The following is a 72089-nucleotide window of genomic DNA, read 5'->3' as shown; positions in this document are numbered from 1 at the left end:
AGGTTCCTAGTTCCCATTGTTTTTGGTGTCTGTCCCCAGTGGCTAAGGTTGATTCAGTGGGTTGTGTAGGTTTCCTGGTGGAGGGGAGTAGTGCCTGTGTTCTGGTGGATGAGGCTGGATCTTGTCTTTCTGGTGGGCAGGTCCACATCTGGTGGTGTTTTGGGGTGTCTGTGGCCTTATTATGGTTTTAGACAGCCTCTCTGCTAATGGATGGGGCTGTGTTCCTGTCTTGCTAGTATTTTGGCATAGGGTGTCCAGCACTGTAGCTTGCTGGTCGTTGAGTGAAGCTGAGTGTTGGTGTTGAGATGGAGATCTCTGGGAGATTTTTGTTGTTTGTTATTACGTGGAGCTCTAAGGTCTCTTGTGGATCAGTGTCCTGAAGTTTCCTTTCCCACCTCAGTGGCACAGCCCTGACGCCTGGCTGGAGCACCAAGAGCCTGTCCTCCACATGGCTCAGAATAAAAGGGAGAAAAAATAGAAAGAAAGAAAGAAAGACAGGGGGTAAAATAAAATAAAGATAAAATAAAATAATTAAAATAAAAAAATATTATTAAAAAAATTATTTTAAAGTAAAAAAAAAAAAAAAAAACCAAAAAAAAAAAAAAAAAACTAAACGGATGGACAGAACCCTAGGACAAATGGTTAAAGCAAAGCTATACAGACAAAATCTAACATGGAAGCATACACATACACACTCACAAAAAGAGGAAAAGGGGAGAAAATAATCTATCTTGCTCCCAAAGTCCACCACCTCAATTTGGGATGATTCGTTGTCTATTCAGGTATTCCACAGATGCAGGGTACATCAAGTTGACTGTGGAGATTTCATCCACTTCTCCTGAGGCTGCTGGGAGAAATTTCCCTTTCTCTTCTTTGTTCGCACAGCTCCTGGGATTCAGCTTTGGGTTTGGACCCGCCTCTGTGTGTAGTTCGCCTGAGGACGTCTGTTCTTTGCTCAGACCGGACAGGGTTAAAGGAGCAGCTGATTTGGTGGTTCTGGCTCACTCAGGCCTGGGGGGAGGGAGGGGTACAGATGCGGGCGAACCTGCGGCAGCAGAGGCCGGCATGACGTTGCTCCAGCCTGAGGCGCGCCATGCGTTCTCCCGGGGAAGTTGTCGCTGGATCACGGGACCCTGGCAGTGGCGGGCTGCACAGGCTCCCAGGAGGGGAGGTGGGGATAGTGACCTGTGCTCACACACAGGCTTCTTGGTGGCGGCAGCAGCAGCCTTAGCGTCTCATGCCCGTCTCTGGGGTCCGCGCTGATAGCCACTGTGGGCGCCCGTCTCTGGAGCTTCTTTAAGCAGCGCTCTTAATCCCCTCTCCTCGCGCACCAGGAAACAAAGGGGCAAGAAGAAGTCTCTTGTCTCTTCGGCAGCTCCAGACTTTTCCCGGACTCCCTCCCGGCTAGCTGTGGTGCGCTAACCCCTTCAGGCTGTGTTCACGCTGCCAACCCCAGTCCTCTCCCTGGGATCCGACCGAAGCCCGAGCCTCAGCTCCCAGCCCCCGCCCGCCCCGGCGGGTGAGCAGACAAGCCTCTCAGGCTGGTGAGTGCTGGTCGGCACTGATCCTCTGTGCGGGAATCTCTCCACTTTGCCCTCCGCACCCCTGTTGCTGTGCTCTCCTCCGTGGCTCTGAAGCTTCCCCCCTCCGCCACCCGCAGTCTCCGCCCGTGAAGGGGCTTCTAGTGTGTGGAAACCTTTCCTCCTTCACAGCTCCCTCCCACTGGTGCAGGTCTCGTCCCTATTCTTTTGTCTCTGTTTTTTCTTTTTTTCTTTTGCCCTACCCAGGTACGTGGGGAATTTCTTGCCTTTGGGGAGGTCTGAGGTCTTCTGCCAGCGTTCAGTGGGTGTTCTATAGGAGCACTTCCACGTGTAGATGTATTTCTGATGTATCTGTGGGGAGGAAGGTGATCTCCGCATCTTACTCTTCCGCCATCTTCTCAAAAATCTCCAATCTTTTGTTGATGGGCACTTGAGTTGCTTCTATGTCTTGGTTATTGTAAATAGTGCTGCTATGAACATTGGGGTGCATGTGTCTTTTTGAATTAGAATTTTCATTTTTTCTGGATATATACCTAGGAGTTGAATTGCTGGATCGTTTGTAGTTCTATTTTTAGTTTTTAAGGAAACTCCATACTCTTTTCTATAGTGGCTGCACCAATTTACATTCCCATCTACAGTGTACAATTCCCTTTTCTCCCCATCCTCTCTAGCATTTATTATTTATAGACTTTTTGATGATATCCATTATCTTTGGCCACTTCTTAAAAAGGCATCAGGTGATATACCCTTATGCTTCTTGGAATAATGAGATTTCTCAGCCAGTTTCCTGCACATAGGTGGTTGGGGCACAAGGATTGTTTTATGTCTCAGAATAAATGCTTTTTTATTTTTTTAGCACAGGTTGATGACCTCTTTTAATAATATGACTCTGACAAAAATCTTACTCAATTTAACTTTCTTTCCAACTTGATTCCAGTCAGCTCCATGTGTCAACAGGCATGCCCGTGGTAACTAGAAATAAATTTCCTCCCATACACTTACCTTTCTCTCATCTTATGTCATTCAGAATATAATCAGGAGACAAAACCACACCATTAATTTAAACATATATATATATGTTGTTATGTAAGAAAAAGAGAGTTAAATACTGAAAGGGTAAAAGAGTGCTAGAACAAGGAGTGTGGTGCACAAAAATAGGACTGTGCTGTAGTGATCAGATGGTGTCCTCCCCAGAGCATCTTACTTTCAATGAACTTATTCAGACAAATAATTGGTTATGGTTGCAGTGCTTTCTTTTTGTGTTGGCTGAGGTAAACTGGCCAGATCATGCCCACACAAGTTATATTTAAAGGATGGAAATTAATTGGAATTGCGTACAGAAGACTTTAATTATTCCAGGAAGTAAAAAGCACTGTATTTGGGTATGTAAACATATTCACTCTTGATAGTTTTTTGTTCTGTTTATTGGAAAGAAATATTGGTGATATTTCTAGAATAATGGCATGCGGAGCTTATCAAATCCTCTTCCTGAAAAGCAATGATAAAACTGGACAAAATTATCAAAAGCAACAATTCCAGGACTCTAAAAACTGACTGTGGTATCAGTAAATTGAGAAGTGCTTATTGAAGTAAAAACAAAAATAACAAAAAAAACCCCTACTAAACCTTGAGCAATAACAGTGGGAGTCTGTGGCATTATTGCCTGTGTCAGTTCTTACCACCACCCCCTTCCCTGGTTCCATGAGCAACAGTAGTTCTGCCAGGGTGGGGCAAGCTGTGAAAATCAGAAGTTTACTGCTGAAGAGGTCTGACTTGATTTGGAACAGAATTCTAGATACCCAATACCTTTGGTCATTGTCAGAAAGCAATTTTGGTGGAAACCAATGAGGAATGGCAACATTGCAGGTAGTATGAAGTCATGATGTTAGTTGCGGTTAACAGCAGACTGGCAGACTAACCAAAAATTTAACAGAAAAATCCCCAAAATGAGACCACTAGAGTGGGCCATAATAAACTCCCACATGTCCTTGGTGGTCTGGATGTGTGAACACATGTGTAAGGCTGCATACATGCTGGGAAAAAATTGGAGACAACCTTAGCTATCTACACATTCCTGGCTGAATGTAAGCTTATGTGCAGGCATGGGGGAGACAGGGTGGTGTCCAATAGAAAATAAAAGCTAGAAAGACTAGCAAAAGCTAGCAAACTTGAATTCTGAATACATTCTGCAACCCACATACAGATACATTGGGAAAGGATGGAAACCTTACTGATGGAAAGTGTTTTAGTGTAAACGTTTTCAATTGACTGCTAAGCTATGCTGACACAGGGTTAACCCCTAAAAAGACAGGGTTACCTAAAAATAAGAATTTTAAAAATTAAAAATCTGAACAGAGACATCAGCAGGGAGACAGATATCATATAATTAATTTAGGTATATTTTTGAAAAGAAGAAACAGCCACAAATCTGAGAGGTAGGAGGAGGCATATCAGAATACAGAATTGCTGTAATATTTTTTCTAAAATGCTTAATTTTCAACAAAAAACATTAGGAGACAAGAAATTGAAACCCATAAAATAGAAACTGCATGGGCTCTAGATATTGGACTTAGCAGACGAAAACTTGAAAACATCTATTATAAATATGTCTAAAAAAAAAGAGAAGGGAAACATGTTTAAAGAATTTAAGAAAAGTATGATGGTAATGACCCACTGAATAGAAAATATTAATAAAAGGATAGCAATTATTTTAAAAAAGAACCAAGTAGAAAGTCTGTAGTTGAAGGTTTCAAAAATGAAAATTTTTAAATTCACTAATTTCAACAGAAGATTCAAGATGACAGAAGGAAGAATAAATGAACTTGAAGATAGATTAATAGGAATTATCCAATCTGAAAAATAGAAAGAGAAATAAATGAAGAAAAATGAACAGACTCTCAGAGAGTCATCAGACATATTAATATATGCATAATGGGAATCCCAGAAGGAAAGCAGAGGAAGAAATGGGTAAAAAAAATTTTAAGAAACAATAGCCAAAATTTTTTCAAATTTGATGAAAAATAATAATATAACAAAACCACAATGAGGCATCACCTCACACTGGTCAGAATGGCCATCATCAAAAAATCTACAAACAATAAATGCTGGAGAGGGTGTGGAGAAAAGGGAACCCTCTTGCACTGTTGGTGGGAATGTAAATTGATACAGCCACTATGGAGAACAGTATGGAGATTCCTTAAAAAACTAAAAATAGAAACTACCACATGACCCAGCAATCCCACTACTGGGCACATACCCTAAGAAAACTGTAATTCAAAAAGAGACATGTACCACAATGTTCATTGTAGCACTATTTACAATAGCCAGGACATGGAAGCAACCTAATTGTCCATCGACAGGTGAATGCATAAAGAAGATGTGGCACATATACACAATGGAATATTACTCAGCTATAAAAAAGAAATGAAATTGAGTTATTTCTGAGAGGTGAATGGACTTAGAGTCTGTCATACAGAGTGAAGTAAGTCAGAAAGAGAAAAACAAACATTGTATGCTAACACATATATATGGAATCCAAAAAAAAAAAATGGTTCTGATGAACTTACGAGCAGGACAGGAATAATGACACAGACATAGAGAATGGACTTGAGGACACGGGGTGGGAAGGGTACGCTGGGATGAAGTGAGAGAGTAGCACGGACATATATACACTACCAAATGTAAAATAGATAGCTAGTGGGAAGCAGCTGCATAGCACAGGGAGATCAGCTAGGTGCTTTGTGACCACCTAGAGGGGTGAGATAGGGAGAGTGAGAAGGAGGCACAAGAGGGAGGGGATATGGGGATATATGTATACATATAGCTGATTCAGTTTTTTATATAGCAGAAACTAACAAAACATTGTAAAGCAATTATACTCCAATAAAGATGTTAAAAAATTTAATCTAAAATTCAAGAGACCCAACATACACCAAGTAGGATCAAAGAAATCTGTATCTGGACATATCAAATCAAAGATAAAGACCAAGAGAGAATCTTGAAAGCAGCAGGAGAAAAAAGACTTATCTTACATAAAGGAACAACATTCCAATTAATAACTGGCTTCTCATTAGAAAAAAAAAAAATGGAGGACAGTGAGATAAAATACTCAAAGTGCTAAAAGGAAAAATCTGTCAACCAAGAATTCCATACCCAGTCAAACTATCCTTCAAAATGAAGTTGAAATAAGGGTATTTTCAGATTAACAAAGACTGAGATAATTCATTGCTGGCAATCTTGCCTTATAAGAAATACTAAAGAAAGTCTTTCCATATGAAATAAAAGGATATAGGATGTTAAATCAAATTTACAGGAGGAAATAAAGAGCAAGAAAATGGTAAATATAAGGGTAACTGTAAAAGACTGCATAAATATATTTCCCTATCCTCTACTAACTGAATTAAAAAGGTTAAAAAATGTATAAAGTTTAAATTAAAATATTGTATTGATGATATATCATAGAGATGTAATAAAAATGACAATAACAGCACAAAGGAGGGAAAGTTAATGGAACTATATTGGATGAGTTTCTCTATTACCAAACTTAATAATCTATAGTAGATTCGGGTAAATTAAGATGCACAGTGTAATGATTATAGCAACTATGATGGTTAATCTTTGTGTCAATTTTACTGCACTACAGGGTGCCCAGATTAAACATTATTTCTGGGTGTGTCTGTGAGGGTGTTTCTGGATGAAATCAGCATTTGAATCGGTGGACTCAGTAGACTGCCCTCCCTAGGGTGGGTGAGCATCATCCAACCTGTTGAGGGCCTGAATGGAACAAAAGGCAGAAGAAGGAAGAATTTGCCTTTTTTTCTTTCTTATTTGCCTGGTTGAGTTGGGACATTGGTCTTCTTCTGCCCCTAGACTGGGATATACACCATTGCCTCCCCTGGTTCTTAGACCTTCAGACTCAGGCTGAAATTATACCACCGGTTTTCCTGGGTCTCCAGCTTGCAGATGGCAGATCATGGGACTTCTCAGTCTCCATAATCATGTGAGTCAACCCCTCATAATAAAAATCAATCTCTCTCTCTCCCTCTTCTCTCCCTCTCTCCTGATTCCTATTGGTTCGGTTTCTCTGGAGAACCCCAACTAATACAGCAACCACTATGTAAGTAACTAAAAATACAGCTACAAAATCAACAAAGGAATTAGTAGGGCACAATAAAAAAATGTATATAGTGGAAAAGAAAGAAGTAGAGAAGTGAAAGTGTTACTGACCAGGGTTCTTGCCCTCCTTAATCAATAGAAAATGATAAGAGGCCAGACAAGAAATTCAAGCAAGGCTTTATTGGAGCCCCTGCTGCAGCAAGGGGGGAGCCAGAACAAACAACAGTTTCCCTTGTTAACCTGCTCCCTGAGGGGGGGGCGAGCTGGTTCCTTATATGGGGGTGAGGGTAAGGGTGTGTCCAGGGGTTGGGCCAGAGGGGTGGCTTAGGTGGTTTGCCCACCCCTTTGTGATGTTGTGTGCAGGGGGCATGCACAGTACCCTGTTTTTGCTCCCAACCCCCTGTTTTTTCTCCTGGCTCTTCAGAAGTGGCATTTGGGCTTTTTTGGTCTTTTTGTATTTTTTGTCCATAATTTGTCCCAACTGAGCATACATGCAGTTATTTTTAGTCCCTTATAGTTTCTTTGTATTTTTTGGCTTGAGGAAATGTTTGTCCAGATGCAAGCATTGCAGCACTGCTGCAAAGGGTTCCAGGTTCCAGCCTGTCTCATTTCCCCCGAGAGACTCTACACCCTTATTCTTAAGGGGTGAGGGGCCAAAAGTCTCTTCTTTTGAAACTTCTTCCTGCTGGACAGGGTCTGCAGACCCTAGCCTACCCTAGAGGTATAGAAATCCTTTGCTGACTGTTCCAAGGACCTGTAGGGAGCTGGGCCACTCTCCACTGGAATGGGCTGAATTCCTTGAGCCCTCATGAGTCTTACTTCAAACTGTTAGAGCCTAGAAGACACAAACTTAACCAAAAAGTTAAACAGACAAGGGCTAGAAAGAACAACAATAGCCACTAAAGGGTCTGGAAAGGGCAGGAACCAGGTTAACTTTGGGAGGGCTTCTTTTTTTCTTCTTCTTCTTTTTTAACTGTTGACCAGACAGTGGAGGCAATATCGCCCCTGTTGAAATTGTGAAGCCACTCTGCCTGGGTGTATATTTCCTTAATATTAACTGTTACCTGTCCTGTCACATTGATCCATGTGTAGCAGGAAGTATTAGTTAACCAAGTGCAGCAGGAAGTATTAGTTATCGCACAAGCTGCATCTTGTTCTGCAAGACAAAAGCCAGACAATTGTCAAGAACCGCATCAGCCAAGGAAAAAAGAGAGGTTCCAAGTCTTGTTAAGGCTTCAAATAGGAGTCCAACCCACTACATCATTTTACTTACCTGTCGATGGTGCCTATCTTTTGAATAGGTATCTCAGATTTTCCACTGACTCAGAGGTGTATTGTTCTTCGGTTGTGACCTGTGGGGTTTCTGGAGGTAAAACTTTAGTGTGGACAAATATACGCAACTAGATATATATCCCTTGAAGTTTGACAGCAGTAGGGGTGGCTAAAATTACTTTATAAGGGCCCTTTCATCTTGGCAATTGTTGGTCTTTGGGGCACCCCCCTTTCCATGTTGTAAGAAGAACTTAGTCCCCAGGGTTTATTTGTGAAGGAACTGCTCCTTCCTCTGTATCTTTAGTGGGAGCTGACAGTGCCTTGTGAGCATAATCCTGGATTGCCTTCTGAACTTGTTCTAGATTAATAATATATCTCAGGGTCTGGTTCACTTCCTCATCTGATAGAACATCAGTAGTAAGAAAAGGCCTCCCATAGGTCATTTCAAATGGGCTAAGCCTCAGACCACTCCTGGGGGCTACACAGACCCTGAAGAGTACAATAGGAAGCAAGTTGGTCCAGGGTTCATGAGTTTCTTGGCAGACCTTTGCTAAGGTTTTCTTTATTTTTTAAAAAATATTTATTTATTTACTTATTTGTTTCTTTATTTATTTGGCTGTGCTGGGTCTTAGTTGCTGCCTATGGGATCTTTGCTGTGGCATGCAGGATCTTTAGTTTTGCAGCATGCGGGAATCTCTTAGATGTGGCATGCGGGATCTAGTTCCCCAACCAGGGATTGAACCCAGGCCTGCTGCATTGGGAGCAAGGAGTCTCAACCACTGGACCACCAGGGAAATGCCACTAAAGTTTTCTTTAAAGTATTGTTCATTTTCTCTACCTTCCCTGAAGACTGAGGGTGCCGAGAAGTGGCTTGTAGTCTATCCCTAGGGCCGTTGTGAGCCCCTGTGTGATTTTGGCTATAAAAGAGGGCCCGTTATCACTCTGGAGGGACTTTGGAAATCCAAACTGAGGAATTATTTCTTCTAAAAGGGACTTACACACTTCCATGGCCTTTTCAGATCGGGTGGGGAAGGCTTCAACCCATCCTGTGAAAGTATCAACAGACACCAGAAGATATTTATATCCTGATCGTGAGGGCATTTGCGTGAAATCTAACTGCCAGTCTTCCCTCAGGCATGTCCCCCGGCATTGAATTGGCCTGAGTAACGAAGTGGGGAGTAGATAGGTCTGTGGGTTATTAGGGGCACATAAATTCCAGGCAAGCATTACTTGTTTTATTGTTCTTTTAAGCTCCTTCCCTGAAAAAGCCTTTTGCATCAAGTCCCATAGTGCACCCCTCCCATAGTGGGTGGCGTCATGTAAGCTCTTAGTGAGTTTCCATTGTTGGGCCTCAGGGATTAGCACCCTATCCTCCTTTCTATACCAGCCTGTGCTTCCTTGCTCATAGCTCCATTTCTCAGAATTTTCTTGTTCCTGTGGGGAATAGTGGGGGAGCTAGGGAGTTCAGGGGGCCAATCACTAGGGCCATAACTTGTTCAGGCTCCTGCAATCGAGCTGTCTGTTGTGCAATTTGATCAGCTTTGCTGTTCCCTTGGCTAACAAAAGGCCCCTCCCTGTGATGGTCCCTACAGTGGACTACTGCTACCTAGGTCGGGAGCTGTGCTGTTTCTAAAAGAGTCAAAATCAAATCTTTATGTTTTAGGGGGGAACTTCTAGCGATTACCATTCCTCTTTCTTTCCAAATGGCAGCATAAGCATGGAACACATGGAACCCATACTTAAAGTCAGTAAAAATATTTAATTTCTTATCCTTCCCTAATTGCAAACTCTCGTTAAGGCAATTAGTTCAGCCTTTTGGGCTGATGTCTGGGGTGGCAGGGCCTTGGCTTCTATGACTTCATCTAGGCTAACTATGGCATACACCACCTTTCAGTTTACCATTTCTACAAAACTGCTCCCATCAGTAAACCATTCGACCTCAGGGCTGTCTAGAGGCTCATCTAGAAGATCAGAGCTACTGGAGTAAGTTTGTTCTATGGTCTCTATACACTGATGCAATAAGTCTCCACTCTTGACCACTGGAAGCAGAGTTTATGGGTTTGGGGTTTGACACACCTTTAAGGTAATGTTGGGGGCGTCCATTAGGAGGGCCTGTTATTTTGTTAACCTTCCTCCAGTCAATCAATGTCCTTTGACTTCCAGCACAGATTGTACCTGATGAGAGGTTAACACATCTAAATGTTGTCCCAGGGTGAGCTTGGAAGACCCATTAACTAACAGGGCTGTGGCTGCTACTGCCCGCAGGCAGCTTGGCCATCCCAGGGCCACTGAGTCCAGTTGTTTTGAAAAGTAAGCCCCCTGTTCTCTGACCTGGTCCCAGCTTTTGGGTCAGGACTCCTAGTGCTATCCCTGACTTCTCGTGAATGTATAGGGTAAAGGGTTGGTCCAAATTTGGAAGCTCCAGTGCTGGTGCTCTACTTAATTCAGTCCTTAGAGTCTCAAAGGCCCACTAGTGGTCCTTATTCCATTGAAGGGGTTCTCTTTCTTCTCCCTTTAGAGCCTCATAGAGGGGTTTTGCTATAAGGCCATAATTTGGAATCCAGACACAACAGAACACAGCCATCCTGAGAAAGCCTCGAAGTTGCCTCTTTGCGGTTGGAGATGGTAATGCACTAATTGCTGTTTTTTGACCTATGGCCAGGGCTTGTGCCCCTGGGGTCAAAACAAATCCTAAATATTGAACCCACTGCTGTGAGATCTGAGCCTTTGTTGGAGAGACTTTATATCGCCTTTCTGCCAGAAAATTTAGGACCCTAATGGTATTTTGATCTGAATCTTGTTCGGTCTCACTACTTATCAATAAATCATCAACATATTGCAGCAGAGTTCCCTTCTCAAGGCTCAGTTCCCTCAGTTCCCTTGCTAACGTGTTTCCAAAAGATGGGGGCTGTCCCAAATCGCTGAGGAAGCACTGTTCACGTATACTGGGTGGCCTCCAGGGTGTCAGGGTCCCTCCATTCAAAGGCAAAAAGGTATTGAGACTCAGGATGTAGAGGAATACAGAAAAGTGCATCTTTGAGGTCCAAAACAGAGAAATACTGGGTGCTCCCTGGCACTTGGGTGAGGAAGGTGTATGTGTTTGGCACCAATGGGTGAATAGGGATGAGTGCCTCATTCACTGCTTGTAAGTCTTGCACAAACCAAAACTCCCCATTAGGCTTCTGAATGGGGAGGATCGGGGTGTTGCAAGGGGATTGGCAGGGCCTAATGAGTCTGTGTTTTAGGAACTTGCTGAGCAGCAGTTGGATTCCCCTCAGGGCCTCAGGCTTTAAAAGATCTTTTCCAGGGGTATTTTTCCCCAGGCTTTAACTTTATGTTTATTGGGGGAACAGGTTTTGCCCTTCCTGGCACTGAGGTATCCCAAACTGCAGGATCTACTTGTTCCCTAATTTCTTGGGGAATGTCTTGGGGAATATTTTGATGACCAGCAGGTGGGTCATCTGGGGCTACTAACAGATGCATTCTCTGCTTGAATTCTCTACCTCCTAAGAATATACTAGCTCTTAACTTATTTAGCAAATCTCTTCTGAGGAGGAGGACAGGGCATTCTGGCATATACAAAAAGGAGTGAATAATAATAATGGACCTGACTCTGTGGGCAAGGGGAGATGTAAATCACCTTACCTTTGGCTGTCTATCAACTCCTGTCACAGTACAGTCTCTGTTGGAGAGGGGGGCAGCTGGCCAAGTCAGAACAGAGCAGGTGGCTCCAGTGTCTACAAGAAATTCAGTTCTCCTACCTGCCACATCGAGGTTGACCCGAGGCTCTGCTGGAGTGATGAGGATGGATCGAGTGGGATCTGGAGCTGGGAAGGCACTCAGGCCCCATCAGTTGGTGTGCAGGAATCTCTCATTGGAGAGAATTGTAAGGAATTGGGGCCAGTCAAGTTTGCCCCTTGGGTGTCTCACAGGAAAGCGCTCAGGACATTCCCCCTTCCAGTGCCCCGCCTTCCAACAAAAGGCATACTTGTTCGAGCCCAGGCAGCTTCTTGGCAGTCTGTCCAGGCTTCTTGGCCCTCCAGCGTCCCTTCGAGATGGTGGGTGGATCAGAGGAGCCAAAAGTTGTGTTTTCTTTTTTAGCCTCTTATCCTTATTGGACTCCTCCATTAAGTCGTGGTTGTTATAGACCTTGAAAGCCTCCTCTACCAAGGTTGACAGTGGGGTTTGGGGCCCAGACTCAAGCTTTTGTAATTTTCTCCTGATAATCAGGAGTAGCCTGGGTGATAAAATTCATGGCCAATAGTGTCCTCCCTTCTGCGGACTCAGGGTCTGTACTGGTGTACTTCTTGAATGCCTCTGTCACTCGGCTCAGGAAGACTGTTGGGTTTTCATCTTTTTCCTTTGCAACTTCTTGGACCTTATCATAATTTACAGGCTTCACCATACACCTTTTCAGTCCTTCTGATAGACAAGTAATGTAATGTCTCATCCTAGCCTGGCCTACATGATCTTCACAGTCCCAGTGTGGGTCATGTTCTGGGACTGGATCCCCACCCACCTGAGAAATTTGGCGGTGTGGATTGGTGGCCACTAGGCCATCTGAGTGTTACCTGGCCTTTCTCAGTATACGCTCCCTTTCATCTGGGGTGCAACAGTAGGCCAGAATAACCATGATGTCCTGCCAGGTGAGAGAGAATGTCAACCCCAGCCTGATAAATTCGTCCCTAAACTTGTCAGGTTTCTCTGAGAACCTGTCAAAATTCTCCTTACAAATTCCTAAGTCTCTCATTGAGAAGGGGACATGCACTCCAGTAGTGCTTCAGTTTCCATCAGCTGATTCCTGAAGGGGTAAAGGCCTTGTGGGGCAGAGGTGGGGGCTAACTTTGAACCTGATCCTGGGCGACAGGAAGTTCCACTACGAGTTACCCTGGAGGGACTAGTCTCTCCCTCCTGGGGCGACAGAGGATATAAAGGGACATAAGGAGGCAGAGATTGGGATTGGTCAGAGGGACCCGGAGAAGTAGGTGGCTCCGGAGGAGTAGGTGGCTCCGGGGAAGCAGGTGAAGCTTGGTTTCCCCCCTGAGAGTCGGAGAAAGCTAGAAGGGGATCATTTAAGATGTCGGGAGTGTTTCTGATTCCCCAGGCTTTTGATTACAGGAGACCCATAGAGCGGGGTTTTGGTAAAGGACCATGAAGGTTTATTTTGGGGGGTGGGGGCAGCCCCATGTGGTTTGTGGGATTTTAGTTCCCCGACCAGGGATCGAACACATGCCCTCAGCAGTGACAGCTCAGAATTCTAACCACTGGACCGCCAGGGAATTCCCAGGACCATGAAGGCTTGAACATACGGAGCCTCAGTCCATTTTCCTGTCCTGCAACAGCAGAGATCCAATTGCAACACGGTATTATAGAGACCCATTTTCAGACCATTTTTCTCCATTCCCCGGCTTATACAAGGGCCAGGCAATGTTACAATAGAGTTTAAACGTTTCCCTTTTCAGCCCGTCTATTTTGAAAGTTTCCAATTTTTAAGGATACTCTCCAGAGGTGTTTCTTCTGGCTTAGAAGAGGATCATCCCATGTTGAATAACATGCAACCGAGAAAAAGTGCTCCTAGAAATGAAGTCCAGTGTCCCAGAGACATTTACCAGGAGGCTTTTGTCCTATAACGTTTCCCTATGCTGGGGGTATTCCTCGAGTTTGAGCATCTATAAAACCTAGGATGTGGGCTGCTTGGAAGTGGCCACCCAATAGGTGATCTGTAACAAGGTATGGGCTGCCAAGGCCTTGAGTGAAAGGGGTCCTAGAGGTGCAAAAAAGGAACTCCTGGAGGAATTGGAGTTGGGTGCAATGGAAAATGCCATTGGGGTCAGGACCTAAGGGCCTACGTTGGGAGTATTCCCACAGGGGATTTTTTTTGGACATAGAATAAGGTGAGAGACTAGACAGCAGAAAAACCTAAAACCCTTTCCCCTATCTGTATGACAGCTATGATAAAACTGGGGAGAGCCTGATGATTCCATCTGACACAGGCAACAATGAGTTTAGACAATGTTTCCCATGTAATTTTTTTTTTTTAAATATTTTATCTATCTATCTATCTATTTATTTATTTATTTATTTATGGCTGTGTTGGGTCCCCGTTTCTGCGTGAGGGCTTTCTCCAGTTGCGGCAAGTGGGGGCCACTCTTCATCGCGGCGCGCGGGCCTCTCACTACCGCAGCCTCTCCTGCTGCAGAGCACAGGCTCCAGACGCACAGGCTCAGTAGTTGTGGCTCACGGGCCCAGTCGCTCCACGGCATGTGGGATCCTCCCAGACCAGGGCGTGAACCCGTGTCCCCTGCACTGGCAGGCAGACCCTCAACCACTGCTCCACCAGGGAAGCCCCCCCATGTAATTTAACACACCAAATGAACCCAATTAGTTTAGGATCTCTCTTTGGGAGGCTCCAGGGCCCCCATGAAGCATCCCAAAGTTAACTGGAAGTCAAAAGAATTTCAATTAGAATTTGATATTTGGGAAATCTGTCAAAAATTTCCAAAAGTTTTAAACCATCCAGTCAAATAGAATCATAGGCTGCTGTGAAACAATTATTCCTTGAGCTAAGGTGAAAAAAAAAAAAAAGGATTCCAAAAGTAAATGCAGATCACTTAAAGGCACAGAAACTCACACAATCTGTTATCAAAAGGAGCATTCGAGGAAATCTTTGTTCTCTTATGAGAGAAAGAAACCAAATCCAGTCTTATATCAGCCTACTCTTGGTAAAATCCGGTTACCTAATTAAATTTAATCCAACCTTAGAAAATTCCAACCACATAAAACATTCTCTTCTCAGTGTTCCTTTTCTGCAAATCTTCTGTAACTTTGTGTAGCCATATTTTGTCCCTTCTTTTTTCCATTCAGAAATAACCAGCTGTAGGACAAAATCACATTTTTCCATTTAACGAAATACATTTCCATTCCACATACCTTCTTTTCTGAAAGCACACATCTTACCTTCCTTATGTCACAATGAAATGTCTTTTACATTAGCATTCCCTGATTGGAATATCCCATAAACTCTTGGGAAGATCCCATGTATCTTCCCAAAGCACAATTTCTTTCCTTAATGTGATGTAAGATATGTGTCTAATAAACCCAAACATCCTTACTTTCCCTCTCACAAGAAAACAAAAGTAGGTAAATTTAGACCTGTTTAGCAATTGATGTTCCAATATTTCATCTTATTTGAAACGGCCTGGATACTCAATGGATTCCCATCATTTAACTTAATTTAGTTTCAAGTTACCAAAATTTGGAGGGACTGTTCTAGATGGACATTTTGAAAACATGATTATTCCCATTGAGTTTACTAAAAAGCTCTTATCCAGTTATATTTACTTAAAAGTTTAATCATATCAGGTTATTTTCCTTGCTAACAGATTTTATCACAGAAACAATACGCACTTACTGACTTCCAGTAACCCTAGGTAGGATAGAAGTATTATACTTAATGTTGATAATACAGACAGGTCTGTATTAATTAAACCCACAAGCTTAAGCCACACAAGTTAATTTTTACAAAATCAGAGATCTCTTAGTTTTCCTGCTTGAATATAAAAAGGTCTCTTTTTTTCCCTCACTCTGGGGGACTACAGATGGATCAGGGAGTCCCTGAGAGTCCAGGCAGAATAGTTACATTGCAAAGGCAGAGGAGAGAGGTGCAAGCCCCTCTCTTCTTTTTTTGTTCTTTAAAATCCCACTATGTAACCCAAGGCTGGAGTCGAGTCTCAGACAATGTGGGATCCGTTTGTATTTCAGGGTTTAAGAGCTTCACCATGCCCACAATGTTAGCAGAGACTTGTAGGAGCAGTTGGACAGACAAAACTCATAAAACAAAGATACCAATGACAAAAACTTAGACACAAACAAGAAGTTTTCAGGATAAAGGGGATGGGAGTGCAGGTATAAGGACCAAGGGAGAGGTAAAGGGAGGAGGGACAGAAAAGACTGTAAAAGAGAAAGAGAAAGAGAGAGAGATTGCCATTTCAACCTGACCCTGCAGTTGTCTCTTCAGGCACCAACCTGCAAGCTTTCAGAAAGGGCCACTGAAGGAGGGTGCACCCTGTCCACTGCCCACCGGGGTGATCGAGCCTGGAAACCAGACAGTTGTATTTCATCTGTAGGAACCTAACCCACAGGTGGGACTCTCACCCATGCATACACCAGTTTATAGAAATCTGCTGTAGCACTGCAGCAAAGGGTCCTAGGTCCCAGCCTGTCTCAAAAGTGGGGGGAAAGATAAGAGACATACAGAAAACAAATACCAAAGTGGAAAATGTAATTCCAACCATATCAATAATCACATTGAATGTGAATAGATGAAACAAAGTTAAAGACAAAGATTGATAGACCATATTTGAAAAGCAAGGTCCTTAAAATATAGTCTCTAAGAAGTGGAGGAAAGAAAGGTGGGAAGGAAAGAAGGGAAAAAGAAAAAAAAGAAGGTAGGAGAGAAAGAAGAAATTAAAGGCATCCAACTTTAAATGGCAGAATTCGAACTTTTATTACACAGGACATGATCCTATGTGTTAGAAAACACCAATGATCCCACCAAAACAAAATACAACAAAACAAAACAGACTAGAATGAATAAACAAGTTTAAGAAGGTCACAGGAAACATTTCTTATAAAAATAAATTTCATTTCTATATACTAAGTACAAAAATATGAAAAGGAAATTAACAAAATGATTTCATTCACAGTAGCATGGAAAAGAATAAAATACTTAGAAATAAATTTAATAAAGAGCTGCAAGATCTGTACACTGAAAACTACAAAACATTGCTGAGAGAAATTAAAGATCTATATAAACAGAAACATTTCTTGTTCATAGATCAGGAGACTTCATATTATCAAGAAAGCAATTCTCGGACTTCCCTGGTGGTGCAGTGGTTAAGAATCCTCCTGCCAATGCAGGGGCCACAGGTTCGAGCTCTGGTCCAGGAAGATCCCACATGTCGCGGAGCAACTAAGCCCATGAGGCACAACTACAAGCCAGCGCTCTAAAGACGGTGAGCCACAGCTACTGAGCCGTGTGCCACAACTACTAAAGCCCACGTGCCTAGAGCCCATGCTCCACAACAAGAAAAGCCACCACAATGAGAAGCCTGCACGTTGCAACCAAGAGTAGCCCCCACTCACCACAACTAGAGAAAGCCCACACGCAGCAACGAAGACACAAAGCAACCAAAAATAGATAAATAAATAAATAAATAAATAAATAAATTTTTGAGTAAAAAAAAGAAAGCAATTCTCCTCAAATTGATCTATAAATTCAATGCAGTCCCTGTGAATATTCTAGCAGGCTCTTTTTGTGTAGAATTTGACAGCTGATCCTAAAATTCATATGGAAATGCAAAAGATGCAGAATAGCCTAAACAGTTTGGCAAAAGAATAAAGCTGGAGAACTTTCACCACCTGACGTCAAATTTTACTATAATACGTATTAATCTAGACAGTGGGTTTCAGGCACAAGGAAAGGAATACAGTTCAATGGCACAGAATTAAGAGTCCAGAAATAAAACAATTTTTATTATGAATTGATTTTCAACAGAGGTCCCAAGACAATTCAATACAAGAAAGACTAACCTTTCTTTTTTTAACCAAGGAAAGGTGCAGGGATAAATGGATATCCACAGGAAAAACCCAAAGCAAAGAAACAGAAACTTACATCACACTAGACAAAAATGAACTAAAACTTGATCACAGATCCCCATGTAAGAAACAACCCCTAACATTTCTCAAAGAAAACATAGAAGAAACTCTTCATGATCTATTAGATATAACATCAAAAACATGATCCATGCAAGAAAAGATTAGTAAATTAGACTTCATCAAAATTAAAAACTTTTGCTCTTTGAGCACCACTGTTGAAAGAATGAATAAACAAGCTACAGACTTGGAGAAAATCTTGCAAATCACATATCTGATAAAGAACGGGATCTTGCCGTTTGCAACAACATGGATGGACCATGAGGGTATTATGTTAAGTGAAGTAAGTCAGACAAAGGCAAGTACTGTATGATTACACTTATATATGCAATCTAAAAAATAAAACAAATGAAGAAACCTAACAAAACAGAGACAGAGTTATAGATACAGAGAACAAACAGGTGCTTGCCAGACGGGAGAGTGTTGGGGGAAAGAAAGCAATAGGTGAGGGAGATGAAGAGGTACAAAATTTCAGTTGCAAAATAAATGAGTATGAAATGTACACTGTGGGGAATATAGTCAATAATTATGTGATATATTTGTATGGTGACATATCATAACTATACTTATCATTTTGAAATGTACAGAAATAACCAATCACTATGTTGTGTAACAGGAACTAACATAGCATTTCATTGTACATCAATTATACTTCAAAAACAAACAAATTCATAGGAAAGGAGATCGGATTTGTGGTTACCAGAGGCCGGAGATTGGGGGAGGGAGAACTGGTTAGCTGCAGTCAAAGGTACAAACTCCCAGTTATGCGATAAATAAGTACTAGGGATGTAATGGACAACATGATAAATATAATTAACACTGCCGTATGTTATACATGACAGTTGATAGAGTAAATCCTAAGAGTTCTCATCACAAGGAAAAATTTTTTTTCCATTTCTTTAATTTTGTATCTATGTGGGATGATGGATGTTCACTAAATTTATTCTGATGATCATTTCATGATGCATGGAAGTCAAATCATTATGCTATACACCTTAAGCTTAAAAAAATTTAAAAAAAGAAAGAATGGACCTCAGTTAATATTAATGTCTCAATATTGGCTCACTAGTTGTGACAAATGTGCCATAGTAATATAAGATCTTAATATTAGGGGAAAGTGGGTGAGGGGGATCTTGGAACTCCTTGTACTGTCTTTGCAACTTTTTCATAAATCTAAAACAAAAAGTTTATTTAAATATAAATAAATAAATAAATTTTAAAAAATGTACAGAAAGTTATTGAATTGTCCCTTGTATAATAATAAGTGAACTTCATGGTATATAAATTATATCTTAGTAGAGTTGTTTAAAAGGTTATGAAGAAGGTCAGGGTGGGCTGAGGGCTGGGCTGAGGCGGGGTCAGGGCAAGGTCAGGCAGGGCCAGGCTGGGGTCAGGCGGGAGTCAGCAACCCTGGCAATGGGCACGGAGGCGTGGATCGCCCAAGGCCGAGGCCCGCCTGTGGCCCTTCTCTGGCTGCTGCTGCTGCCCGTGGCCACCCTGGAGCTGCGAGGGTCCCCGGCCACGGCCACGGCCGCCCCCGGCTGGGCTCCAGGCGCGGGCGGAGCGGTGGAGGGCAGCGCTCCGACTCCGGAAGCGCAGCGGTTGGCCCCGGGAGCCACAGGTGCGTTGGGGCCTCTGTTGAGGGCTGAAACGGCCTAAACTGCAGGGCCTGAGGGGGCCGGCTGTGACCAGGGCCTGGGTGCCCTGAGTCACTGAATTTCATCTTTTCTCTGCCCTGGCCAACAACCAGGCAGCCCAGAGACCCCCTCAACACAGGTGGGTCACCGACTCCCCACTGTGGAGCCTCTGGGTGGGAAGTGCCTCTGTGGGACTGTGGGACCTCTGTGGGACTGTGGAAGTGGGGACATAGCAGGGTCTGACCCTGAGGCTGGGTGGCTGGGTGGAGGAAAGCACCAGGACTGATGAACGAGTGGCCCTGAGTCCAGGGCCGCGGGTCTCATTCCCCTCCGTGAGGCCCTGGGAGCGCAGGCCCTAGACCAAGATGCCCGCTCTCAGGGGGCCTGGGCACACCCCCTGCCCTCCCAGGTGTGAGTCCTAGAGCCAGGGCTGTCTTCATTAGCCCACTCCCTCTTCTTTTAGAAATGTAGAATCCTGAGTCAGAGAGGGGGAATGACTTTCCCCAGCTCACACAGCACCACAGACTGCAAATCTCCCTCCCTAAGACACCGGGGTGACATGGAGGAGGCACAGGCCCTTAGAAGCCATGATCTTGAGCAAGTAATGTGGGCAACTTCTGAGACCTTTAGCTCTTTGATCTACAAGAGTAGGCATTGAGGTGTGCTAGTTGAGGGAAATAAGGTCTGTGACGTGCCCAGCCCTTGGCAGCCTCACTCGGGGATGTCCTTCTCCCTGGAGATGCTGCTGTGAGCTGCTGTGGCTACCTTAGGTCCCCCCTTGCCCCATCCCACCAGACCTCTGGGTCCTCATCCCCACAGGGCTTGCTCTGTCCAGTTCTCAGGGGCAGCCAGTGAAAGTAGAGTCCAGGTAGCGCTGTCATTTTGGCTAGGCCACTGGACGCTTGGCCTTGGTTTTCCCATCTATGAAGTGGACAGGGCCTTCCTGGTAGTGGCATTTGGGGTACTACTAGTGTCTCTATCGTAGGTGGCAGGGGAGTCTCCACAGTGTGCGGGAAGCCCAAGGTGATGGGGAAGATCTACGGTGGCCAGGACGTGGCGGCTGGCCAGTGGCCATGGCAGGCCAGCTTGCAGTACCAGGGCTCGCACGTCTGTGGAGCTGTCCTCATTAACTCTCACTGGGTCGTTTCCACTGCCCACTGCTTTCTGAAGTAAGTCCTCCTTCCAGGGTGCCAGCACAGGCACTGGCAGGCGAGGGGGACATGGGGGAAGAGGAGAAGAGGGGTGATGGACATCCCACGTCAGCTCCTCTGGGCTTTTCTCTGGGGCAGTCTGTGGCCTTCAGATGCATGTCATTCCTGCCTTTGGCCTGTGTACCCTCCACCTGGACTGGCCTCCTTGCTCACCTGCTCAGACCCGCCTCATGCTCTGCCATCCGCCCCTGTGCCTGTCCTTCAACACAGATGTGCCTCAGGAGAGTGGCAGTGTCCGTCCTGGCTGCCGTGCGGTGTGGACCCATCTCAGATCACAGCTTCCTCTGAACGTCCCCACATTTCCAGGTGTCAGATTCTGTGGTGGCCCCCAAGCTGTAAGCTTATTCAGCTTTCTGCTTTGCGGAGAACTGCTTGTCTCTTTCTTGGTATGCACTCCTGACGCTGCGGTATTGAGCGTAAAAAAGGAAAATGGCTTGCGGCCAGTTTCGTTCCAGGTGCCTGCTCTGGATCTAAGAGCCCCTGGTTGCTCCCCAGAAGAAGGACGTGCTGCCCTGAGGGGGAAGTCTGTATCTCCAAAGAACGGCCCATAAGGCATGCTGACGCATAGATAGTGATGCATAGATAGTGATGCATAGATAATGGCGCATAGATAATGGCGCATAGATAGTGGCGACAGAATTATGTGGAAATACAAGGTTTGCTGATTTGTTGTCTGGTATTCGTTCCGTACTAAACCTATATATACATTCATGCTCTTTGAATAAACTAGCCTTGCAACCATCAGTTGTCTTGGCCCTTCTGACCCCATACTGGTGCTTTTCAGTTCCTTACCCCTCACCGCCAGGAACTTCTAGCTTTCTGCAGCCGGTCTGCGGCAAGTGGCGCCCGAACAGGGACCTGAGTGCGTGAGGCATTTCGGAAGATTTCAGGTAAGTAGAACTCTCGAGTGAGATAGTGTGGCCACAAGAAATAATTTCGTTTTTAGGACGGTAACTCGAGAAAGAGTCAGAAGTAAAATAATATGGGACAAAAGGGCTCTAAGGAGCGTGATTTATTTGCTCAGGTTTTGCTTTCAATGTTAAAAGCCCGTGGAACTAAGGTAACTACCTCACAACTTCTGGAATTTTTGCAATTAGTATATGATGCTTGTCCTTGGTTCCCTGAAGGAGGATCAGTGGACTTAGCAATTTGGACTCGTGTAGGAGATGAATTATCTAAATATCATGAAGCTCATGGACCATCTTCTGTTTCAGTTTCCATTTTTAGCTTGTGGAATTTAATAAGAGATTGTTTTAATCCAATTTATGATTCAGTTCCAAAATTAACAGCTAAATCTGTAGAACATGTTGCTGCAGTAGCTACTGCTCCTCCGTTGCCACCGAGGATAAAAAGTGTTAATTCACTTGATGATGATGACTTTTCTTTTGATTTAGCGGGTGAAGAAGCCAAATATGAGGCTGAAAAATATCCTGATGAAAATATTCTTCCGCGGTTACAGCAATTACATGTCTCTGTCCCTATCCCTCCTAAGCTTAGTCCTTTACAACAAGCAGTACGGGGAGCTCTTAATAGAGGGGAGGATCCTTTATTCTGCTGCCCGGTGGTGGAACGACCCAATCCTCAAAATCCACAACGAAATAATCGGGAATATCAGCCTCTCTCCTTTAAGGTTTTGAAAGATTTAAAAGCAGCCTGTGCACAATATGGGCCTACAGCCCCTTTCACTATTACTATGTTGGATACTATTGCAACAGAAGCATTGCCTCCAGCAGACTGGAAATCTATTGCTCGTGCTTGTCTCACTGGTGGCGACTATTTACTTTGGAAATCAGAATATTATGAAAAGGCTGCTGAACAAGCTGAAAGAAATACTGCACATAATGTGCTAGTAAATTATGAGATGTTGATTGGGGAAGGACAACATCAGTTATTACAGGATCAATTAGCTTTCCCTTTTGTGGCTTATGCTCAGATCAGTCATATAGCTCTACATGCATGGAAACATTTACCTGCCTCCACTAGGACTGAAGACCTTGCTAAAATAAGGCAAGGGGCAGATGAACCTTATGCTGATTTTGTGGATAGATTATTACAGGCTGTTAATAGAATTATTTCTGATGGTCCTTCTGGAGCAATTATCGTCAAACAATTGGCTTTCGAAAATGCTAATAATATTTGTCAAGCAGCTATACGTCCATGGAAAAGGAAAGGAAATTTAGAGGATTATATTCGAGTTTGTTCTGATATTGGATCATCTTACTTACAGGGAGCAGCTATAGCTGCAGCCCTAACTAAGGCAGGATTTGGCCCAAATGCTAAAAGTAAAAACTATTTTAAATGTGGGAAGCCAGGTCATTTTGCAAAAAATTGTACTGTTGATACTCTTAATATGCCTATCGTAAGTTCTGTGCCTCAAGGTAAATCTCCTCCTCCCACAATTTGTCCCCGATGCAAAAGAGGACGGCATTGGGCTAAAGAATGTCGATCAGTGACTCATAAAGATGGAACTCCCTTGTCGGGAAACTTCCGGAGGGGCCTGCTCCGGCCCCATCAAACAATTGGAGCAATGTCAATAATCCCCTCACAACCTGCTCCACCGCCTCCAGCTCAGACCTTTGTTCCTCAGGGAATGGAATCTCCTCCCTTCAAAGGGCCACGCCAAATAGTGCAGGACTGGACCTCTGTGCCTCCACCCAATTCTTATTAACCTCGGATATGGGACCCCAAGCCCTTCCTACGGGAACTTTTGGGCCTTTACCCCAGGGAACGGTTGGTATAATCCTTGGAAGAAGTAATATGTCTATGAAAGGCTTAACTATTATTCCTGGGGTGATTGATGCTGATTATGAAGGGGAATTAAAGGTTATGGTTCAAACATCAAAAGGATCTTTTCTTATCACACCCGGTATGCGAATAGCTCAGCTTCTATTAATTCCATTCATACCAGAAGGAAAAATTTTACAACATAACAAAAGAGGAACTGGGGCTTTCGGTTCCTCTGATGCAGTTTACTGGATTCAACAAATTGGTAGGGAAAGACCACAATTGGTATTAAAAATAAATGGAAGGCCTTTTTCTGGGTTATTAGATACTGGTGCTGATGTTTCTGTTATTTCGTTTATACATTGGCCAAAAAATTGGCCCGTGCACCAAACCATTACACAGTTGCAAGGTATTGGCCAATCTAATTCTCCACAACAAAGTTCGCAATACCTACATTGGCAGGATGCTGAAGGTAATCAAGGAATATTCAAACCCTACGTATTGCCCGGACTGCCAGTTAACCTTTGGGGAAGAGATATATTACAACAAATGGGAATCCTATTGCTTAGTCCCAACCCTACTGTAACTAATATATTGTTAAATCAAGGGTATGATCCTAGGAATGGTTTGGGAAAAAATCAACAGGGAAATAAATTACCCTTACGGACTGATAATAAACGGGATAAAACAGGCTTGGGTTTTTTCTAGGGGCCTTGGATTCTCCTCCACCACATGCTGACCCTATAACTTGGATTTCTGATAATCCTGTCTGGGTGGACCAATGGCCCCTTTCTAAGGAGAAATTAATGGCGGCTCATAATATAATTAATGAACAGCTTGCTTTGGGCAGACTAGAAAAGTCTAATAGCCCTTGGAATACTCCTATATTTGTTATAAAGAAAAAATCGGGAAAATATCGTTTATTGCAAGATTTACGTGCTGTTAACCAAACTATGGTAATTATGGGAGCTCTGCAACCAGGTTTGCCTTCTCCTGCAGCCATACCTAAAAATTATATGATTATTATTATTGATCTTAAGGATTGCTTTTTTACTATTCCTCTATTTCCGGCTGATAAGTTGCGATTTGCTTTTAGCTTACCCTCTTTAAATTTTATAGAACCTATGCAACGTTATCAATGGAAAATGCTGCCTCAGGGTATGGCTAATAGTCCTACTTTATGTCAACAGTTTGTAGCTCAAGTTATTGCCCCTGTTCGTAAACAGTTTCCTCAGATATATTTTATTCATTATATGGATGACTTATTACTTGCTTATTCTGATAAACATATTTTACTTAAGGCTTATAATTCCCTTCAAAGTCATTTGTCACGATCAGGACTAGTCATTGCTGCTGACAAAGTACAGATGAACCCACCTTTCTCATATCTTGGTAAGTATATCACAAATTATAATATTACACCTCAGAAGATAGAGATACGGACTGACGTTCTTAAAACTTTAAATGATTTTCAAAAGTTATTAGGAGATATTAATTGGCTGCGACCTTCTTTAAAATTAACTACGGGTCAGTTACAGCCTCTTTTTAATATCCTAAAGGGAAGTCCTGATCCTTCTTCCCCTCGTATTTTAACTTCTGAAGCTCAACAAGCACTCAAGCTTGTAAACAAAGCAATACAATCTGCTCAACTAACTAGAATTGAGCCTTCTTTACCTATACTATTAATAATCTGTGCTACGTCACATACCCCTACCGCCTTATTATGGCAAGAAACAGGAATTCTTGAATGGATTCATTGAAAAATACGCCTAATAAAGTCATTACACCTTATTATGAGTTAATAGCAACCCTTGTTCAATTGGGTCGTAGAAGAAATATTCAGTTGGTAGGATATGAACCAAATTCTATTATTATACCTTATACTACTTATCAATATTCTTGGCTATTATTTGTCTCTGATTTTTGGGCTCTTGCTTTTGCTGGATATTCAGGAATTATTGATAATCATTATCCTTCTAATAAGCTCCTTCGTTTTGCTACTCAACATCTATTTATTTTTCCTAAAACTATCTGTTCAACTCCTATTCTCAATGCCCCAAATGTTTTTACTGATGGTTCTGCCAATGGCATCGCTGTGGTTATTTCTGATGACTTACTTCATAAAGAACAAACAGATCATACCTCTGCCCAACGAGTTGAATTACATGCGATTTCCTTGGCTTTTCAAATCTTTTCACATTGTTCTTTTAATCTCTATACAGATAGCCATTATTTGGTTACTATTTTGCGTAACATAGAAACTGCTATAATTGGCAATACTGTTGATTCTCAATTGTTTCAGACTTTCTTTCAACTACAAAAGATTATTCGTCAGCATGAGTTTCCTGTAGCCATATTACATATTCGAGCCCATTCAGGTCTCCCTGGCCCATTGTCTTTGGGAAATCAATTGGCTGACGAAAATACAAAGATTATAGGCTTAAGTTTATCTCAACCTCAGGATCTTGCTACTCAATCACATAATTTACATCATCAATCTGCTGCTATGCTTCAAAAACAATTCTCTATTTCTAGAGAAACAGCCCGATACATTGTTAAGTCCTGCTCTAAATGTTTACCCCACCTTCCTGTTCCACAATTTGGAGTCAATCCTCGGGGTTTACTCCCTCATCATCTTTGGCAAATGGATGTTACTCATATTCCCTTTTTTGGTAAATTACAATTTGTTCATGTAACTGTTGATACTTACTCTAATTTTATATGTGCTACGCCTTTGGCTGGGAAATCTACTAAATATGTAATTACTCATTTATTTCATTGTTTTGCATCTATGGGAATTCCTAAAGCTTTAAAAACAGATAATGCTCCAGGATATACGAGTAAAGCTTTTGCCAATTTTTGTGCAACTTTCCATATTTCACATAAAACAGGCATTCCCTACAATCCTCAGGGTCAAGGTATTGTAGAACGTGCCAACCGACAATTAAAAATTACATTACAAAAAATAAAAAAGGGGGAATATGATAGATCTCCTCAGATTATGCTTAATCATGCTTTATTTATTTTAAATTTTTTAACTTTAGATGCATTTAGTCACACGCCTTATGAACGATTGTTTACAGGTCTTTCTGGAACCCCTCCTGAAAAAGCGCTTGTTAAATGGAAAGATCCCATGACTAACCTTTGGCATGGACCAGACCCTGTTTTAGTATGGGGCCGAGGCCATGTTTGTGTTTTCCCTAGGGAGGCAGACTCTCCGCGGTGGCTCCCGGAGCGCTTGGTTCGACATTATCATGCCATCACCAATAAACACCCTGACTCGAAGAATGCGTCGCCTGAGGCTCTCGCAATCGACCACAGCACACCCCAACCGGTTCCCCCGGCGGACGAGAAGAATGCGGCGATGGAGTAGGAGACAACTTGTCAGGGAGGCGAGGGGAGATCGAAATCAAATTACTTGATTGTTCCTAGACGAGAAGATTTATCCACCTTTGTATTTTGGTATAAGGATAACGTTCCCATTCAAATGAATGCTAGAGTAACTAAGCTTGCTTCTAATACTTCGTTGGATCATTCTCTATGCATATATCGCTTGAGGATTGAAGATACTGGACATTATTTGTGTATTGAAACTACCATAGGTAATCAAGGGACGTTATTAGCTGGACATCAAATTACGGTCGTAAAGACTGTCACAGGACTACAATTTCCTGCTTTTATGGCTTCTGAATTCCCGCAGTTTGATTTTCCTGTTTGTAATGATACATGGACTAAAGCCTCTGTGTGGTGTACTTTAGATTATGATAATGGCACCATACTAGTGTCTTCTGTCCCCGTTAATAATAACAGCCTTGTTTTTTACAAGCAATGGGAATTCTGGAAACTTGCCTTATCCTTTTCTTATAGACCGGTGATTACTTGCGTCGCTCCTCCTTATGCTTTATTGATTGGAGATTTAATTGTAGAAAACACTATGAATCCTATAGGTTATAATATTACTTGTGTTAATTGTATCTTTAGTAGTTGTGTTTTGCCCGTTAAAGGATCTGCATCTGTTATGATTATGAAGCAACCTTCTTATATAATGTTACCTGTTAATTTGTCTGAACCATGGTATCATAACACTGGCATGCAAGCCTGGCTGGAATTGACTGAAGCATTAAAACGACCAAAGAGGTTTATAGGTGTTCTAATATGTGCAATCCTAGCCTTAGCAGCTTTAACTGCTACTGCGGCCACTGCTGGGATTGCTCTTTCACAAACTATTCACCAGGCTCATTATGTTAATCAGTTATCTAAAAATACTAGTGTAGCATTAGCCCTACAAAGTCATATTGATACCCAACTAAAAACGGAAGTAGATGAATTAAAAAATGTTCTAATAGGAATAGGGAATCAAGTTATGGCTTTAAAATTAAAAATGCGTTTGATTTGTCATGCCAAATATACCTGGATTTGTGTAACTCAACATTTATATAATGATTCACAATGGGATTGGGAAAAAGTAAAAATGCATATATTAAGTGTATGGACTGATGGACACATTAGCCTTGATATTCAAAAGTTAAATGCCGAAATACAAGCTATTCAAGAGGCCCACCTGGACGAAGATGGACCCCAGAATTTGATTCAAGGATTATTAGATCAACTACAAGGGCTAAATCCGATACAATGGATTCATGGAGGGCTCTCAGGCCTGATATCAATTGGTGTACTACTTTTATTGGTGATCGGTTTATTACCTTGTATTGTTAGATTTGTAATGGGGCGCTTTGCTGTCTTGCGTCAGGATGTTCATGGCTTAAAACTACATTATCAAGCTTTAAAAAATAATAAAAAAGGGGGAAATGTGGTGGCCCCCAAGCTGTAAGCTTATTCAGCTTTCTGCTTTGCGGAGAACTGCTTGTCTCTTTCTTGGTATGCACTCCTGACGCTGCGGTATTGAGCGTAAAAAAGGAAAATGGCTTGCGGCCAGTTTCGTTCCAGGTGCCTGCTCTGGATCTAAGAGCCCCTGGTTGCTCCCCAGAAGAAGGACGTGCTGCCCTGAGGGGGAAGTCTGTATCTCCAAAGAACGGCCCATAAGGCATGCTGACGCATAGATAGTGATGCATAGATAGTGATGCATAGATAATGGCGCATAGATAATGGCGCATAGATAGTGGCGACAGAATTATGTGGAAATACAAGGTTTGCTGATTTGTTGTCTGGTATTCGTTCCGTACTAAACCTATATATACATTCATGCTCTTTGAATAAACTAGCCTTGCAACCATCAGTTGTCTTGGCCCTTCTGACCCCATACTGGTGCTTTTCAGTTCCTTACCCCTCACCGCCAGGAACTTCTAGCTTTCTGCAGCCGGTCTGCGGCAAGATTCTAGGCGGGGACCTGGGGCCGCGTGTCTGGCCAGCAGCTGGGCAATTCTTCTTATTCCTCCCGCACAACTGTGTGCCCAGGAGGAGTCATGGCCGCCGGTGTGCGTTGTGGGGAGCCACGGTGCCAGGCTGCATAGGAGGGAATTGGGGCTCCCTGGGAGAGTGACATTGCTGCTCAAGGGTCTAATTCCCCTGGCCGTCCTGGGCCTGGCTCAGTGCCTGGGTCTGAACAGATGCGGAGGGGTCCCCAGGGAGTTGGGGCATCACAGCCCAGGTCTGGGAGCTGGAACTTTCGGAGCTTAGAGTCCTATTGGCGCCTACTCCATATGACGATCCATGCAAGCCCCTTTGTGACATCAGGGGTGGCAAGTCCCCACCTCACCCTGTCTCCATCCTGTCACAAGAGAAGGCCCAACATGGGTGAGAAGGGCAGATGCATGGGCTGGGGGTTCCGGACAAGGGCTATGCAGAGCGAGGGGCTTGCTGGAGGGGAAGGGTTTGGGCAAGGGGAGCATGAGGGGGTCTCCAGGTGGATGAGCCGTGCAAACAGTCAGGGAGGTGGGAAGTTTCAGCACCTGTGTTCAGGGAACAAGGCAAGGTTCTGTTTCCTGCACTCATTTGCTCATTTATTTAACAAATCTTTTGTGAGTCCTTATAACTAAGTGGAGAAGCAGCCCTTGGGCAGGAAGGTGTTTAAAGAAAGGAGAGGTCAGGAAGAGTGTGGGGCCAGAAGGTGGACTGTAGGGAGTCTTGGGAAGGGTAAAGTTAGAGCTGGGATTGAGCCAGAACTCCTCCTGTGTACAATCAAAGACCTTCATTTGATACGCCACCAAGGATCTTTCCAGCACAAGGATTCAATGCTCCTCTGATTCTAGTGTGTGATGGAGAAGCCGTGTGTCTGAGGTTGTAAGTAGAATAGCAATTAGCCCCAAGAAAGAAGGACTCCTGAACGCTAGAAATGGGGAGATAAAAGCTGTCTAGCATCATGTGGGGTAGAGGCCTGTGGGCAGTTAGATGAGGATGCAGGGAAAGAGCTAGCCCACACGCAGAGATGACGGTGACAATGTGCCCTCTTCCTCCAGAAAATCTCACGCCCCGGAGAACTACCGGGTTCTGTTAGGAAGCACCCAGCTGCACCAGCACACCCAGCACACCCGAGAGATGTCACTGAGCCGGATTATCATGCACCCAGACTTTGAGAAGTTACATCCCTTCGGGAGTGACATAGCCATGTTGCAGCTGCTCTTTCCTGTGAATTTCACCTCCTACATCATCCCCGCCTGCCTCCCAGTCGCTGGCATGCAGCTACCCAGTAACTCATCCTGCTGGATAACTGGCTGGGGGATGCTCAACGAGGAAAGTGAGAGGGTGTAGGAGAGTCGGGTTGGGGGCAGATGAGGGTGGGGAGGAGGAAGGGGAGAAGGACAAAGGAGGGAAGAAGGGAGGTGTGGCTCCTCCTGAGGGGTCCCCAAGCAAAGAGGCACTGGACCCTGGCCCACTAAGCGTCATTTCTAGAGGAGTGGACCATTCTAGTTCTAGTTCTGCAAGTGTGTGACTGTAAAGCTTCAGTGTTCCCTAAGTGCAAAGGTTTACACTGGAAGTCTGGGAATCTTTGACTTTTGGAATCAAGATTCTGGGTTCTTGAAGTCTTTCTGGTTCTGGATTCCAAGGTTTTAATCAACCATGGATCTGAGATGACTTGATTCAACTCAAAGGTCATGCTTGGGGCCTGGTCCATTGCAGGCCACTGACAAACAAACACCCTGATTTCCCATTGCCGTAAGAGGAGCTTGGGAAAAGTGGAAGGAAAACACACGTACGACTTCTGACCTCTGAGCCTGCCTGATGAAGTTAGAATGATTATGACTTGAGAGTGTTTCACTCTCTGAACCTCACTTTGCTCTTCTCCCAACGCAGCTCAGCTATCTACTTCGGAAGCTTGTTAGGTGCACTGCATAACGCAGGAAAAAAATTATGTTTTTTAAGATTGAAAGAGGAGAAATGTAGGCAAAGACTTATGAGCCAGAGTCTTTATTAAAGAAAGGAGTATTTATGGTTGGGGGAAATGCTTATGGTGCAACATTAAGGGGAAAAAGAATATATATTTTAATTATTTGTAGGGTCATAATTTGGTACCGTGTTTCTCAACAGAGGTGCTACAGGCATTTTGAACAGACCCTGTCTTCATTGCGTGGGATGTGCCAGCATCCCTGGCCCTTGCCTACTAGTATGTCATGAACACTCCCTAATCATAGGACAAACAACCAGGTTCCCAGCATTCTCACACCACATACACAACACATACACACCACACATACACCACACTTCTCACACACACACACACACACACACACACACACACACACACACACACACACACACACACACACACACACACAGACTGTTCCTCCTTGAGGACAGAAACCCTGTCTTTCTTGTTTTAATATCCCAGCCTGTGGCCCGGGCAGGGCCAGGCACCTTGTAGGTACCCCACTGCTGCCACCCTGGTCCTATAGACCATAATTGCTTGCCTGTACCTCCAGACTGGTCTCTGAGATCCCACCCTGTGTGCTATACTTTAGTCTCCACATAGCTGTCTGAGTGTTTTCTTTAAAGCAGGAGTCATGCCAGTTCCCTGCTCATTACCCTCAGTGCCTTCTCATTTATACCTAGAAAAAAGTCGTAACTCCCTGCCTTGGCTCTCAGGCCCTGTGTAATGTTGGCCCCAATTCCTCTCTGCTCATCTCCTACTACATCCCTCACCCACACCATCCCAGCCAGCAGGCCTCCTTCCTGCTTGAAAACGCCAAGGCCATCGCCACCTCAGGGCCTTCACCTTGGCTGCCTCCCTGGCCTCACTCGCTCTCCCTGCTAACCTTGGCATGACTCACTTCTTTACATGTACACCTCAGCTGCTCCTCTGAGGAGTTTTACTTGATCATATGAGCTAAAACAGGCAACCTCTAATAGCATATGTCCCTGTTTTATTTCCTTTACACCACTTATTAGATCTAAAACAATTCTACTTATTTACTTCATTTACCCTGTTGATACAAAAAGCTCAGCTTCCCTGTACACCAGTGCTAAATAGAATCTTGGAGACAGAGTTTTGGGTGAAGTAGAAAAGGATAGCTTTATTACTTTGCCAGGCAAACGGGGACACAGTGGGCTCCTGCCTCGAAAAACTGTGTCTCTACTTGGAGAGGATAGTGAGAAGTTTCATAGTAATGGTTCAAAGAGGGCATGATCAGCTCTTGGACGTTCTGCTGATGAGGTGGGGGTGAGGTAAGTAAGAGTCAGCATCATCAACCTTCAGGTTCCAGCTGGTCTGGGGTCTACATGCTTGTGGGCAGCACACCATTGTTAATCATTAACTTCTCCCACCTGGAGGGGGTTTCAGTATCTGCAAAACAGCTCAAAGAAATTGTTTTCTATATCCATTGTTGGGGAGCCAGGACCTTGCCCCAAGGCTGCACTGTGTTTCTCTTGACTGTTTCTCACTGGTCTCGCATCCCCTCCCTTCCCTGATTAACAACTGCTTGAATCTGCCCGTTGGAACTCAGAGAAGGTCATGGAGGCTGAATGAAGTCTATTTCCTGTAATCAAAGAAATGGGGGACACAGAAAGCCTTTGTGCCCAGGAGCCCCTCAGGGCCCTGCTCGGTATCCCTGTCTCCCCCAACTAAGAATGTTCCTGTGTATCATTAGTGTCTAAAAGATACTGAACACAAGGACAGAGGAATAAATGAGTGATTGGATGAGAGGGTGGATGGGTGAAGGGTAGGTGGGAGGATGAGTGGGTGGAAGGAAAGATGGGTGGGTGGGTGAAAGGATGGTAGGCAGAGATAGTTGGAGTGAGTGGAGATGGATCAAAAGATGGGTAAATGGGCAAATGGATGGAAGCGTGAGTGGATGAATGGGACATGAGGAAAGAGGAAAGATAGGTAGATGGATAGAGGAATTGGTGGATGGATGGAAAGGTTAATGATAGACAGATGGAGAGTGGATGGGATGGTCTGTGAAAGGGTAGGTATGTTGGTGAATGGTTGCTAAGCACCACTGAGTGGCATGTGTTGGTGGGATTTGCCTTTTTCCTTTGTAGAATAGGAGAGGTGTGGTCTATTGCTATGAGGGAGGTGGAGGGAATAGGATGAGTTTGGAAAAGTTTGAGAAAAGGGGGAGGGCTTACTAGGCATAGGTAGAAGACTGAAACAGTGCTGAAGGCTCAACTGTGCTGAGAAAAGTCCATGTTGAAGTGGTGAACAGTAAGGCAGAGTAGCCTGTAGCTAAGCCACAGCACCCTTCGCTGATTTCCTCCTTATCCTCGCAGCGCCTCTGCCCGAACCCTTCCATCTCCAGGAGGGTAAGGTGGGCTTCATTGAGAACAAGTTTTGTAATATATTTTACGGACTTAGAAAAGGCAAGAACTTCTCCGTGCATGAGGACATGCTGTGTGCTGGGGACTTCTCGACAGGAAAGGCCATCTGCCAAGTGAGTAAGGTCATTTCTGTTCTTCCCTTGCCTGTTCTCAGGGCCTCAGTTTCCCTAGGGGAGGGGCTGTGTTGCCTCTACTGTCTTTGTGGAGACCCCTGGGACTTCCCATTTCCTCCCTCCACATGTCTTCCTGGGCTCAATTCCTTGGCAGTGTCCCCCAGGATAGCCCCTTCCTAAGCCCCTTGCACATAAGGGCATCTACTGGCAGCACCCTCAAACAGCATCTTTTTATGAGGCATACCTTAAAGTTTTTATTTAAGTATAACATACATACAAAAGAATCTATTCATGCTGTTTTCATAAGTTGGATGAACTTTCACATAGTTACGCAACAGATGACCAATACCCCAGAGGTCCCACTCACACCTCCTTCCTATCACCAACACCCAACAGAAACCGCCATCTTCACTTTTGACAACTTAGATTAGATTCTGAATGTTCCAAAAATAGAATTTATTTCCAGTTGTCAGTCTTTCGTGTCTTTATATTTGTGAGATTCATCCAAACTGTTAAATGTAGTTATAGTTTGTTGAGTCTCATTGCTCTACAGGACTCTATTGTGTGAATTGAATTCTATGATCAGTTCTACTCTTGATGGGTATTTTAGAGGTTTCCAAGTTTTTCATTTCATTTCACTTCCAAATATTTAATCTTCTATTTCACAGAAACCCTTGAGTAGAATTGTTGAATTAAAAGGTATGTGTATATTCAGCTTTGGCAGATATTTCCTAACAACATCTCCAAAGTGGTTGCACTTCATTCCAGCAGTGGATGAGAGTTTAACATTTATTTATTTTATTTATTTATTTTCCTTATTTTTTTTGGCTGTGTCGTGTCTTAGTTGCACCACAAGGGATCTTTGCTGAGGCACGCGGGATCTTTCGTTATGGTGCGCGGTCTCCTCCGGTTTCTCTCTGGTTGTGGTTCTCAGGCTTCTCTCTAGTTGTCGTGTGTGGGTTTTCTCTCTCTAGCTGTTGTGCGTGGGGCTCCGGAGTGCATGGGCTCTGTAGTTGTGGCATGCAGGTTCTCTTGAGGCGCACGAGCTCATTAGTTGCGGCACGCTGGCTTAGTTGCCCCGTGGCATTTGGGATCTTAGTTCCTCAACCAGGGATTGAACCCGCGTCCCCTGCATTGGAAGGCAGATTTTTTACCACTGGATCACCAGGGAAGTCCTGGATGAGAGTTTATATCCTCGCCAACACTTTGCACTTTCCATCTTTTCTCACTTTGATAGCTTATGGTGGTTTGCATGTCCCTGATGACAAGTTAAATGTACTTCCATATGTTTATTGTCATTGGATATCTTCTCTAAAGTTTCCCTTCAAGATTTTCCCCCCTCTCACTTTTCTGTTGGGTTGTCTTCTTTTCCTTTAGGGACTCTTTGTGTATTTTTACATATTACAGGTATGAGTCCACTGTTGGATATTTGAATTGTAAACATTTCTTTCCTCTCTCTGTAATGCCCAATTTTAGAGGTGGGCAAACAGGTCCGGAGAGGGAAAGTAGCTACCCTAAAATAAGGCAGCACAACCTGGTCCCCCGTATTCTGACCCCAAGCCTAACCTGACCTCCACCATATCCGCCTCAGGGCCCAGCCTCCCAAGCTGGCATCATGTGCGGAGCTCTTGCATAGATGGCATTGTGGAGTGGAGGGGAGAGCATTAGGGTTCTGGAGTTAGAGACACTGCTCTGCCCTGAAGGTCTTTTCACTTTCTGAGCCCATGTCCTCATTTATACTGTAGGATTCTGAGGCCTCCTTCACGGGATTGTCAAAAGGATGGTGTAGTGGGTTGGATAGTGTCCCCTACATTTGTAACCATTTGGAATCTCAGAAAGTGACCTGATTTGGAAATAGGTCTTTGCAGATGTGATTAGCTAAGAATCTCGAGATGAAACCATTTTGAATTTAGAGTGGGCTGAGGGATAGACAGAGAGGTACTTGATTTCAGACTTCTGGTTTCCAGAACTGTGAGAAGAGAAATTTCTGTTGTTTTTATAGTGACCCAGTTTGTGGTAATATGCTTTGGCACCCCAGGAAATGCACACAGGAGGGATGGGATGCGCCTGGTCCTGGAGAAGGCCTCACGGACAGCTGTTTTCACGGCAGCCCAGTGGAGCTGCTGAGCCAGAGGGAAGAAGCTCGGCCACCTGCCCTCCTGGTAGGAGGTAGACCCAGCTTTCTTGGTTCCCAGTGCACAACCCATGGCTGTCTGGCTTGGGCCGTTGTTCTCACAGAGTCAGCTGCACCTGCAGGTGAAATAAAGGGCTGAGTCCCCCGAGTCCCCATCTGGCTGTCACCGTAGACCTCCCTTCCAGCCTGCAGAGGTCATGGCCATGGAGTTCAGGGCCGGAGCCCTTTGTCTGCTTGCCTGCTGGACATCCATTCTGCCTCTTGACCCCACCCCCTCTCGTTTCTCCCCAGGCTGAGGACACCATTGAGCTGGACACCCAGGAGCCCCAGCACATGGCCCCTCCTGCCCCCCTTAGCCTTTCAGTCACCACAGCCTGTCTGAGAGGTTCCATCTAGATTCATCTTCTGTCACATGCCTGCTCTGGTCCCCAACCTCCAACCGGGGCTCTCTTCTCTCACTGAAGTGCCCTCCCCCAGCACAGGACACCCAGAAACAAGTCTGAGGAGAGACAGACCCCAGGAGCACTCAGTGCTCAGACTGTGGGGCAGGACAGACCTGGGTCCAGTCTTCAGTCTGTAATGTAGTGATTATGACCTTAGATAACCCGTGAAATGGGGTTGCTAACGGCCTCCACTTAATAAGGTCCTTATAGAAGATTCAGTACTGTGCCTGGCATTCAGTAGGTGCTTAACACCTGCTGGCTTTCAATCTCCTGGCCTGGTCTGCCTCCCTCTATCTGCATTGTACCTGTTCTTCTGGGCCTGTCTTAGACCTGTCCTCTCACCCAAGGTAGAATTCATTGCTCTGGCCCTGCCCAACACACACACACACACACACACACACACACACACACACACACACACTGTTTGCTGCGTGTCTTCAGTAGTGCAAAGTGCAGCTCACTTTGCATGGGATACATTAGTGTTGGGCCTTCCTCTGCCTTCTGAGAACTCCCCAGGGGCTAGGAGGCTATTGGAGCCCTTCCCATCTCCCTCGGACTGGTCCAGAATCCATCATAATATGGACAACCACATGGCTCATCTGCACGAATCCCTGAGGCCTGGAGTGGACAGGGACCAGGCCTTCCCGGGCCTTGAACAGCTTGGGGTGGGTACACTGTGGGGAAGGCCAAGGGCACCCCAGCTAGGGAGCACAGAGGCACATTCCCAATCTCCAAGAAGACCCCATGTATGACTTTCTTGGGTCTGCGGTGACAAATCACCTCAAAGTGGGTGGCTAAAACAACAGAACTTTATTCTCTTACATTTCTGGAGGTCAAAAGTCTAAAGTCAAGGTGTTGGCCGGGCTGGTTCCTTCTGGAGACTCTAGGGGAGAATGTTTTCTTGCTTTTGCTAGCTTTTTCGAGGCCGCCAGCATTCCTTGGCTCATGGTCCCTTCCTCTGTCCCCAAAGCACATTGCTCCTACCTCTGCTTCTGTCATCACATCTCCTCCTCTGACTCTGACCTCCTGCCTCCCTCTTTCCTCATGAGAATCTTTCTGATTACATTGGGTCCACCCAGATAATCCAGGATAGTCTTCCTATTTCAAGATGCTCAACTCCATCACAGCTGCAGAGTCCCTTTTGCCACGTAAGGTAACATAGCCAAAGGGTCCAGTGATGAGGATGGGCATCTTTGAGGGTTATTTTTGGCCAGCTACACCATGTACCCTTCTCTCTCCTTCAAGCCGCCACTTCCCCCACCCCCTCCTCAGCTGGAGATCTTCTCATTTCACTGAGAACGCCAAAGCAATCAATCAGCCTAGAGCCCATTCATCTTGCCAGCCCCACCCTAGCATCTTCCATCTCTCCTGAGCCTCATGGCCCATCCCAGCCAGTCTGTCCTGGAGCTCTGGGTGCCCAAAGGCCCTCCTACTTCATGTCTTCTGTCTCCCTCTTTCCTGGCTCCTGTGTAAACGTGCAACAGCACTCTCCCTCCTGCAATTGCCCAGTTTCTCTGCCTTCCTTCCCCAAAAGACTCACAGCAGCACTGAATCTAACCCACTCCACCCAGGAGTGTCGCCAATGTGCCACCAGAGCCACATGACCAACATCCCCAAGAGCCTGTCTTGCCAGAGCCACCTGTGGACCTGAGTCCTCCTCTCACTCAGCACTTCAGCAAGTCTCACTCCCATTTCCTGGGCACCAGGACTAGCCAGCTACTCTGCTGTGCACCTGGTCCCCTCCCCTCCCACCTCTAAATGCTGGAGACCCCAGGGCTCCGTGCTCAGCCTGCTGCTTCCCCTCTGCAGTTCCTCCCTGGTTGGTGAGAAAGGCTCAGATTTGAAAGGTCCTGTTGCCTCCTTCAACATATTGCCCCAAATCTGACTGTTTCTTACTGCCCTGGCCCCTCCCCATCAGTAATCTCTCACCTTCCCTCCTGTAGCTACCTCCCAACTGGTTCATTCTCCACACAGCACCAGAGTGATCCAGGTGCTAGACATAACCTAGACAGTTCTCCATGGGGGTCAATTCTAACGCCCCACCATAAGGCCCTGTGACCCCATGTCCCATCTATCCCCCTTGCTCCACACACATCACTGCTCTTCCTCCCCCCCACCTGGCTCAACCCTCCTCTCCTCGTCTGCACTTACTGCTCCCCCTTCTCCTGCATCAGAAAGTTAGGTTGTTTCTTGCCTGGAGTCTCAGCACAGGAAAGCTTTGTGCCTCCACCCTATGAAGTGCCCTTCCCTTCCTGTCCTGTCCCTTCCATGGCTTGTTTCCACATGTCACATCTGACAATGGCAGGCTAATTGGCTTATTTACAAAAGCACCGCAAAAGAGGAGGCTTGTCATTTCGCCGCTGTGCCCAAAGGCGGAGGCTGCCCTGGATGCTGGATGTGCGTGTTGGACCGGTGAGTGGAGGAGCAGCAGGCGTGGCTACGGCCCCCGCTCCCCCACCCCCACCCCCAAGGATGGGACCTTCGCTTTGGCTGATGAGTGAGGGGATTTCCAAGCAGATTGTCCTGCCCTGACAGCATTTTAGGACTCCAGCAGCTTTCTGGGGACCCCCATCTTCTCCCCGAGCAAAACAGGCTGCCTCCACCACGCCTGGGTATGGGCATTTTCTGAAAATGTTCAACCAAGAAGTTGAGAGAAAAATTAAAGGCCTAACTAAATGAATGAAAAAGGAGGAGGACCCACGTGGGCACATGCTGCTGCAGTTCAGGGTATTGCAAGAGCTGGGGACTGACGCAGCTTTAGCTGGCCAGGCTTTCCTCACAGAGCAGCTCTCTTGGGCCCTATGGTGCAGCTGCCCCTTCTCGGCCTTGGATAGTGCCCGTCCCGGACCACCAGGACCTCGCTGGGCACAGAGGCCCACATGTTGATAGGTTTAGATCAGTGATGGTCCCGAGGGTCAATCAGGAACGTCCTGTAGCGCGATTCCTCTGCCTGCCCGCATGGCCTAACAGGGCTGCTCGGCAGTGGGACGCTGGTGTTGGGACTTTCACAGAGGTGCACCTGAGTGAGCCTGGATGGCAGAGACTCATAAGCCCACCTTGCTACCTGGTCTTCTCAGACCTGGCTCAGTCACCCACATGAACTCCCATCTCTTTCCTAGGGCGATTCCGGGGGGCCCCTCGTCTGTGACTTCGCCAGTGCCTGGGTTCTGATGGGGCTGTCCAGCTGGGGCTTTGACTGCCGTCATCCCATTTACCCCAGCATCTTCACCAACGTCACCTACTTCACCGACTGGATCGTCGAGATCCAGAGACTCACACCTCTCCCTGAGCCCACGTCCGCTCGTCCTCAGACCCTGTTTCCATACCAGACTCTGCAGGCTGCGGGCTCGCCTGGGCCTGGCACAGCCTTTGTGCCTCCACAGAGCTGGCCCCTGCTGTTGTTCATGCTTGGGGCCGTATGGAAAGCCCTGCAGTGATCCCCCAAGCCCCTCTGCTCTTGCTCTCTGCCTCAGGGCCCAGTCTCCTCGCTGGAACCTTCTGCCTCTCCCCTCCCGCAGCCCCATCACCTTTCAGTGGTCCCTTCTTCGCTTTCCTGTCCAACTGCTGCCACCCCACAAACCAAGCATGAAAAAAACAAATACAAACTAATGAAAGAGTCATCTTGCTCCTGTCTTGGGGCCCTATTGCCCGCCGTGATCCTCAGCACTCACCCTTTCCCTTGAGGTCTGTTGTCTGACTCCGTGGACAAGGAAACAGGACCGGGCAGGGAGACTATCCCAGGAGGAAAGCAGGAGTGAGGACACTGAAGGAGTCCAGCTGGGGAGAGAGAAAGGTGTCTTCACTTGCAGACACCACTCCTGCCATGGGGGTGCACAGGCCTTCAGAGGAAGGATATGTCAGCTCCAGCTGCCATAACAAATACCACAGGCAATGTGGCTTAAACAAGAGGAATTTATCACCTCACAGTTCTGGAGCCCAGAAGTCTAAAGTCTCTCTCCTTGGCTGATAGATGGCCATCTTCTCCCTGTGTCCTCACATTGTCTTCCCTCTGTGTGTTTCTGTGTCCAAATTCTCCCTTCCTATAACAGCACCAATCATATTGGATTAGGGGCTACCCTAGCGACCTCATGTTAACTCAATTATCTCTTTAAAAGCTCTACTCCAAATAAAGTCACATTCTGGGGACTTCTCTGGAGATCCGGGGTTTAAGACTCCACGTTTCTATTGCATTGGGCACGGGTTCCATCCCTGGTAGGGGAACTAAGATCCCACATGCTGCATGGTGCAACCAAAAAAAAAAAAATGTCACATTCTGAGGTACTGGGGTTAGGACTTCAACATATGTATTTGGGGGGGGGGCATAATTCAGCCTTTAATAGGAAGTAAGACATTTTGCCAGGTGTCTGTAGTACAAGGGAGTAAGGATCTTTCCCAAAGTAAAGAACCGTCACTCGTGGGATATGGAGGAACAAGGACCAGCTCCCCACAGAGGTAGAGGGAAGTTCCCAGAGTGCGGGACAATTGAGTTGAACTGCAGTACATGACCCAGGCCTTGAGGATGGGGCTTCCAGCCTGCAGCATAGAGGGCTGTTGAATGTGGCAGGTCTAGCAGAGTGAGTGGGAAAGAGAGAGAGGAGGCCCGAAGCCAGGCTGTGAGCTGAGGTGCAGGCTGGCAGTCCTCAGACCTCTGCTCCTAGAGTCGACTTCCAGCACCCTCCTCACCCACCCCCATGCTCCCACTCTCCATAGTCTGAAGGGGCCCAACTCACTGCACCCCAAACCCACATGACACTGCTCTCTTCTGTGTAGGAGCCCAGGCCAGCCTGGCCCAAGATGTCCACAGACCTCCAGCAGTTGGAGCCTGGTGTCTCCTTTCTGCTTAGCTGACTCAGGACTTAGTGGCCTGGCAATAAGCCTTGAAGCAATGCTCTAGTCATCCTTCCTACCAATATGCCTGACACAGAGTCCTTGTGCAGCCATCGGGATCCCAGGAGGCCTCGCAATGCACCCGCCCCAGCCTTTCTAACCCATGGTAATGTGGTAAATTTCCCATTTAGCTCATATCCAATATGGACTAGATGCCATTCAAAGGGTTCAGTGGAAGTTCTTTCCAATCCTGGCATTGCCCAGATATCCTGAACCCTCACTGGCAGGTGAGCACAGATGGACTCGTATGCACATGAACACTGGGAAGCCAGTGGCTGCAGCCAGGACCCTGCACAGGAACTCCCTTCCCAGGATGATCATGGGAGGCCTCAAGAAAGTGTCTTCCCAGCGTCCACACCTGTCTAGGCATGGCCGCACTCCCTGCCTCTGGCCATCCCTCCGGCTGGAGCTCTACCACTGAGGTACCACCACACCTAGCAGGAGAGCCTTTGGGCACCCAGAGCTCCAGGACAGACTGGCTGGGATGGGCCATGAGGCTCAGGAGAGATGGAAGATGCTAGGGTGGGGCTGGCAAGATGAATGGGCTCTAGGCTGATTGATTGCTTTGGCGTTCTCAGTGAAATGAGAAGATCTCCAGCTGAGGAGGGGGTGGGGGAAGTGGCGGCTTGAAGGAGAGAGAAGGGTACATGGTGTAGCTGGCCAAAAATAACCCTCAAAGATGCCCATCCTCATCACTGGACCCTTTGGCTATGTTACCTTACGTGGCAAAAGGGACTCTGCAGCTGTGATGGAGTTGAGCATCTTGAAATAGGAAGACTATCCTGGATTATCTGGGTGGACCCAATGTAATCAGAAAGATTCTCATGAGGAAAGAGGGAGGCAGGAGGTCAGAGTCAGAGGAGGAGATGTGATGACAGAAGCAGAGGTAGGAGCAATGTGCTTTGGGGACAGAGGAAGGGACCATGAGCCAAGGAATGCTGGCGGCCTCGAAAAAGCTAGCAAAAGCAAGAAAACATTCTCCCCTAGAGTCTCCAGAAGGAACCAGCCCGGCCAACACCTTGACTTTAGACTTTTGACCTCCAGAAATGTAAGAGAATAAAGTTCTGTTGTTTTAGCCACCCACTTTGAGGTGATTTGTCACCGCAGACCCAAGAAAGTCATACATGGGGTCTTCTTGGAGATTGGGAATGTGCCTCTGTGCTCCCTAGCTGGGGTGCCCTTGGCCTTCCCCACAGTGTACCCACCCCAAGCTGTTCAAGGCCCGGGAAGGCCTGGTCCCTGTCCACTCCAGGCCTCAGGGATTCGTGCAGATGAGCCATGTGGTTGTCCATATTATGATGGATTCTGGGCCAGTCCGAGGGAGATGGGAAGGGCTCCAATAGCCTCCTAGCCCCTGGGGAGTTCTCAGAAGGCAGAGGAAGGCCCAACACTAATGTATCCCATGCAAAGTGAGCTGCACTTTGCACTACTGAAGACACGCAGCAAACAGTGTGTGTGTGTGTGTGTGTGTGTGTGTGTGTGTGTGTGTGTGTGTGTGTGTTGGGCAGGGCCAGAGCAATGAATTCTACCTTGGGTGAGAGGACAGGTCTAAGACAGGCCCAGAAGAACAGGTACAATGCAGATAGAGGGAGGCAGACCAGGCCAGGAGATTGAAAGCCAGCAGGTGTTAAGCACCTACTGAATGCCAGGCACAGTACTGAATCTTCTATAAGGACCTTATTAAGTGGAGGCCGTTAGCAACCCCATTTCACGGGTTATCTAAGGTCATAATCACTACATTACAGACTGAAGACTGGACCCAGGTCTGTCCTGCCCCACAGTCTGAGCACTGAGTGCTCCTGGGGTCTGTCTCTCCTCAGACTTGTTTCTGGGTGTCCTGTGCTGGGGGAGGGCACTTCAGTGAGAGAAGAGAGCCCCGGTTGGAGGTTGGGGACCAGAGCAGGCATGTGACAGAAGATGAATCTAGATGGAACCTCTCAGACAGGCTGTGGTGACTGAAAGGCTAAGGGGGGCAGGAGGGGCCATGTGCTGGGGCTCCTGGGTGTCCAGCTCAATGGTGTCCTCAGCCTGGGGAGAAACGAGAGGGGGTGGGGTCAAGAGGCAGAATGGATGTCCAGCAGGCAAGCAGACAAAGGGCTCCGGCCCTGAACTCCATGGCCATGACCTCTGCAGGCTGGAAGGGAGGTCTACGGTGACAGCCAGATGGGGACTCGGGGGACTCAGCCCTTTATTTCACCTGCAGGTGCAGCTGACTCTGTGAGAACAACGGCCCAAGCCAGACAGCCATGGGTTGTGCACTGGGAACCAAGAAAGCTGGGTCTACCTCCTACCAGGAGGGCAGGTGGCCGAGCTTCTTCCCTCTGGCTCAGCAGCTCCACTGGGCTGCCGTGAAAACAGCTGTCCGTGAGGCCTTCTCCAGGACCAGGCGCATCCCATCCCTCCTGTGTGCATTTCCTGGGGTGCCAAAGCATATTACCACAAACTGGGTCACTATAAAAACAACAGAAATTTCTCTTCTCACAGTTCTGGAAACCAGAAGTCTGAAATCAAGTACCTCTCTGTCTATCCCTCAGCCCACTCTAAATTCAAAATGGTTTCATCTCGAGATTCTTAGCTAATCACATCTGCAAAGACCTATTTCCAAATCAGGTCACTTTCTGAGATTCCAAATGGTTACAAATGTAGGGGACACTATCCAACCCACTACACCATCCTTTTGACAATCCCGTGAAGGAGGCCTCAGAATCCTACAGTATAAATGAGGACATGGGCTCAGAAAGTGAAAAGACCTTCAGGGCAGAGCAGTGTCTCTAACTCCAGAACCCTAATGCTCTCCCCTCCACTCCACAATGCCATCTATGCAAGAGCTCCGCACATGATGCCAGCTTGGGAGGCTGGGCCCTGAGGCGGATATGGTGGAGGTCAGGTTAGGCTTGGGGTCAGAATACGGGGGACCAGGTTGTGCTGCCTTATTTTAGGGTAGCTACTTTCCCTCTCCGGACCTGTTTGCCCACCTCTAAAATTGGGCATTACAGAGAGAGGAAAGAAATGTTTACAATTCAAATATCCAACAGTGGACTCATACCTGTAATATGTAAAAATACACAAAGAGTCCCTAAAGGAAAAGAAGACAACCCAACAGAAAAGTGAGAGGGGGGAAAATCTTGAAGGGAAACTTTAGAGAAGATATCCAATGACAATAAACATATGGAAGTACATTTAACTTGTCATCAGGGACATGCAAACCACCATAAGCTATCAAAGTGAGAAAAGATGGAAAGTGCAAAGTGTTGGCGAGGATATAAACTCTCATCCAGGACTTCCCTGGTGATCCAGTGGTAAAAAATCTGCCTTCCAATGCAGGGGACGCGGGTTCAATCCCTGGTTGAGGAACTAAGATCCCAAATGCCACGGGGCAACTAAGCCAGCGTGCCGCAACTAATGAGCTCGTGCGCCTCAAGAGAACCTGCATGCCACAACTACAGAGCCCATGCACTCCGGAGCCCCACGCACAACAGCTAGAGAGAGAAAACCCACACACGACAACTAGAGAGAAGCCTGAGAACCACAACCAGAGAGAAACCGGAGGAGACCGCGCACCATAACGAAAGATCCCGCGTGCCTCAGCAAAGATCCCTTGTGGTGCAACTAAGACACGACACAGCCAAAAAAAATAAGGAAAATAAATAAATAAAATAAATAAATGTTAAACTCTCATCCACTGCTGGAATGAAGTGCAACCACTTTGGAGATGTTGTTAGGAAATATCTGCCAAAGCTGAATATACACATACCTTTTAATTCAACAATTCTACTCAAGGGTTTCTGTGAAATAGAAGATTAAATATTTGGAAGTGAAATGAAATGAAAAACTTGGAAACCTCTAAAATACCCATCAAGAGTAGAACTGATCATAGAATTCAATTCACACAATAGAGTCCTGTAGAGCAATGAGACTCAACAAACTATAACTACATTTAACAGTTTGGATGAATCTCACAAATATAAAGACACGAAAGACTGACAACTGGAAATAAATTCTATTTTTGGAACATTCAGAATCTAATCTAAGTTGTCAAAAGTGAAGATGGCGGTTTCTGTTGGGTGTTGGTGATAGGAAGGAGGTGTGAGTGGGACCTCTGGGGTATTGGTCATCTGTTGCGTAACTATGTGAAAGTTCATCCAACTTATGAAAACAGCATGAATAGATTCTTTTGTATGTATGTTATACTTAAATAAAAACTTTAAGGTATGCCTCATAAAAAGATGCTGTTTGAGGGTGCTGCCAGTAGATGCCCTTATGTGCAAGGGGCTTAGGAAGGGGCTATCCTGGGGGACACTGCCAAGGAATTGAGCCCAGGAAGACATGTGGAGGGAGGAAATGGGAAGTCCCAGGGGTCTCCACAAAGACAGTAGAGGCAACACAGCCCCTCCCCTAGGGAAACTGAGGCCCTGAGAACAGGCAAGGGAAGAACAGAAATGACCTTACTCACTTGGCAGATGGCCTTTCCTGTCGAGAAGTCCCCAGCACACAGCATGTCCTCATGCACGGAGAAGTTCTTGCCTTTTCTAAGTCCGTAAAATATATTACAAAACTTGTTCTCAATGAAGCCCACCTTACCCTCCTGGAGATGGAAGGGTTCGGGCAGAGGCGCTGCGAGGATAAGGAGGAAATCAGCGAAGGGTGCTGTGGCTTAGCTACAGGCTACTCTGCCTTACTGTTCACCACTTCAACATGGACTTTTCTCAGCACAGTTGAGCCTTCAGCACTGTTTCAGTCTTCTACCTATGCCTAGTAAGCCCTCCCCCTTTTCTCAAACTTTTCCAAACTCATCCTATTCCCTCCACCTCCCTCATAGCAATAGACCACACCTCTCCTATTCTACAAAGGAAAAAGGCAAATCCCACCAACACATGCCACTCAGTGGTGCTTAGCAACCATTCACCAACATACCTACCCTTTCACAGACCATCCCATCCACTCTCCATCTGTCTATCATTAACCTTTCCATCCATCCACCAATTCCTCTATCCATCTACCTATCTTTCCTCTTTCCTCATGTCCCATTCATCCACTCACGCTTCCATCCATTTGCCCATTTACCCATCTTTTGATCCATCTCCACTCACTCCAACTATCTCTGCCTACCATCCTTTCACCCACCCACCCATCTTTCCTTCCACCCACTCATCCTCCCACCTACCCTTCACCCATCCACCCTCTCATCCAATCACTCATTTATTCCTCTGTCCTTGTGTTCAGTATCTTTTAGACACTAATGATACACAGGAACATTCTTAGTTGGGGGAGACAGGGATACCGAGCAGGGCCCTGAGGGGCTCCTGGGCACAAAGGCTTTCTGTGTCCCCCATTTCTTTGATTACAGGAAATAGACTTCATTCAGCCTCCATGACCTTCTCTGAGTTCCAACGGGCAGATTCAAGCAGTTGTTAATCAGGGAAGGGAGGGGATGCGAGACCAGTGAGAAACAGTCAAGAGAAACACAGTGCAGCCTTGGGGCAAGGTCCTGGCTCCCCAACAATGGATATAGAAAACAATTTCTTTGAGCTGTTTTGCAGATACTGAAACCCCCTCCAGGTGGGAGAAGTTAATGATTAACAATGGTGTGCTGCCCACAAGCATGTAGACCCCAGACCAGCTGGAACCTGAAGGTTGATGATGCTGACTCTTACTTACCTCACCCCCACCTCATCAGCAGAACGTCCAAGAGCTGATCATGCCCTCTTTGAACCATTACTATGAAACTTCTCACTATCCTCTCCAAGTAGAGACACAGTTTTTCGAGGCAGGAGCCCACTGTGTCCCCGTTTGCCTGGCAAAGTAATAAAGCTATCCTTTTCTACTTCACCCAAAACTCTGTCTCCAAGATTCTATTTAGCACTGGTGTACAGGGAAGCTGAGCTTTTTGTATCAACAGGGTAAATGAAGTAAATAAGTAGAATTGTTTTAGATCTAATAAGTGGTGTAAAGGAAATAAAACAGGGACATATGCTATTAGAGGTTGCCTGTTTTAGCTCATATGATCAAGTAAAACTCCTCAGAGGAGCAGCTGAGGTGTACATGTAAAGAAGTGAGTCATGCCAAGGTTAGCAGGGAGAGCGAGTGAGGCCAGGGAGGCAGCCAAGGTGAAGGCCCTGAGGTGGCGATGGCCTTGGCGTTTTCAAGCAGGAAGGAGGCCTGCTGGCTGGGATGGTGTGGGTGAGGGATGTAGTAGGAGATGAGCAGAGAGGAATTGGGGCCAACATTACACAGGGCCTGAGAGCCAAGGCAGGGAGTTACGACTTTTTTCTAGGTATAAATGAGAAGGCACTGAGGGTAATGAGCAGGGAACTGGCATGACTCCTGCTTTAAAGAAAACACTCAGACAGCTATGTGGAGACTAAAGTATAGCACACAGGGTGGGATCTCAGAGACCAGTCTGGAGGTACAGGCAAGCAATTATGGTCTATAGGACCAGGGTGGCAGCAGTGGGGTACCTACAAGGTGCCTGGCCCTGCCCGGGCCACAGGCTGGGATATTAAAACAAGAAAGACAGGGTTTCTGTCCTCAAGGAGGAACAGTCTGTGTGTGTGTGTGTGTGTGTGTGTGTGTGTGTGAGAAATGTGGTGTATGTGTGGTGTGTATGTGTTGTGTATGTGGTGTGAGAATGCTGGGAACCTGGTTGTTTGTCCTATGATTAGGGAGTGTTCATGACATACTAGTAGGCAAGGGCCAGGGATGCTGGCACATCCCACGCAATGAAGACAGGGTCTGTTCAAAATGCCTGTAGCACCTCTGTTGAGAAACACGGTACCAAATTATGACCCTACAAATAATTAAAATATATATTCTTTTTCCCCTTAATTTTGCACCATAAGCATTTCCCCCAACCATAAATACTCCTTTCTTTAATAAAGACTCTGGCTCATTAGTCTTTGCCTACATTTCTCCTCTTTCAATCTTAAAAAACATAATTTTTTTCCTGCGTTATGCAGTGCACCTAACAAGCTTCCGAAGTAGATAGCTGAGCTGCGTTGGGAGAAGAGCAAAGTGAGGTTCAGAGAGTGAAACACTCTCAAGTCATAATCATTCTAACTTCATCAGGCAGGCTCAGAGGTCAGAAGTCGTACGTGTGTTTTCCTTCCACTTTTCCCAAGCTCCTCTTACGGCAATGGGAAATCAGGGTGTTTGTTTGTCAGTGGCCTGCAATGGACCAGGCCCCAAGCATGACCTTTGAGTTGAATCAAGTCATCTCAGATCCATGGTTGATTAAAACCTTGGAATCCAGAACCAGAAAGACTTCAAGAACCCAGAATCTTGATTCCAAAAGTCAAAGATTCCCAGACTTCCAGTGTAAACCTTTGCACTTAGGGAACACTGAAGCTTTACAGTCACACACTTGCAGAACTAGAACTAGAATGGTCCACTCCTCTAGAAATGACGCTTAGTGGGCCAGGGTCCAGTGCCTCTTTGCTTGGGGACCCCTCAGGAGGAGCCACACCTCCCTTCTTCCCTCCTTTGTCCTTCTCCCCTTCCTCCTCCCCACCCTCATCTGCCCCCAACCCGACTCTCCTACACCCTCTCACTTTCCTCGTTGAGCATCCCCCAGCCAGTTATCCAGCAGGATGAGTTACTGGGTAGCTGCATGCCAGCGACTGGGAGGCAGGCGGGGATGATGTAGGAGGTGAAATTCACAGGAAAGAGCAGCTGCAACATGGCTATGTCACTCCCGAAGGGATGTAACTTCTCAAAGTCTGGGTGCATGATAATCCGGCTCAGTGACATCTCTCGGGTGTGCTGGGTGTGCTGGTGCAGCTGGGTGCTTCCTAACAGAACCCGGTAGTTCTCCGGGGCGTGAGATTTTCTGGAGGAAGAGGGCACATTGTCACCGTCATCTCTGCGTGTGGGCTAGCTCTTTCCCTGCATCCTCATCTAACTGCCCACAGGCCTCTACCCCACATGATGCTAGACAGCTTTTATCTCCCCATTTCTAGCGTTCAGGAGTCCTTCTTTCTTGGGGCTAATTGCTATTCTACTTACAACCTCAGACACACGGCTTCTCCATCACACACTAGAATCAGAGGAGCATTGAATCCTTGTGCTGGAAAGATCCTTGGTGGCGTATCAAATGAAGGTCTTTGATTGTACACAGGAGGAGTTCTGGCTCAATCCCAGCTCTAACTTTACCCTTCCCAAGACTCCCTACAGTCCACCTTCTGGCCCCACACTCTTCCTGACCTCTCCTTTCTTTAAACACCTTCCTGCCCAAGGGCTGCTTCTCCACTTAGTTATAAGGACTCACAAAAGATTTGTTAAATAAATGAGCAAATGAGTGCAGGAAACAGAACCTTGCCTTGTTCCCTGAACACAGGTGCTGAAACTTCCCACCTCCCTGACTGTTTGCACGGCTCATCCACCTGGAGACCCCCTCATGCTCCCCTTGCCCAAACCCTTCCCCTCCAGCAAGCCCCTCGCTCTGCATAGCCCTTGTCCGGAACCCCCAGCCCATGCATCTGCCCTTCTCACCCATGTTGGGCCTTCTCTTGTGACAGGATGGAGACAGGGTGAGGTGGGGACTTGCCACCCCTGATGTCACAAAGGGGCTTGCATGGATCGTCATATGGAGTAGGCGCCAATAGGACTCTAAGCTCCGAAAGTTCCAGCTCCCAGACCTGGGCTGTGATGCCCCAACTCCCTGGGGACCCCTCCGCATCTGTTCAGACCCAGGCACTGAGCCAGGCCCAGGACGGCCAGGGGAATTAGACCCTTGAGCAGCAATGTCACTCTCCCAGGGAGCCCCAATTCCCTCCTATGCAGCCTGGCACCGTGGCTCCCCACAACGCACACCGGCGGCCATGACTCCTCCTGGGCACACAGTTGTGCGGGAGGAATAAGAAGAATTGCCCAGCTGCTGGCCAGACACGCGGCCCCAGGTCCCCGCCTAGAATCTTGCCGCAGACCGGCTGCAGAAAGCTAGAAGTTCCTGGCGGTGAGGGGTAAGGAACTGAAAAGCACCAGTATGGGGTCAGAAGGGCCAAGACAACTGATGGTTGCAAGGCTAGTTTATTCAAAGAGCATGAATGTATATATAGGTTTAGTACGGAACGAATACCAGACAACAAATCAGCAAACCTTGTATTTCCACATAATTCTGTCGCCACTATCTATGCGCCATTATCTATGCGCCATTATCTATGCATCACTATCTATGCATCACTATCTATGCGTCAGCATGCCTTATGGGCCGTTCTTTGGAGATACAGACTTCCCCCTCAGGGCAGCACGTCCTTCTTCTGGGGAGCAACCAGGGGCTCTTAGATCCAGAGCAGGCACCTGGAACGAAACTGGCCGCAAGCCATTTTCCTTTTTTACGCTCAATACCGCAGCGTCAGGAGTGCATACCAAGAAAGAGACAAGCAGTTCTCCGCAAAGCAGAAAGCTGAATAAGCTTACAGCTTGGGGGCCACCACATTTCCCCCTTTTTTATTATTTTTTAAAGCTTGATAATGTAGTTTTAAGCCATGAACATCCTGACGCAAGACAGCAAAGCGCCCCATTACAAATCTAACAATACAAGGTAATAAACCGATCACCAATAAAAGTAGTACACCAATTGATATCAGGCCTGAGAGCCCTCCATGAATCCATTGTATCGGATTTAGCCCTTGTAGTTGATCTAATAATCCTTGAATCAAATTCTGGGGTCCATCTTCGTCCAGGTGGGCCTCTTGAATAGCTTGTATTTCGGCATTTAACTTTTGAATATCAAGGCTAATGTGTCCATCAGTCCATACACTTAATATATGCATTTTTACTTTTTCCCAATCCCATTGTGAATCATTATATAAATGTTGAGTTACACAAATCCAGGTATATTTGGCATGACAAATCAAACGCATTTTTAATTTTAAAGCCATAACTTGATTCCCTATTCCTATTAGAACATTTTTTAATTCATCTACTTCCGTTTTTAGTTGGGTATCAATATGACTTTGTAGGGCTAATGCTACACTAGTATTTTTAGATAACTGATTAACATAATGAGCCTGGTGAATAGTTTGTGAAAGAGCAATCCCAGCAGTGGCCGCAGTAGCAGTTAAAGCTGCTAAGGCTAGGATTGCACATATTAGAACACCTATAAACCTCTTTGGTCGTTTTAATGCTTCAGTCAATTCCAGCCAGGCTTGCATGCCAGTGTTATGATACCATGGTTCAGACAAATTAACAGGTAACATTATATAAGAAGGTTGCTTCATAATCATAACAGATGCAGATCCTTTAACGGGCAAAACACAACTACTAAAGATACAATTAACACAAGTAATATTATAACCTATAGGATTCATAGTGTTTTCTACAATTAAATCTCCAATCAATAAAGCATAAGGAGGAGCGACGCAAGTAATCACCGGTCTATAAGAAAAGGATAAGGCAAGTTTCCAGAATTCCCATTGCTTGTAAAAAACAAGGCTGTTATTATTAACGGGGACAGAAGACACTAGTATGGTGCCATTATCATAATCTAAAGTACACCACACAGAGGCTTTAGTCCATGTATCATTACAAACAGGAAAATCAAACTGCGGGAATTCAGAAGCCATAAAAGCAGGAAATTGTAGTCCTGTGACAGTCTTTACGACCGTAATTTGATGTCCAGCTAATAACGTCCCTTGATTACCTATGGTAGTTTCAATACACAAATAATGTCCAGTATCTTCAATCCTCAAGCGATATATGCATAGAGAATGATCCAACGAAGTATTAGAAGCAAGCTTAGTTACTCTAGCATTCATTTGAATGGGAACGTTATCCTTATACCAAAATACAAAGGTGGATAAATCTTCTCGTCTAGGAACAATCAAGTAATTTGATTTCGATCTCCCCTCGCCTCCCTGACAAGTTGTCTCCTACTCCATCGCCGCATTCTTCTCGTCCGCCGGGGGAACCGGTTGGGGTGTGCTGTGGTCGATTGCGAGAGCCTCAGGCGACGCATTCTTCGAGTCAGGGTGTTTATTGGTGATGGCATGATAATGTCGAACCAAGCGCTCCGGGAGCCACCGCGGAGAGTCTGCCTCCCTAGGGAAAACACAAACATGGCCTCGGCCCCATACTAAAACAGGGTCTGGTCCATGCCAAAGGTTAGTCATGGGATCTTTCCATTTAACAAGCGCTTTTTCAGGAGGGGTTCCAGAAAGACCTGTAAACAATCGTTCATAAGGCGTGTGACTAAATGCATCTAAAGTTAAAAAATTTAAAATAAATAAAGCATGATTAAGCATAATCTGAGGAGATCTATCATATTCCCCCTTTTTTATTTTTTGTAATGTAATTTTTAATTGTCGGTTGGCACGTTCTACAATACCTTGACCCTGAGGATTGTAGGGAATGCCTGTTTTATGTGAAATATGGAAAGTTGCACAAAAATTGGCAAAAGCTTTACTCGTATATCCTGGAGCATTATCTGTTTTTAAAGCTTTAGGAATTCCCATAGATGCAAAACAATGAAATAAATGAGTAATTACATATTTAGTAGATTTCCCAGCCAAAGGCGTAGCACATATAAAATTAGAGTAAGTATCAACAGTTACATGAACAAATTGTAATTTACCAAAAAAGGGAATATGAGTAACATCCATTTGCCAAAGATGATGAGGGAGTAAACCCCGAGGATTGACTCCAAATTGTGGAACAGGAAGGTGGGGTAAACATTTAGAGCAGGACTTAACAATGTATCGGGCTGTTTCTCTAGAAATAGAGAATTGTTTTTGAAGCATAGCAGCAGATTGATGATGTAAATTATGTGATTGAGTAGCAAGATCCTGAGGTTGAGATAAACTTAAGCCTATAATCTTTGTATTTTCGTCAGCCAATTGATTTCCCAAAGACAATGGGCCAGGGAGACCTGAATGGGCTCGAATATGTAATATGGCTACAGGAAACTCATGCTGACGAATAATCTTTTGTAGTTGAAAGAAAGTCTGAAACAATTGAGAATCAACAGTATTGCCAATTATAGCAGTTTCTATGTTACGCAAAATAGTAACCAAATAATGGCTATCTGTATAGAGATTAAAAGAACAATGTGAAAAGATTTGAAAAGCCAAGGAAATCGCATGTAATTCAACTCGTTGGGCAGAGGTATGATCTGTTTGTTCTTTATGAAGTAAGTCATCAGAAATAACCACAGCGATGCCATTGGCAGAACCATCAGTAAAAACATTTGGGGCATTGAGAATAGGAGTTGAACAGATAGTTTTAGGAAAAATAAATAGATGTTGAGTAGCAAAACGAAGGAGCTTATTAGAAGGATAATGATTATCAATAATTCCTGAATATCCAGCAAAAGCAAGAGCCCAAAAATCAGAGACAAATAATAGCCAAGAATATTGATAAGTAGTATAAGGTATAATAATAGAATTTGGTTCATATCCTACCAACTGAATATTTCTTCTACGACCCAATTGAACAAGGGTTGCTATTAACTCATAATAAGGTGTAATGACTTTATTAGGCGTATTTTTCAATGAATCCATTCAAGAATTCCTGTTTCTTGCCATAATAAGGCGGTAGGGGTATGTGACGTAGCACAGATTATTAATAGTATAGGTAAAGAAGGCTCAATTCTAGTTAGTTGAGCAGATTGTATTGCTTTGTTTACAAGCTTGAGTGCTTGTTGAGCTTCAGAAGTTAAAATACGAGGGGAAGAAGGATCAGGACTTCCCTTTAGGATATTAAAAAGAGGCTGTAACTGACCCGTAGTTAATTTTAAAGAAGGTCGCAGCCAATTAATATCTCCTAATAACTTTTGAAAATCATTTAAAGTTTTAAGAACGTCAGTCCGTATCTCTATCTTCTGAGGTGTAATATTATAATTTGTGATATACTTACCAAGATATGAGAAAGGTGGGTTCATCTGTACTTTGTCAGCAGCAATGACTAGTCCTGATCGTGACAAATGACTTTGAAGGGAATTATAAGCCTTAAGTAAAATATGTTTATCAGAATAAGCAAGTAATAAGTCATCCATATAATGAATAAAATATATCTGAGGAAACTGTTTACGAACAGGGGCAATAACTTGAGCTACAAACTGTTGACATAAAGTAGGACTATTAGCCATACCCTGAGGCAGCATTTTCCATTGATAACGTTGCATAGGTTCTATAAAATTTAAAGAGGGTAAGCTAAAAGCAAATCGCAACTTATCAGCCGGAAATAGAGGAATAGTAAAAAAGCAATCCTTAAGATCAATAATAATAATCATATAATTTTTAGGTATGGCTGCAGGAGAAGGCAAACCTGGTTGCAGAGCTCCCATAATTACCATAGTTTGGTTAACAGCACGTAAATCTTGCAATAAACGATATTTTCCCGATTTTTTCTTTATAACAAATATAGGAGTATTCCAAGGGCTATTAGACTTTTCTAGTCTGCCCAAAGCAAGCTGTTCATTAATTATATTATGAGCCGCCATTAATTTCTCCTTAGAAAGGGGCCATTGGTCCACCCAGACAGGATTATCAGAAATCCAAGTTATAGGGTCAGCATGTGGTGGAGGAGAATCCAAGGCCCCTAGAAAAAACCCAAGCCTGTTTTATCCCGTTTATTATCAGTCCGTAAGGGTAATTTATTTCCCTGTTGATTTTTTCCCAAACCATTCCTAGGATCATACCCTTGATTTAACAATATATTAGTTACAGTAGGGTTGGGACTAAGCAATAGGATTCCCATTTGTTGTAATATATCTCTTCCCCAAAGGTTAACTGGCAGTCCGGGCAATACGTAGGGTTTGAATATTCCTTGATTACCTTCAGCATCCTGCCAATGTAGGTATTGCGAACTTTGTTGTGGAGAATTAGATTGGCCAATACCTTGCAACTGTGTAATGGTTTGGTGCACGGGCCAATTTTTTGGCCAATGTATAAACGAAATAACAGAAACATCAGCACCAGTATCTAATAACCCAGAAAAAGGCCTTCCATTTATTTTTAATACCAATTGTGGTCTTTCCCTACCAATTTGTTGAATCCAGTAAACTGCATCAGAGGAACCGAAAGCCCCAGTTCCTCTTTTGTTATGTTGTAAAATTTTTCCTTCTGGTATGAATGGAATTAATAGAAGCTGAGCTATTCGCATACCGGGTGTGATAAGAAAAGATCCTTTTGATGTTTGAACCATAACCTTTAATTCCCCTTCATAATCAGCATCAATCACCCCAGGAATAATAGTTAAGCCTTTCATAGACATATTACTTCTTCCAAGGATTATACCAACCGTTCCCTGGGGTAAAGGCCCAAAAGTTCCCGTAGGAAGGGCTTGGGGTCCCATATCCGAGGTTAATAAGAATTGGGTGGAGGCACAGAGGTCCAGTCCTGCACTATTTGGCGTGGCCCTTTGAAGGGAGGAGATTCCATTCCCTGAGGAACAAAGGTCTGAGCTGGAGGCGGTGGAGCAGGTTGTGAGGGGATTATTGACATTGCTCCAATTGTTTGATGGGGCCGGAGCAGGCCCCTCCGGAAGTTTCCCGACAAGGGAGTTCCATCTTTATGAGTCACTGATCGACATTCTTTAGCCCAATGCCGTCCTCTTTTGCATCGGGGACAAATTGTGGGAGGAGGAGATTTACCTTGAGGCACAGAACTTACGATAGGCATATTAAGAGTATCAACAGTACAATTTTTTGCAAAATGACCTGGCTTCCCACATTTAAAATAGTTTTTACTTTTAGCATTTGGGCCAAATCCTGCCTTAGTTAGGGCTGCAGCTATAGCTGCTCCCTGTAAGTAAGATGATCCAATATCAGAACAAACTCGAATATAATCCTCTAAATTTCCTTTCCTTTTCCATGGACGTATAGCTGCTTGACAAATATTATTAGCATTTTCGAAAGCCAATTGTTTGACGATAATTGCTCCAGAAGGACCATCAGAAATAATTCTATTAACAGCCTGTAATAATCTATCCACAAAATCAGCATAAGGTTCATCTGCCCCTTGCCTTATTTTAGCAAGGTCTTCAGTCCTAGTGGAGGCAGGTAAATGTTTCCATGCATGTAGAGCTATATGACTGATCTGAGCATAAGCCACAAAAGGGAAAGCTAATTGATCCTGTAATAACTGATGTTGTCCTTCCCCAATCAACATCTCATAATTTACTAGCACATTATGTGCAGTATTTCTTTCAGCTTGTTCAGCAGCCTTTTCATAATATTCTGATTTCCAAAGTAAATAGTCGCCACCAGTGAGACAAGCACGAGCAATAGATTTCCAGTCTGCTGGAGGCAATGCTTCTGTTGCAATAGTATCCAACATAGTAATAGTGAAAGGGGCTGTAGGCCCATATTGTGCACAGGCTGCTTTTAAATCTTTCAAAACCTTAAAGGAGAGAGGCTGATATTCCCGATTATTTCGTTGTGGATTTTGAGGATTGGGTCGTTCCACCACCGGGCAGCAGAATAAAGGATCCTCCCCTCTATTAAGAGCTCCCCGTACTGCTTGTTGTAAAGGACTAAGCTTAGGAGGGATAGGGACAGAGACATGTAATTGCTGTAACCGCGGAAGAATATTTTCATCAGGATATTTTTCAGCCTCATATTTGGCTTCTTCACCCGCTAAATCAAAAGAAAAGTCATCATCATCAAGTGAATTAACACTTTTTATCCTCGGTGGCAACGGAGGAGCAGTAGCTACTGCAGCAACATGTTCTACAGATTTAGCTGTTAATTTTGGAACTGAATCATAAATTGGATTAAAACAATCTCTTATTAAATTCCACAAGCTAAAAATGGAAACTGAAACAGAAGATGGTCCATGAGCTTCATGATATTTAGATAATTCATCTCCTACACGAGTCCAAATTGCTAAGTCCACTGATCCTCCTTCAGGGAACCAAGGACAAGCATCATATACTAATTGCAAAAATTCCAGAAGTTGTGAGGTAGTTACCTTAGTTCCACGGGCTTTTAACATTGAAAGCAAAACCTGAGCAAATAAATCACGCTCCTTAGAGCCCTTTTGTCCCATATTATTTTACTTCTGACTCTTTCTCGAGTTACCGTCCTAAAAACGAAATTATTTCTTGTGGCCACACTATCTCACTCGAGAGTTCTACTTACCTGAAATCTTCCGAAATGCCTCACGCACTCAGGTCCCTGTTCGGGCGCCACTTGCCGCAGACCGGCTGCAGAAAGCTAGAAGTTCCTGGCGGTGAGGGGTAAGGAACTGAAAAGCACCAGTATGGGGTCAGAAGGGCCAAGACAACTGATGGTTGCAAGGCTAGTTTATTCAAAGAGCATGAATGTATATATAGGTTTAGTACGGAACGAATACCAGACAACAAATCAGCAAACCTTGTATTTCCACATAATTCTGTCGCCACTATCTATGCGCCATTATCTATGCGCCATTATCTATGCATCACTATCTATGCATCACTATCTATGCGTCAGCATGCCTTATGGGCCGTTCTTTGGAGATACAGACTTCCCCCTCAGGGCAGCACGTCCTTCTTCTGGGGAGCAACCAGGGGCTCTTAGATCCAGAGCAGGCACCTGGAACGAAACTGGCCGCAAGCCATTTTCCTTTTTTACGCTCAATACCGCAGCGTCAGGAGTGCATACCAAGAAAGAGACAAGCAGTTCTCCGCAAAGCAGAAAGCTGAATAAGCTTACAGCTTGGGGGCCACCACAGAATCTGACACCTGGAAATGTGGGGACGTTCAGAGGAAGCTGTGATCTGAGATGGGTCCACACCGCACGGCAGCCAGGACGGACACTGCCACTCTCCTGAGGCACATCTGTGTTGAAGGACAGGCACAGGGGCGGATGGCAGAGCATGAGGCGGGTCTGAGCAGGTGAGCAAGGAGGCCAGTCCAGGTGGAGGGTACACAGGCCAAAGGCAGGAATGACATGCATCTGAAGGCCACAGACTGCCCCAGAGAAAAGCCCAGAGGAGCTGACGTGGGATGTCCATCACCCCTCTTCTCCTCTTCCCCCATGTCCCCCTCGCCTGCCAGTGCCTGTGCTGGCACCCTGGAAGGAGGACTTACTTCAGAAAGCAGTGGGCAGTGGAAACGACCCAGTGAGAGTTAATGAGGACAGCTCCACAGACGTGCGAGCCCTGGTACTGCAAGCTGGCCTGCCATGGCCACTGGCCAGCCGCCACGTCCTGGCCACCGTAGATCTTCCCCATCACCTTGGGCTTCCCGCACACTGTGGAGACTCCCCTGCCACCTACGATAGAGACACTAGTAGTACCCCAAATGCCACTACCAGGAAGGCCCTGTCCACTTCATAGATGGGAAAACCAAGGCCAAGCGTCCAGTGGCCTAGCCAAAATGACAGCGCTACCTGGACTCTACTTTCACTGGCTGCCCCTGAGAACTGGACAGAGCAAGCCCTGTGGGGATGAGGACCCAGAGGTCTGGTGGGATGGGGCAAGGGGGGACCTAAGGTAGCCACAGCAGCTCACAGCAGCATCTCCAGGGAGAAGGACATCCCCGAGTGAGGCTGCCAAGGGCTGGGCACGTCACAGACCTTATTTCCCTCAACTAGCACACCTCAATGCCTACTCTTGTAGATCAAAGAGCTAAAGGTCTCAGAAGTTGCCCACATTACTTGCTCAAGATCATGGCTTCTAAGGGCCTGTGCCTCCTCCATGTCACCTCGGTGTCTTAGGGAGGGAGATTTGCAGTCTGTGGTGCTGTGTGAGCTGGGGAAAGTCATTCCCCCTCTCTGACTCAGGATTCTACATTTCTAAAAGAAGAGGGAGTGGGCTAATGAAGACAGCCCTGGCTCTAGGACTCACACCTGGGAGGGCAGGGGGTGTGCCCAGGCCCCCTGAGAGCGGGCATCTTGGTCTAGGGCCTGCGCTCCCAGGGCCTCACGGAGGGGAATGAGACCCGCGGCCCTGGACTCAGGGCCACTCGTTCATCAGTCCTGGTGCTTTCCTCCACCCAGCCACCCAGCCTCAGGGTCAGACCCTGCTATGTCCCCACTTCCACAGTCCCACAGAGGTCCCACAGTCCCACAGAGGCACTTCCCACCCAGAGGCTCCACAGTGGGGAGTCGGTGACCCACCTGTGTTGAGGGGGTCTCTGGGCTGCCTGGTTGTTGGCCAGGGCAGAGAAAAGATGAAATTCAGTGACTCAGGGCACCCAGGCCCTGGTCACAGCCGGCCCCCTCAGGCCCTGCAGTTTAGGCCGTTTCAGCCCTCAACAGAGGCCCCAACGCACCTGTGGCTCCCGGGGCCAACCGCTGCGCTTCCGGAGTCGGAGCGCTGCCCTCCACCGCTCCGCCCGCGCCTGGAGCCCAGCCGGGGGCGGCCGTGGCCGTGGCCGGGGACTCTCGCAGCTCCAGGGTGGCCACGGGCAGCAGCAGCAGCCAGAGAAGGGCCACAGGCGGGCCTCGGCCTTGGGCGATCCACGCCTCCGTGCCCATTGCCAGGGTTGCTGACTCCCGCCTGACCCCAGCCTGGCCCTGCCTGACCTTGCCCTGACCCCGCCTCAGCCCAGCCCTCAGCCCACCCTGACCTTCTTCATAACCTTTTAAACAACTCTACTAAGATATAATTTATATACCATGAAGTTCACTTATTATTATACAAGGGACAATTCAATAACTTTCTGTACATTTTTTAAAATTTATTTATTTATTTATATTTAAATAAACTTTTTGTTTTAGATTTATGAAAAAGTTGCAAAGACAGTACAAGGAGTTCCAAGATCCCCCTCACCCACTTTCCCCTAATATTAAGATCTTATATTACTATGGCACATTTGTCACAACTAGTGAGCCAATATTGAGACATTAATATTAACTGAGGTCCATTCTTTCTTTTTTTAAATTTTTTTAAGCTTAAGGTGTATAGCATAATGATTTGACTTCCATGCATCATGAAATGATCATCAGAATAAATTTAGTGAACATCCATCATCCCACATAGATACAAAATTAAAGAAATGGAAAAAAAATTTTTCCTTGTGATGAGAACTCTTAGGATTTACTCTATCAACTGTCATGTATAACATACGGCAGTGTTAATTATATTTATCATGTTGTCCATTACATCCCTAGTACTTATTTATCGCATAACTGGGAGTTTGTACCTTTGACTGCAGCTAACCAGTTCTCCCTCCCCCAATCTCCGGCCTCTGGTAACCACAAATCCGATCTCCTTTCCTATGAATTTGTTTGTTTTTGAAGTATAATTGATGTACAATGAAATGCTATGTTAGTTCCTGTTACACAACATAGTGATTGGTTATTTCTGTACATTTCAAAATGATAAGTATAGTTATGATATGTCACCATACAAATATATCACATAATTATTGACTATATTCCCCACAGTGTACATTTCATACTCATTTATTTTGCAACTGAAATTTTGTACCTCTTCATCTCCCTCACCTATTGCTTTCTTTCCCCCAACACTCTCCCGTCTGGCAAGCACCTGTTTGTTCTCTGTATCTATAACTCTGTCTCTGTTTTGTTAGGTTTCTTCATTTGTTTTATTTTTTAGATTGCATATATAAGTGTAATCATACAGTACTTGCCTTTGTCTGACTTACTTCACTTAACATAATACCCTCATGGTCCATCCATGTTGTTGCAAACGGCAAGATCCCGTTCTTTATCAGATATGTGATTTGCAAGATTTTCTCCAAGTCTGTAGCTTGTTTATTCATTCTTTCAACAGTGGTGCTCAAAGAGCAAAAGTTTTTAATTTTGATGAAGTCTAATTTACTAATCTTTTCTTGCATGGATCATGTTTTTGATGTTATATCTAATAGATCATGAAGAGTTTCTTCTATGTTTTCTTTGAGAAATGTTAGGGGTTGTTTCTTACATGGGGATCTGTGATCAAGTTTTAGTTCATTTTTGTCTAGTGTGATGTAAGTTTCTGTTTCTTTGCTTTGGGTTTTTCCTGTGGATATCCATTTATCCCTGCACCTTTCCTTGGTTAAAAAAAGAAAGGTTAGTCTTTCTTGTATTGAATTGTCTTGGGACCTCTGTTGAAAATCAATTCATAATAAAAATTGTTTTATTTCTGGACTCTTAATTCTGTGCCATTGAACTGTATTCCTTTCCTTGTGCCTGAAACCCACTGTCTAGATTAATACGTATTATAGTAAAATTTGACGTCAGGTGGTGAAAGTTCTCCAGCTTTATTCTTTTGCCAAACTGTTTAGGCTATTCTGCATCTTTTGCATTTCCATATGAATTTTAGGATCAGCTGTCAAATTCTACACAAAAAGAGCCTGCTAGAATATTCACAGGGACTGCATTGAATTTATAGATCAATTTGAGGAGAATTGCTTTCTTTTTTTTACTCAAAAATTTATTTATTTATTTATTTATTTATTTATCTATTTTTGGTTGCTTTGTGTCTTCGTTGCTGCGTGTGGGCTTTCTCTAGTTGTGGTGAGTGGGGGCTACTCTTGGTTGCAACGTGCAGGCTTCTCATTGTGGTGGCTTTTCTTGTTGTGGAGCATGGGCTCTAGGCACGTGGGCTTTAGTAGTTGTGGCACACGGCTCAGTAGCTGTGGCTCACCGTCTTTAGAGCGCTGGCTTGTAGTTGTGCCTCATGGGCTTAGTTGCTCCGCGACATGTGGGATCTTCCTGGACCAGAGCTCGAACCTGTGGCCCCTGCATTGGCAGGAGGATTCTTAACCACTGCACCACCAGGGAAGTCCGAGAATTGCTTTCTTGATAATATGAAGTCTCCTGATCTATGAACAAGAAATGTTTCTGTTTATATAGATCTTTAATTTCTCTCAGCAATGTTTTGTAGTTTTCAGTGTACAGATCTTGCAGCTCTTTATTAAATTTATTTCTAAGTATTTTATTCTTTTCCATGCTACTGTGAATGAAATCATTTTGTTAATTTCCTTTTCATATTTTTGTACTTAGTATATAGAAATGAAATTTATTTTTATAAGAAATGTTTCCTGTGACCTTCTTAAACTTGTTTATTCATTCTAGTCTGTTTTGTTTTGTTGTATTTTGTTTTGGTGGGATCATTGGTGTTTTCTAACACATAGGATCATGTCCTGTGTAATAAAAGTTCGAATTCTGCCATTTAAAGTTGGATGCCTTTAATTTCTTCTTTCTCTCCTACCTTCTTTTTTTTCTTTTTCCCTTCTTTCCTTCCCACCTTTCTTTCCTCCACTTCTTAGAGACTATATTTTAAGGACCTTGCTTTTCAAATATGGTCTATCAATCTTTGTCTTTAACTTTGTTTCATCTATTCACATTCAATGTGATTATTGATATGGTTGGAATTACATTTTCCACTTTGGTATTTGTTTTCTGTATGTCTCTTATCTTTCCCCCCACTTTTGAGACAGGCTGGGACCTAGGACCCTTTGCTGCAGTGCTACAGCAGATTTCTATAAACTGGTGTATGCATGGGTGAGAGTCCCACCTGTGGGTTAGGTTCCTACAGATGAAATACAACTGTCTGGTTTCCAGGCTCGATCACCCCGGTGGGCAGTGGACAGGGTGCACCCTCCTTCAGTGGCCCTTTCTGAAAGCTTGCAGGTTGGTGCCTGAAGAGACAACTGCAGGGTCAGGTTGAAATGGCAATCTCTCTCTCTTTCTCTTTCTCTTTTACAGTCTTTTCTGTCCCTCCTCCCTTTACCTCTCCCTTGGTCCTTATACCTGCACTCCCATCCCCTTTATCCTGAAAACTTCTTGTTTGTGTCTAAGTTTTTGTCATTGGTATCTTTGTTTTATGAGTTTTGTCTGTCCAACTGCTCCTACAAGTCTCTGCTAACATTGTGGGCATGGTGAAGCTCTTAAACCCTGAAATACAAACGGATCCCACATTGTCTGAGACTCGACTCCAGCCTTGGGTTACATAGTGGGATTTTAAAGAACAAAAAAAGAAGAGAGGGGCTTGCACCTCTCTCCTCTGCCTTTGCAATGTAACTATTCTGCCTGGACTCTCAGGGACTCCCTGATCCATCTGTAGTCCCCCAGAGTGAGGGAAAAAAAGAGACCTTTTTATATTCAAGCAGGAAAACTAAGAGATCTCTGATTTTGTAAAAATTAACTTGTGTGGCTTAAGCTTGTGGGTTTAATTAATACAGACCTGTCTGTATTATCAACATTAAGTATAATACTTCTATCCTACCTAGGGTTACTGGAAGTCAGTAAGTGCGTATTGTTTCTGTGATAAAATCTGTTAGCAAGGAAAATAACCTGATATGATTAAACTTTTAAGTAAATATAACTGGATAAGAGCTTTTTAGTAAACTCAATGGGAATAATCATGTTTTCAAAATGTCCATCTAGAACAGTCCCTCCAAATTTTGGTAACTTGAAACTAAATTAAGTTAAATGATGGGAATCCATTGAGTATCCAGGCCGTTTCAAATAAGATGAAATATTGGAACATCAATTGCTAAACAGGTCTAAATTTACCTACTTTTGTTTTCTTGTGAGAGGGAAAGTAAGGATGTTTGGGTTTATTAGACACATATCTTACATCACATTAAGGAAAGAAATTGTGCTTTGGGAAGATACATGGGATCTTCCCAAGAGTTTATGGGATATTCCAATCAGGGAATGCTAATGTAAAAGACATTTCATTGTGACATAAGGAAGGTAAGATGTGTGCTTTCAGAAAAGAAGGTATGTGGAATGGAAATGTATTTCGTTAAATGGAAAAATGTGATTTTGTCCTACAGCTGGTTATTTCTGAATGGAAAAAAGAAGGGACAAAATATGGCTACACAAAGTTACAGAAGATTTGCAGAAAAGGAACACTGAGAAGAGAATGTTTTATGTGGTTGGAATTTTCTAAGGTTGGATTAAATTTAATTAGGTAACCGGATTTTACCAAGAGTAGGCTGATATAAGACTGGATTTGGTTTCTTTCTCTCATAAGAGAACAAAGATTTCCTCGAATGCTCCTTTTGATAACAGATTGTGTGAGTTTCTGTGCCTTTAAGTGATCTGCATTTACTTTTGGAATCCTTTTTTTTTTTTTTCACCTTAGCTCAAGGAATAATTGTTTCACAGCAGCCTATGATTCTATTTGACTGGATGGTTTAAAACTTTTGGAAATTTTTGACAGATTTCCCAAATATCAAATTCTAATTGAAATTCTTTTGACTTCCAGTTAACTTTGGGATGCTTCATGGGGGCCCTGGAGCCTCCCAAAGAGAGATCCTAAACTAATTGGGTTCATTTGGTGTGTTAAATTACATGGGGGGGCTTCCCTGGTGGAGCAGTGGTTGAGGGTCTGCCTGCCAGTGCAGGGGACACGGGTTCACGCCCTGGTCTGGGAGGATCCCACATGCCGTGGAGCGACTGGGCCCGTGAGCCACAACTACTGAGCCTGTGCGTCTGGAGCCTGTGCTCTGCAGCAGGAGAGGCTGCGGTAGTGAGAGGCCCGCGCGCCGCGATGAAGAGTGGCCCCCACTTGCCGCAACTGGAGAAAGCCCTCACGCAGAAACGGGGACCCAACACAGCCATAAATAAATAAATAAATAAATAGATAGATAGATAGATAAAATATTTAAAAAAAAAAAATTACATGGGAAACATTGTCTAAACTCATTGTTGCCTGTGTCAGATGGAATCATCAGGCTCTCCCCAGTTTTATCATAGCTGTCATACAGATAGGGGAAAGGGTTTTAGGTTTTTCTGCTGTCTAGTCTCTCACCTTATTCTATGTCCAAAAAAAATCCCCTGTGGGAATACTCCCAACGTAGGCCCTTAGGTCCTGACCCCAATGGCATTTTCCATTGCACCCAACTCCAATTCCTCCAGGAGTTCCTTTTTTGCACCTCTAGGACCCCTTTCACTCAAGGCCTTGGCAGCCCATACCTTGTTACAGATCACCTATTGGGTGGCCACTTCCAAGCAGCCCACATCCTAGGTTTTATAGATGCTCAAACTCGAGGAATACCCCCAGCATAGGGAAACGTTATAGGACAAAAGCCTCCTGGTAAATGTCTCTGGGACACTGGACTTCATTTCTAGGAGCACTTTTTCTCGGTTGCATGTTATTCAACATGGGATGATCCTCTTCTAAGCCAGAAGAAACACCTCTGGAGAGTATCCTTAAAAATTGGAAACTTTCAAAATAGACGGGCTGAAAAGGGAAACGTTTAAACTCTATTGTAACATTGCCTGGCCCTTGTATAAGCCGGGGAATGGAGAAAAATGGTCTGAAAATGGGTCTCTATAATACCGTGTTGCAATTGGATCTCTGCTGTTGCAGGACAGGAAAATGGACTGAGGCTCCGTATGTTCAAGCCTTCATGGTCCTGGGAATTCCCTGGCGGTCCAGTGGTTAGAATTCTGAGCTGTCACTGCTGAGGGCATGTGTTCGATCCCTGGTCGGGGAACTAAAATCCCACAAACCACATGGGGCTGCCCCCACCCCCCAAAATAAACCTTCATGGTCCTTTACCAAAACCCCGCTCTATGGGTCTCCTGTAATCAAAAGCCTGGGGAATCAGAAACACTCCCGACATCTTAAATGATCCCCTTCTAGCTTTCTCCGACTCTCAGGGGGGAAACCAAGCTTCACCTGCTTCCCCGGAGCCACCTACTCCTCCGGAGCCACCTACTTCTCCGGGTCCCTCTGACCAATCCCAATCTCTGCCTCCTTATGTCCCTTTATATCCTCTGTCGCCCCAGGAGGGAGAGACTAGTCCCTCCAGGGTAACTCGTAGTGGAACTTCCTGTCGCCCAGGATCAGGTTCAAAGCTAGCCCCCACCTCTGCCCCACAAGGCCTTTACCCCTTCAGGAATCAGCTGATGGAAACTGAAGCACTACTGGAGTGCATGTCCCCTTCTCAATGAGAGACTTAGGAATTTGTAAGGAGAATTTTGACAGGTTCTCAGAGAAACCTGACAAGTTTAGGGACGAATTTATCAGGCTGGGGTTGACATTCTCTCTCACCTGGCAGGACATCATGGTTATTCTGGCCTACTGTTGCACCCCAGATGAAAGGGAGCGTATACTGAGAAAGGCCAGGTAACACTCAGATGGCCTAGTGGCCACCAATCCACACCGCCAAATTTCTCAGGTGGGTGGGGATCCAGTCCCAGAACATGACCCACACTGGGACTGTGAAGATCATGTAGGCCAGGCTAGGATGAGACATTACATTACTTGTCTATCAGAAGGACTGAAAAGGTGTATGGTGAAGCCTGTAAATTATGATAAGGTCCAAGAAGTTGCAAAGGAAAAAGATGAAAACCCAACAGTCTTCCTGAGCCGAGTGACAGAGGCATTCAAGAAGTACACCAGTACAGACCCTGAGTCCGCAGAAGGGAGGACACTATTGGCCATGAATTTTATCACCCAGGCTACTCCTGATTATCAGGAGAAAATTACAAAAGCTTGAGTCTGGGCCCCAAACCCCACTGTCAACCTTGGTAGAGGAGGCTTTCAAGGTCTATAACAACCACGACTTAATGGAGGAGTCCAATAAGGATAAGAGGCTAAAAAAGAAAACACAACTTTTGGCTCCTCTGATCCACCCACCATCTCGAAGGGACGCTGGAGGGCCAAGAAGCCTGGACAGACTGCCAAGAAGCTGCCTGGGCTCGAACAAGTATGCCTTTTGTTGGAAGGCGGGGCACTGGAAGGGGGAATGTCCTGAGCGCTTTCCTGTGAGACACCCAAGGGGCAAACTTGACTGGCCCCAATTCCTTACAATTCTCTCCAATGAGAGATTCCTGCACACCAACTGATGGGGCCTGAGTGCCTTCCCAGCTCCAGATCCCACTCGATCCATCCTCATCACTCCAGCAGAGCCTCGGGTCAACCTCGATGTGGCAGGTAGGAGAACTGAATTTCTTGTAGACACTGGAGCCACCTGCTCTGTTCTGACTTGGCCAGCTGCCCCCCTCTCCAACAGAGACTGTACTGTGACAGGAGTTGATAGACAGCCAAAGGTAAGGTGATTTACATCTCCCCTTGCCCACAGAGTCAGGTCCATTATTATTATTCACTCCTTTTTGTATATGCCAGAATGCCCTGTCCTCCTCCTCAGAAGAGATTTGCTAAATAAGTTAAGAGCTAGTATATTCTTAGGAGGTAGAGAATTCAAGCAGAGAATGCATCTGTTAGTAGCCCCAGATGACCCACCTGCTGGTCATCAAAATATTCCCCAAGACATTCCCCAAGAAATTAGGGAACAAGTAGATCCTGCAGTTTGGGATACCTCAGTGCCAGGAAGGGCAAAACCTGTTCCCCCAATAAACATAAAGTTAAAGCCTGGGGAAAAATACCCCTGGAAAAGATCTTTTAAAGCCTGAGGCCCTGAGGGGAATCCAACTGCTGCTCAGCAAGTTCCTAAAACACAGACTCATTAGGCCCTGCCAATCCCCTTGCAACACCCCGATCCTCCCCATTCAGAAGCCTAATGGGGAGTTTTGGTTTGTGCAAGACTTACAAGCAGTGAATGAGGCACTCATCCCTATTCACCCATTGGTGCCAAACACATACACCTTCCTCACCCAAGTGCCAGGGAGCACCCAGTATTTCTCTGTTTTGGACCTCAAAGATGCACTTTTCTGTATTCCTCTACATCCTGAGTCTCAATACCTTTTTGCCTTTGAATGGAGGGACCCTGACACCCTGGAGGCCACCCAGTATACGTGAACAGTGCTTCCTCAGCGATTTGGGACAGCCCCCATCTTTTGGAAACACGTTAGCAAGGGAACTGAGGGAACTGAGCCTTGAGAAGGGAACTCTGCTGCAATATGTTGATGATTTATTGATAAGTAGTGAGACCGAACAAGATTCAGATCAAAATACCATTAGGGTCCTAAATTTTCTGGCAGAAAGGCGATATAAAGTCTCTCCAACAAAGGCTCAGATCTCACAGCAGTGGGTTCAATATTTAGGATTTGTTTTGACCCCAGGGGCACAAGCCCTGGCCATAGGTCAAAAAACAGCAATTAGTGCATTACCATCTCCAACCGCAAAGAGGCAACTTCGAGGCTTTCTCAGGATGGCTGTGTTCTGTTGTGTCTGGATTCCAAATTATGGCCTTATAGCAAAACCCCTCTATGAGGCTCTAAAGGGAGAAGAAAGAGAACCCCTTCAATGGAATAAGGACCACTAGTGGGCCTTTGAGACTCTAAGGACTGAATTAAGTAGAGCACCAGCACTGGAGCTTCCAAATTTGGACCAACCCTTTACCCTATACATTCACGAGAAGTCAGGGATAGCACTAGGAGTCCTGACCCAAAAGCTGGGACCAGGTCAGAGAACAGGGGGCTTACTTTTCAAAACAACTGGACTCAGTGGCCCTGGGATGGCCAAGCTGCCTGCGGGCAGTAGCAGCCACAGCCCTGTTAGTTAATGGGTCTTCCAAGCTCACCCTGGGACAACATTTAGATGTGTTAACCTCTCATCAGGTACAATCTGTGCTGGAAGTCAAAGGACATTGATTGACTGGAGGAAGGTTAACAAAATAACAGGCCCTCCTAATGGACGCCCCCAACATTACCTTAAAGGTGTGTCAAACCCCAAACCCATAAACTCTGCTTCCAGTGGTCAAGAGTGGAGACTTATTGCATCAGTGTATAGAGACCATAGAACAAACTTACTCCAGTAGCTCTGATCTTCTAGATGAGCCTCTAGACAGCCCTGAGGTCGAATGGTTTACTGATGGGAGCAGTTTTGTAGAAATGGTAAACTGAAAGGTGGTGTATGCCATAGTTAGCCTAGATGAAGTCATAGAAGCCAAGGCCCTGCCACCCCAGACATCAGCCCAAAAGGCTGAACTAATTGCCTTAACGAGAGTTTGCAATTAGGGAAGGATAAGAAATTAAATATTTTTACTGACTTTAAGTATGGGTTCCATGTGTTCCATGCTTATGCTGCCATTTGGAAAGAAAGAGGAATGGTAATCGCTAGAAGTTCCCCCCTAAAACATAAAGATTTGATTTTGACTCTTTTAGAAACAGCACAGCTCCCGACCTAGGTAGCAGTAGTCCACTGTAGGGACCATCACAGGGAGGGGCCTTTTGTTAGCCAAGGGAACAGCAAAGCTGATCAAATTGCACAACAGACAGCTCGATTGCAGGAGCCTGAACAAGTTATGGCCCTAGTGATTGGCCCCCTGAACTCCCTAGCTCCCCCACTATTCCCCACAGGAACAAGAAAATTCTGAGAAATGGAGCTATGAGCAAGGAAGCACAGGCTGGTATAGAAAGGAGGATAGGGTGCTAATCCCTGAGGCCCAACAATGGAAACTCACTAAGAGCTTACATGACGCCACCCACTATGGGAGGGGTGCACTATGGGACTTGATGCAAAAGGCTTTTTCAGGGAAGGAGCTTAAAAGAACAATAAAACAAGTAATGCTTGCCTGGAATTTATGTGCCCCTAATAACCCACAGACCTATCTACTCCCCACTTCGTTACTCAGGCCAATTCAATGCCGGGGGACATGCCTGAGGGAAGACTGGCAGTTAGATTTCACGCAAATGCCCTCACGATCAGGATATAAATATCTTCTGGTGTCTGTTGATACTTTCACAGGATGGGTTGAAGCCTTCCCCACCCGATCTGAAAAGGCCATGGAAGTGTGTAAGTCCCTTTTAGAAGAAATAATTCCTCAGTTTGGATTTCCAAAGTCCCTCCAGAGTGATAACGGGCCCTCTTTTATAGCCAAAATCACACAGGGGCTCACAACGGCCCTAGGGATAGACTACAAGCCACTTCTCGGCACCCTCAGTCTTCAGGGAAGGTAGAGAAAATGAACAATACTTTAAAGAAAACTTTAGTGGCATTTCCCTGGTGGTCCAGTGGTTGAGACTCCTTGCTCCCAATGCAGCAGGCCTGGGTTCAATCCCTGGTTGGGGAACTAGATCCCGCATGCCACATCTAAGAGATTCCCGCATGCCGCAAAACTAAAGATCCTGCATGCCACAGCAAAGATCCCATAGGCAGCAACTAAGACCCAGCACAGCCAAATAAATAAAGAAACAAATAAGTAAATAAATAAATATTTTTTAAAAAATAAAGAAAACCTTAGCAAAGGTCTGCCAAGAAACTCATGAACCCTGGACCAACTTGCTTCCTATTGTACTCTTCAGGGTCTGTGTAGCCCCCAGGAGTGGTCTGAGGCTTAGCCCATTTGAAATGACCTATGGGAGGCCTTTTCTTACTACTGATGTTCTATCAGATGAGGAAGTGAACCAGACCCTGAGATATATTATTAATCTAGAACAAGTTCAGAAGGCAATCCAGGATTATGCTCACAAGGCACTGTCAGCTCCCACTAAAGATACAGAGGAAGGAGCAGTTCCTTCACAAATAAACCCTGGGGACTAAGTTCTTCTTACAACATGGAAAGGGGGGTGCCCCAAAGACCAACAATTGCCAAGATGAAAGGGCCCTTATAAAGTAATTTTAGCCACCCCTACTGCTGTCAAACTTCAAGGGATATATATCTAGTTGCGTATATTTGTCCACACTAAAGTTTTACCTCCAGAAACCCCACAGGTCACAACCGAAGAACAATACACCTCTGAGTCAGTGGAAAATCTGAGATACCTATTCAAAAGATAGGCACCATCGACAGGTAAGTAAAATGATGTAGTGGGTTGGACTCCTATTTGAAGCCTTAACAAGACTTGGAACCTCTCTTTTTTCCTTGGCTGATGCGGTTCTTGACAATTGTCTGGCTTTTGTCTTGCAGAACAAGATGCAGCTTGTGCAATAACTAATACTTCCTGCTGCACTTGGTTAACTAATACTTCCTGCTACACATGGATCAATGTGACAGGACAGGTAACAGTTAATATTAAGGAAATATACACCCAGGCAGAGTGGCTTCACAATTTCAACAGGGGCGATATTGCCTCCACTGTCTGGTCAACAGTTAAAAAAGAAGAAGAAGAAAAAAAGAAGCCCTCCCAAAGTTAACCTGGTTCCTGCCCTTTCCAGACCCTTTAGTGGCTATTGTTGTTCTTTCTAGCCCTTGTCTGTTTAACTTTTTGGTTAAGTTTGTGTCTTCTAGGCTCTAACAGTTTGAAGTAAGACTCATGAGGGCTCAAGGAATTCAGCCCATTCCAGTGGAGAGTGGCCCAGCTCCCTACAGGTCCTTGGAACAGTCAGCAAAGGATTTCTATACCTCTAGGGTAGGCTAGGGTCTGCAGACCCTGTCCAGCAGGAAGAAGTTTCAAAAGAAGAGACTTTTGGCCCCTCACCCCTTAAGAATAAGGGTGTAGAGTCTCTCGGGGGAAATGAGACAGGCTGGAACCTGGAACCCTTTGCAGCAGTGCTGCAATGCTTGCATCTGGACAAACATTTCCTCAAGCCAAAAAATACAAAGAAACTATAAGGGACTAAAAATAACTGCATGTATGCTCAGTTGGGACAAATTATGGACAAAAAATACAAAAAGACCAAAAAAGCCCAAATGCCACTTCTGAAGAGCCAGGAGAAAAAACAGGGGGTTGGGAGCAAAAACAGGGTACTGTGCATGCCCCCTGCACACAACATCACAAAGGGGTGGGCAAACCACCTAAGCCACCCCTCTGGCCCAACCCCTGGACACACCCTTACCCTCACCCCCATATAAGGAACCAGCTCGCCCCCCCCTCAGGGAGCAGGTTAACAAGGGAAACTGTTGTTTGTTCTGGCTCCCCCCTTGCTGCAGCAGGGGCTCCAATAAAGCCTTGCTTGAATTTCTTGTCTGGCCTCTTATCATTTTCTATTGATTAAGGAGGGCAAGAACCCTGGTCAGTAACACTTTCACTTCTCTACTTCTTTCTTTTCCACTATATACATTTTTTTATTGTGCCCTACTAATTCCTTTGTTGATTTTGTAGCTGTATTTTTAGTTACTTACATAGTGGTTGCTGTATTAGTTGGGGTTCTCCAGAGAAACCGAACCAATAGGAATCAGGAGAGAGGGAGAGAAGAGGGAGAGAGAGAGATTGATTTTTATTATGAGGGGTTGACTCACATGATTATGGAGACTGAGAAGTCCCATGATCTGCCATCTGCAAGCTGGAGACCCAGGAAAACCGGTGGTATAATTTCAGCCTGAGTCTGAAGGTCTAAGAACCAGGGGAGGCAATGGTGTATATCCCAGTCTAGGGGCAGAAGAAGACCAATGTCCCAACTCAACCAGGCAAATAAGAAAGAAAAAAAGGCAAATTCTTCCTTCTTCTGCCTTTTGTTCCATTCAGGCCCTCAACAGGTTGGATGATGCTCACCCACCCTAGGGAGGGCAGTCTACTGAGTCCACCGATTCAAATGCTGATTTCATCCAGAAACACCCTCACAGACACACCCAGAAATAATGTTTAATCTGGGCACCCTGTAGTGCAGTAAAATTGACACAAAGATTAACCATCATAGTTGCTATAATCATTACACTGTGCATCTTAATTTACCCGAATCTACTATAGATTATTAAGTTTGGTAATAGAGAAACTCATCCAATATAGTTCCATTAACTTTCCCTCCTTTGTGCTGTTATTGTCATTTTTATTACATCTCTATGATATATCATCAATACAATATTTTAATTTAAACTTTATACATTTTTTAACCTTTTTAATTCAGTTAGTAGAGGATAGGGAAATATATTTATGCAGTCTTTTACAGTTACCCTTATATTTACCATTTTCTT

At 45.1% G+C, this 72089-nt stretch overlaps 1 protein-coding gene across 2 annotated transcripts; it reads left to right on the top strand.

Annotated features, from left to right (window-relative positions):
* The first annotated feature begins 17147 nt into the window (after window positions 1-17147).
* On the top strand, window positions 17148-39277 carry LOC309622198 (putative serine protease 47). Of its 2 annotated transcripts, none has more exons than XM_082409323.1 (4): window positions 17148-20448; window positions 29631-29860; window positions 32878-33038; window positions 38735-39277. In XM_082409323.1, exons 1-4 carry the CDS (start codon window positions 20306-20308, stop codon window positions 39050-39052), a joined length of 852 nt encoding a protein of 283 aa, XP_082265449.1. In that variant the 5' UTR covers window positions 17148-20305; the 3' UTR covers window positions 39053-39277. The 2 variants fall into 2 exon arrangements, with proteins under 2 accessions (XP_082265449.1, XP_082265448.1); XM_082409322.1 differs by having other exon boundaries at window positions 29631-29908.
* The last annotated feature ends 32812 nt before the right edge of the window (window positions 39278-72089 follow it).

The sequence above is a fragment of the Balaenoptera borealis genome (genome assembly GCF_965194805.1).
Source record: "Balaenoptera borealis genome assembly, contig: HAP1_SCAFFOLD_1794, whole genome shotgun sequence".
Taxonomy (NCBI): domain Eukaryota; kingdom Metazoa; phylum Chordata; class Mammalia; order Artiodactyla; family Balaenopteridae; genus Balaenoptera; species Balaenoptera borealis.
Note: the sequence above shows the minus strand (reverse complement) of the source record. Positions and strands in the feature narration are given on the sequence as shown.

Bases quoted from the DNA above. Each gene is read 5' to 3' on its own strand.
- LOC309622198 (XM_082409322.1), top strand. From the start codon at position 20,306: ATGGGGAAGATCTACGGTGGCCAGGACGTGGCGGCTGGCCAGTGGCCA. The intron at 20,449-29,630 runs GTAAGTCCTCCT...CTCTTCCTCCAG, and splicing joins ACTGCCCACTGCTTTCTGAA to AAAATCTCACGCCCCGGAGA. The intron at 33,039-38,734 runs GTGAGTAAGGTC...TCTCTTTCCTAG, and splicing joins CAGGAAAGGCCATCTGCCAA to GGCGATTCCGGGGGGCCCCT.